This window comes from Lactuca sativa, chromosome 4 (genome assembly GCF_002870075.4).
Source record: "Lactuca sativa cultivar Salinas chromosome 4, Lsat_Salinas_v11, whole genome shotgun sequence".
In the NCBI taxonomy this organism is placed as follows: Eukaryota; Viridiplantae; Streptophyta; class Magnoliopsida; order Asterales; family Asteraceae; genus Lactuca; species Lactuca sativa.
The window spans coordinates 406,719,409-406,791,497 of NC_056626.2; the positions used below are offsets into that span (position 1 = coordinate 406,719,409).

Here is a 72,089-nt window from a genome sequence, read left to right on the forward strand (position 1 = left end):
GTCCTGGAACATTCAATGTCGCCAGCATGAATCGGTCATAATATTCACGGATTGATTCCCCCGTTTTCTGCTTGCATGCCATTACATAGTTAGTATCCGCCTTGACTTTCCTCAATTGCATGAAATTGTTGAGGAAAAGGTATTTCGGTTGCTCAAAGCTAGAGATGTTGCCTGGCCTCAGAGATTTGAACCACTTGCCAACGTTGCCAGTGAGGGTGCAAGGAAAATTAGTGTAAGTGAAGCGACGATCCATCTTGAGGGAAGTCATCGTCCATTCATAATTATCAATGTGGTCGTATGGATCTGTGGTACCGTTATATTTGGGCATGTATGGGATCATCGTTGTGTGCGGAATCTCGTACTGCAGTTGTTCGTGACTGAAATTAGAGCTAGCGATGCACATGGGATTGTCCATGTATGAGGATAACATTCCGCTGTAAGCTATGTGCTACTATATTTGGTACAGGCTTGCATACATTTGGCTATGCATAGTCACCGACGAGATATATGGCTGATACAGAGGCAGATCTGGTATTGGTCCGAATTGCTGGATGTCGTGTAGCCCTATTGGAGAAAGCATGTATGAATTCCCTCCCACATATTGTTGCGCATTCAGGTTGAACGACTAAGCGGCTGCTACAAGCAGATTGGCTTCAGATTGAACTGGGAACTAAATGCCATATCCAAAAGAACTAGATCCCTGACCTACCAGGATCTGCGTGCTTGCGACTTATGGTTGAGTCTGTGTATAGATGAAACCTGGGATCTGATGCACAGATGAGTTGAAGATTGGATGTTGTTGTACGTAGGGCGGCATATAGGGCAAGCTTGCCATGGTGGTGTGTGGGTAGATCGTGGAGGAAATTTGTGGATGTGGTTGGATGGTGTGGGGGATCCAAGTCCGAATATCGGAGGTGTGCGGGAGAGACTGTTATTATGGGACAGGGGTCCGTGTTAGCTGTGTTGCAACGATTTACGGAGTTGTAGTTACGATTGCAACTGGTAGGATTGGGATGATTGCAGGGCGCCATAGATTGGCCGCGAAGATTGTTGTCGTCACTGTTGTGGAGCTTGGTGGCGATTGTGAAATTAGTGTGAGGTTTGATGCATGTTCTTCCTGAACGGAAGGTTGTCCTCCCTCTAGTGACTGCATCTGGCAAACCTACTTTTCTCCAGTATTCCGGACACTATTGGGATCTCATCTGCCATTGTTGCTCTGTGGATTTGTTTCGTGAGTGTATAATTCTAGAGATATACACAGATGGTGCCAGATGTTGTGATATGTTGTAGACAGTAGTGCAAAGATTGCCGGTGGGTTTAGTGTAGATGCCCTCTCCTAATATCACAGTATAAAAATGGAAAGTAGATTGTTAGTCGACATCTGGGAGGGATTCCCGGGACAAAGCTCCGACGATCTAGTTAGTGTTTGTTCTTAGAAAAAAGAAAGAATGTTCATTGAAAAGAGAGTCCTCCTTCTTCACGAGGATGAAGGATCCTTTTATACCTGGTTCCAGAGGCATGTGGGCCTCAACTGATTTTGTTGGACATTCCTTCGTGGGGTGTGACGTGGCAGACTCCTACTTGAAGATACTTCGTCACGCCCCTTTTGCATTCTCTCCTCATTGGCTAGAGGAGGATCTTTCAGTTATTACGGAGATTGTGGCTATCGCCTGACGTGCACATGGGATGCTCTGAATGATCCCATGCTCGCTAGGGTGTTATCCCTTGGTGAGGAGATTATAGCGCTACTCTGCACCATAAATGTCACGCCTATGTCTTTTGCGTTGGCAAAGGCCCGACCTTGGCTCCAGACTTGGTCCGACTGATTTTAGCTCAGGCCAAGCTCGATACTAGTTTTGACTTCTCTTTTTGACGTTCCCTCTAAGGGATACGTTAACAGTTAATATAAAGTTTTTGAGATGGTATAACATTTTTATTTTTAACATGTAAAATTATGCTATCCTCAACAGTGGGGGCGGGGGAACGAGGAAATTTCAGGGGCGGGGGCAGGGGATGTAACCCTCATCTTGTCTGCCTCCTGTTGACATCCCTACATTTGAGGCATGGATGTCGTTTGATCATAAGGCAATAAATTTGTTGAAGCAACCTTAAGGTGGAGGCATATGAGACTAGGTTGAGTGGTGAAGCTAATTTGGAGGGTTGTTGTGCGATTGATGTGTCTTGAACTAACTAATGCTACTACTATTGAGGGCCAACAACATGTTGTGGTGCTGGAGGTGTGGGCAGCAAGCCCTGCTGGTGATGTGGCGATCCATTGAGGAGAAATCCAAGCGATCCAGGTGGTGATGAGCGGAATGACATAGGTTACCATCTGTACCCTACCTATGCTATACAACAGAGGGTCAAAATTGCAACGGTCTCCATGATAGAGGTAGTTGCTTATGCCTCATCGATGATTTCCCAATCGAGGTCAAAAATGTATATGATGATGAGTGGTCTAAGTGAGTGGCTTAGAGATTGCAACTATAAAGTTGCTTTATCATCTTTTCTTCAAAGAACTAACATCGACCTTATTTCTAGAAACGTTGGGAGAGGTGAGCGATGATGTATGTGACTTGCGACATAGTCAAGATTTGGCGAAAGAACATTAATTGAGTAAATGACCAAATTATTTTACGAGACTGTAACATCGTTGTCATCAAGAAGGCCGATAATGGTCTTGATCTCGATGTAGTAATATGAAATCATGGAATCACCGATAACGATATTATAGAGTTCATTGTATAACTTAATAGCCTTCACTTTCTCGTTATCTCAGAAGTCAGAACAATGTTTCAAGATCTTCCAAACTTGTCTGACAATTGTGTTTTTCTTCAAAATCATTTGGAGAAGCAACTGCAAAATAATTCCACAAATCCACATATCCACAACGAAATTGATGTGGTTCTATCCAGTATTGCCAGATGCTTCCAAGACTTTGTCATTGGGTTCATCAAGGTGACCATATACACCAAAACTGTTACAATGGGTTTTGATAAGCTCACACAACGTATTATAGTTTAAGCGATCTAAGGTCTAGAATGAGAGGAATGTACGACTTGATGTTCGTAATTCCATAAGGTTAAAAGACATGATTATGAAGATGAAACAAAAAATCAAAAAAGAAGAAGTTGCTAAAATGAAAGGAGATTGATGCCATGTACCATGATATTATGTTAATTTCCTATAATGACACTCTCTCGTTAATGTGTGTGTGTGTGTGTGTATATATATATATATATATATATATATATATATATATATATATATATATTCAAAATACAATGAGATGATGGTACAATATGAAGGACACAGGACGAAATAAAATACAAAACTAGTATACTTAAAGCATATATAATATACTAATAACAACAATCTCAATGTTTAGAACATGTTAACATTGATCAGATACCTAAATTTAGGTTAGTTGTATCTGACAGACTCATAAAATAATATTTTGTATAATCTTTAATGATACTTTTTTACCACAAAACTTTTAACGAATAATGACTTATTTATACAATCAATTTATGTTGTTGATTTTAGTTTTACTTGGCCATTCTAATGTAAATTTACAGATTATTGATGGAGGTCAAGTATTGATTTTAGACAAGCTAGGAAGTGTGTAATGCACGCTTTGTATAAAACAAGTTTGATCTCGGCCCGACCAAATAATAGGGTCCAAAGGGAAACACACTTGTCAAGGTGGGTCAATGGGTACTGCTGACAGGTCAACATGTGGGGTCGGTGGGGTTGGGGGGGGGGGGGGGGGGGGGTCTCGTAGGGTGCGGGGCAATGCCCCTTCAAAAATTTTATTTTACTTAGGAAAGTATTACAAGAATATTATTTTCAAAATATATTTCTCATAATTATTTTTGAAACCGCCTTTCCTTAACTAAAGGATAAAACCATCATTTAATGTTGACTGATTTTATTTTTGGTAATCAAAAGAATTCGAAAACAACTATAAAACTCTAGTTCATGGTTTGTTATTGATGCCTTATTTTGATATTATTCTTTGATGAATTATTCTCATGATTTGAATTTTGTGTAACAAAGACATATGTTCGAAATATTATATTCGAAAATGTTCACATGGTCCTTCAAGTAGTTCTTGGCTATTATTTCAGAAACATTCTTCTCCTCCAAAATTTATATATGTTTTGTTGGTTACTATTTTGGATAAACTTACTATTAATTTATGTAATAATATTTCAATTTTATCCATTTTTATCAACTTATATAAATACAATCCAAGTTATGGAAATTTATAGTTTTGTAATACAAACTAGAAATTAACAATATATGTTGATAAAAAGTTTCATTACATCAACAGATCAACTCATCAACCTTATTATTTAAAGAGAAAAATAGACCTGATGATTTCAGACATAAAGACACGAATTTGTGACAGCCACGACACGATATAAATAGATCTCGTCAACCTTATTATTTAAAGAGAAAAGTAAACCTGATAATTTCAGACACAAAGACATGAATTTGTGACAGCCATGACACGATATAAATACATCTTAAAAATTGAGATAACACTTATTTATAATTATGTAATTGTATAGTATGAAATTCGGGAATTACAAATTTTCATGATATACACTAGAGAAAAGAAAGGCAAAGTCCTGCTCATAGACGAGGAATAAGACTAGTCGTCTAGATGTCTTATTCTTTGCTTGTTAAAGTGAATCCGTGGAAACCCCGAGTGCTATGTCGCCTGTCACACAATCCTCACTCGACCCTCTTCCCTGATTTTTAAACCCCCAAAACGAACACAGAAACACGATTCTCGCTGCTCTTTGAAAGTTCAAATTTGGAACTTCCATATAATCAAGTATTAAAAACCCCACTCATTTGTCGAACTATTCTTGGATAGATAATAGAATACAATAAATACAGGGTGTAGTAATAGTATACACTCCAAACCCCTATGATTAATTATCTTGCCAGAAAGACTTATTTGTCATCCCTCAACTTGAGTTTATTCAAATAATTTTGGCTTCGGATTTGCAAGATTCGGGTTGGATTTGATGCCGGAAACTTGAGATCTGAAGTAAGTAAGGAGCAGGAGGAGGAGGAAGAAGAAGAAGATACAGAAACCTGCACCTTCAATGGAACCTCCAACAGGGTTTTGGAAATCTTTAGGCCAATTCATCCTTTTCTTGCCTTATTTCATTGGCCTTCTGCTTCTTGGCTTCATTAAAGGTTAACTCTTTCTTTCACCCTTTGTCAATTTTGTGACTTTGATGTTATTTTAGGGTATTTATGAAACCCTTTTCGAATTAGAACTAAATAAGCTCCGTTTTCAATTCTTGAATGCTACTACTAGTGGGTGTTTTTAAAAAAATTGTTTCTTGATTTCAGGAATCGTTTTCGCTCCAGTTGCTTGCATCTTTTTTTTTTGTCCTTTTTTTGTTTTATTATGTGGTTGTTATTTTGGAACCCTTTTGCAAATTAGAACCAAATGAACTCCTATCCTAATTTTTTCAAAGGCTGCTAATTTTTGTGGGAGTCTTGTCAGAGTAGTTTCTTTGATTCCAGCAACCTTTCTTTATCCCTTTCGTTTCAGTTTGTGATTGATGTTATCTTGGTGTATTTATGAAGCCCTTTTTTAATTACAACTAAATAAGCTTCAATCTCAATTCTTAAATGTCGGTGTTTAGTAAAAGTTGCTTCTTTGATTTCAAAAACATTTCTTTTCCCAATTTGTTTTACTCTGTGATTTATTATCTGGGCGTATTTAGAAACCCCTTTCAAATTAGAACTAAATGAACTACATTCCATATCTTGAATGCTGATCCTGTACAAATTATTTCTTTGATTGCAGGAATCATTTTTGCTCCATTAATATGTGCTATTCTGACAATTGGAAACTCTACTATTGTAATTGGTCTTTACCCAGTACATGTCGTTTGGTCTTACTTTTCCATATTGAGGTAATTTCTTCAATTCAACCATTTTAGGGGCGATTAGATACGTGTTTTGAAAACTGAAAGTGAATAATACATTCAAAACCCATATCCAAACACACCTTTAATTCTTAAAATACTTGTATCCATATATAAAGATTCTTTATTTAATTTCTTTAATGGCAGTGCTAAACGATTAGGACCTGTGATGAAAGTGGTTGCATGCATTTTGTTTACACCAGTTTTGGTTTTCTGGCCTGTTGCAATGATTGTGGGTAGCATTCTTGGTGGCTTAGCATTTGGTTTCCTTGGGCCAATGTTTGGAACTTTTAAAGCTGTTGGTGAAGGGAAAACCGATCAGTTTCTCCATTGTATTATCGTAAGCAAAATTTTCTTTAACTACTTAATATGTGTTGTGTTTCGTTTGTTAAATTAATTGATTTTCTTTAATTACACTTGTCAGGATGGAACTTGGGACACTGTTGAAAGAAGCTTTACACTTGTGAGAGACTTATTAGATGTATGCTTCTATTCATACTTCTCTATGATGGATGATCTTCGAAAACAAGGCCTTCCAGATTCTAAAATTGAGATCAGGTTCATTATGATTTCATTCTTTTGAACCCTAAATGTTCAATTTAAACTTGTTATCACGTAGAAGTGATTATTTGGTTATAATTACAGGATAGTCTATTGCCCTGTATCGATACTGCTAGGTGTAGTAGGAGTGTTGGTTGACTTTCCAGTGATTACAGTTATAGCTGCATTGAAAAGTCCATACATGTTGCTCAAAGGGTGGCATCGTTTGTTTCAAGATTGTGTGGGGAGAGAAGGCCCTTTCTTGGAGACCATTTGTGTGCCATTTGCAGGTTTAGCCATCTTGCTATGGCCATTGGCTGTTGCTGGAGCTGTGTTAGCTTCCATGATATCTGCTATCTTTCTTGGTTTATATGCAGCTGTTGTATGCTATCAGGTGACTGACTACTGCAATTTATACTTTTTTTTTTTTTTTTTTTTTTAATGTATATCAAATAAATTTTGTCAACTTTTTGTGATGTATATTGACTGACTAAAGTTGAAAACTTGAAATATTTATTGGATTGATAAAGAAGTTGTTGGGGGTAAGGTAAATGCTAACTTATTGAGTTTGTGGGAACAGGAATCGTCTTTCTATCTTGGGCTTTGCTATATTGTATCTGCATTGTCCATCTTTGATGAGTATAGCAATGATATTCTTGATTTGCCTGAGGGATCTTGCTTTCCCAAGTAATAATCAGATTCATTCACCTATTTTTTTTTTTTTTTTTTTTTTTTTTATTGGTAAGTTGTAAAATAATAATATATTTTTTTTGTTTAATTTTGACAGGCCTAAATATCGGCGCAACCCTGGATTGTCTGGTTCGAGTTCTTTCTCAAGGACGGGATCGTCTAAACATCCACCCTCTCGGTCTGGATCTCTGCGGGCCCCCATGATTGAATTGAAGCCGTTGGAGGTTTGCTCTTATTATAACTTCGAGTTTTAATAAATAAGTTATAAAGGGGTGTTTGATTTGTCAAATGTTTTTGGAATGAATAAAATCTGTCACAACGGAATTGGAATTTGAAGGAATTGAAATATGTCATGTGCTTGATTGGGAGAAATGGAAAGGAACTCAATAACCAAAATTAGATAACTTTTAAAATTCACTTATTATTCTTTTTCTTTCTTTTGAGTAAGTTACATTTTTCTTAATCCCTGAACATATCTGATTTTTGCAATTTGGGTCTCAAAAAGTTCTCTTGCAATTTTTGTCCCAAAAGGTTTTCCCTTGTGATATTGGTTTTCTTTGAGATTCTTGTAATGTTTTTTTGTCCTTGAGTATATCTGATATTTGAAATTTTGGTCCCAAAAATAGTCATTCGACTCATTTTACTCTAAACAAGGACCAAAAACATTACAAAAACCTCAATTATGGACCAAAATGGCAAGAAAAAATCAACTATACTCAGAGACCAAAAATGTAATTTACTCTTTAATTTTTGTTTATTTCTATATATATATATATATATATATATATATATATATATATATATATATATATATATATATATATAATGAGGGTATTTTCGTCATTTAATAAAAAAAATGAAGAATGAAACGGACTTCCATCCACCCAACCATAGGAATGGTGGAATCTAATAGAATACGACGGAAGTGAATTCCGTCCATTTGGCAACCAAACACGGCATGGAATGGAATCTCAAATTCCAATTCCGTCGACTGATTATTCATTTGATATGCTATGAATTGTGCAGTTGCTGGATGGTTTCTTCTCAGAATGTCGTAGACAGGGTGAATTCTTGGTGTTGGAAGGATTAATAACAGTAAAAGAGATTGTGGATGCAAAATCCAACAAAGAAAGTGGAACCGTAATAACCGTTGGTGTGCCCGCTTATTGTCTTTACCAATCACTTTTACGCTCCGCAAAAGCCAATACTGCCGGTCTATTGCTCGGTAATTTTTACATCATATTTTTATTGATTTATTACTTTGTTTTTGACAACTTTTTTACATCAGCGGATAATACGGAGATAACCACCCTAAACAGACCCAAAGACACGATCTATGATTGGTTCTTGAACCCGCTTTTGGTCATCAAAGACCAAATCAGAGCACAAAATCTCACGGAAGCCGAAGAGGATTATTTAGGAAAGCTAGTTTTGTTGAGTGGTGATGCCCAAAAGTTGAAAAATTCCAACATTGGTCCCCCACCCGAGTCCGAGCTTAGACGGGCTGAACTTGAGGCCGTAGCTCGAAGGTAATATTAACGCTTTTGGCGTTCGACTCATTTGACATTTTAGTTTTTTTTTTTTTTTTTCTATTCGACACATTTGACCCGTTAGAGTTGTTAAAATATAGGTATATTAGAAAAATGACCAAAATGGTATGATTACTTGTTTTATTCTTTACCCAAAACGACCAACCATTTCGCAGCGAAATTGCTTTCTGAATGCGAAAAACCTGTGAAATATAAGATTTTTCATAAATTTTTTTGAAGGTTTGTTGTGGTGTGGACTATTCAAAAATTAATTTTGCATTTCACAATGGGACCCATTGCAAAATTGGTGGTCATTTTGTTAAATTGACAAATACCATTTTGGTTATCTTTGTGATTATCCCTAAAATATAAACCAAAACTGAAAATAGCTATATGAGTGTTTTTTCTTCTGAATCTTGATTGATGGATTGGTGGTTTTAAACCAATGAAGGCTTCAAGGGATAACAAAGTCGATATCAAGGTACCCAACATACAGAAGACGGTTTGAGAACACGATGAAGGCGATATCTGAAGAGCTTGAGGGCAGGGATGGCAGTAACAGAGGACCTCAAACTGTTCCAAGGTCCAAAAGTACATTTGCTCGGATTTTTAGCAGACAGAGATCCTCTATAAACAAAACAAGTAATCATGGGGTTAGACACGAGGATGACCGAGATGTCAATATTGTATAATTATTTATTAATTACACCCCTTTGTAAAAACAACGTATATTTCAGGCCATTCAAGATTCTTTGTGTTTTCATATGTTGTTGTCTGTAATCATTACAACCGGAAACTTTCCCAGAATAGTTGATTCTTTGAATAATTTAACATTAAGGAGCTTTTAGCTTTTAAGAAAAAAAAAAACTCGAATTAAAGAAAAAAAGTTTGAACTAATGAAAAAGCTTTGTTTGGAAGTACGAACTTAGAACTTTTATTTTAAATAAAAAACTCAAAATTCAAAAGCTATTTCAAGTAATTTTTTAGAACTTCTGATTTTTAGCTTTTAATGTTTATGTCATTTTAAACATTTCAAAATTTTACAACTATATAAAAGTTACTACTTACATCCAACAACTAGCTCTTTCAAAACTTTTTGAATTGATTTAAAAAGTCTCTAAAGTTAATTATGGCTTTATAAAGACATAAAGTGGATGTTAACCTGTTCTTTTGGTCACTCACATCTATTATAACCAGTTTTATATGTCATGTAAGTATTTGAAATTAATGTTCAAAGGTAGATGTAGACATACACACATATGTCTAGGGACCATTATCATAAATATAGGGAAAATGAGTACTATAACCATTAACCCATTTAGATAATGTACTTATAGTAGATTCTAATTCCCACTTTACTCGGGAAATACATACACATTCAAAACATTATTTTCCATGATCTTTTCTTTGTTAATTTCTTCCACAATTTCATCCTAGTTATTGATTATGCTCAACAAATGCACAAGTGGTTACCTGGAAGGGGGGAACTTTTGATCGAATGAGCTGTTTTATAGAGTTTTTGGTTGCATTTTTTTTTCTTGATTGATTGAGGAGGGTGGAGATTAATTGAATGGTATTTCATAGTTATAACTCCACAGTGAATAATCAATCGAGATTTCTGGAACAAGTGAAAATATGACTGTTTTTTTGTACATATTTCACGAGATTTTTTTGATCTCGAATCAAGTAACAAATAAGGTCTGATTTGTATTGATTTTATTGAGTTTTATTTGTTTTGGTGACTTGAGTAAAAAATGAGGCCCCTCAACAAAGAAATTGTGTGTTGAGGTGGAGTTTGTAAGATTGCACACCAGTGGCGGAGCCAAGATCAAAGTAAAGGAGTATCTCAATTTTTTTTTAGGGTAACCCAATTTTTTTCCCGGGGTGATTGGGTTTCCCTGGTTCAGTTTCGGTTTTAAACCCAAATCTTAATCGAATCCTTAGCAAACCTCAAGTCTTGTTATATAAACATGAAGTTGAAGTATATTATTTCACGAGATTTTTTTGATCTCGAATCAAGTAACAAATAAGGTCTAATTTGTATTGATTTTATTGAGTTTTATTTGTTTTGGTGACTTGAGTAAAAAATGAGGTCCCTCAACAAAGAAATTGTGTGTTGAGGTGGAGTTTGTAAGATTGCACACCCAGTGGCGGAGCCAGGATCAAAGTAAAGGAGTATCCTAATTTTTTTCAGGGTAACCCAATTTTTTTCCCGGGGTGATTGGGTTTCCCTGGTTCGGTTTCGGTTTTAAACCCAAATCTTAATCGAATCCTTAGCAAACCTCAAGTCTTGTTATATAAACATGAAGTTAAAGTATATTTTGATACTTGAATCGATGTGAGACTCAAAGTAGATATCAAATAAAGCATGAGGATAACAAGTTTATATAATAGAAAAAAAATGGCTGAGTTTACATGTGTGATAGAATAGCTGAGAAAATAAAACAAAAATAAACAAAGAATATGTAACAAACGAGAATTGATCTTGGGACTTTTACTTCAATAAGCCAATGCCTTAACCAACAAACCAACTATTTGTTTGTGTTTATAAGTGGAGGGATGTGTATACATACACTATACCGATTTTTTTTGAGGGATACGTAAACAAAAATTACACTACCGAATTTTTTTTGAAGGGTATCCCGGACTACCCCGGGATCCCCTTGGATCCGCCCCTGTGCACACTAAGTATTGGATAAAAGTTCTCAAAGAGGTCTAGTGATGTTTTTGGGGTTCAAGAAGGTTCAAGAACAGGGTTTGACTACCAACGAGTACCACTAAGGATGAATTTTTTAACCGAAAAATGAACCGGAACTGAAACCAATTAGTGTTATTGGGTACGGTTCTTAGTTTACGACTTATTCGATTTCCTGTCTTTTGGTTTTGGTTTGTGTGTTTGGAACCGGTTGAATTATTTTACAAATTTAGTTTAGTTCTTTTATAATTTTAGCTCAATGTTAAACTATTTTTACGAATTTTGTCTATATTTTATGGAAATTATTTTTTTTTTCAAATCCTTTTCTTTAGGGTGTACGGTGTAGTTACTAGGCTCCAACGACTAGGCAGCGGTACCGTCTATGTCATGGCTCTGAGCGAAGAGGGTACCTTCAAAAGATGCTACATGCGGGTTGTAAAACCTGCATTCAACGGATACTTTCTTTTTTATTAATCTTTTATACCATTATATATATATATATATATATATATATATATATATATATATATATATATATATATATATATATATATATATATATATATATATATAGTTAGGTTAATGTGAGACCATCATATTTTGTGAGACATGGAGACGCAATCCTAGCCATTTCTTTTGGAGATAAAAAATATATTTTTAAAATGCAAAATGAAAATTTTTTTAAAATATTATTTTCATCATTTTTTTATCCCAAATAAAATAAAATAAATAAAAATAAAATAAAATACTATTTTTTTCAAAAAACACATGAAATATTCTAATAGAATATTATATTGTAAATATTTAAATCGAATTTTTAGAATGTTAGAATATTCTACAAGAATATTAAACTATACATATTCAAAAAATTCTAATAGAATATTAGAATATTCTAAGAAATCTAAAAATTCAAGTAGAATATTAGAATATTTAAAATATCCACCAATTTTAGTAGAATATTAGAATATTCTAACATTCTAAAATTTTGATTTGATTATTTATTGTGTAATATTCTATTAGAATATTTCACTCATATTTCGAAAAAATGGTAATTTCTTTTATTTCTTTTATTTATTATTTATTATTATTTTTTGGATAAATTAAATAACAAAAATAATATTAATTTGCTTTTGGATTTTTCCTAATATTTTGCATTTTATAATTTTTATTTTTTATTTTTTTTTATCTTCAAGATAAGTGCCTAGGATCGCGTCCTCATTTCTCACAAAATTAGCATAGTCTCAAATGAATATATATATATATATATATATATATATATATATATATATATATATATATATATATATATATATATATATATATATATATATATATATATATATATATATATCCATTCCATTTTCTTCTATAAATTTCATTCTCGTTCTCATTTTTTTAAATGGATGATATTCCTAGGTCATTCGTACGCGTAGAAGTGGCGTTAGCCAAAACACACACCAACACTTTAAAAAATAAACAGGTTACTTAACATAGATCATCATATTTTTGGCAATTAGTTATGGATCATTTTAAGCAGTTGCTTGGGGGTTCGAATCGTTCAACATATCAAATTACTTCTAAATGGAAAGATATGCAATGAAAAGTGAAAGAATTTAATGTTATTTTTACCGACAAGATGAATACCCGAGAGATCGTACCTTCTAATGACAAAGTTTTAAATGCAACAAAAGATGAGTATCGTGGACATCATAACATGAAAGATTTTTGTTACGAGGTGGCATGAAATATTTTAAAAACTCACCCACCTTTTTTAGAACCTTTTTGTTTTCTAACTTCTTGCTTGAGTTTTAATGAATCTGTTGTTCTAAAAAAAGCGTGTTGAATGAGTTGATATAAACAAATTTCTATGTCTCAGGCTATGGGGTGTCTTAAAGGGTTTACCGATGCCACCTAGATTCACAAATGATTTAATGTTTTGTCTATGGAGATTTTGGGTATTAGGGTGTGGTGTTGAAGATTACCATCGGTAAAGAAGGAGGAAGAGATAGTGAGTTTCAACGACAAAAGGATGAGAGATAACGGTGGAAACATACCATCAGTAACCTACCACCGGTAAATCAAAAGTAAGGGGCAGTGTTCACAGCCGGTAAAGTAGGGGTGAGCAAAACCGAACCCGGAAACCGAAAAACCGACAAAAACCGGCAAAACCGAAACCGAAAAACCGAAACCGAAGCATAAACCGACGGTTTGGGTTTTATATTTTTTGAAAACCGAAAATTTCGGTTTGGGATGGGTTTTTGGGTTTGGTAAAACCGATAGAAACCGAACCGAACCGATTATATATACTATTTGTAAAAATATATAATTTATATACAAATATAAATATGTTTATAGAAGTAATGTCAAAAGGATGAGTTGGTTGAGGTGGGTAACACTCTTGCGTGTGTTTCTGAAGGTCATCGGTTTGGGTTCGGTTTTAGGGCAAAACCGACCCAAACCGACCCATGCTCAGCCCTACGGTAAAGGGTGCCACATAGGCATACGACGGTAAAATATATACGATTCATTTTTACAACTATGGAAAAGTTAGTTGAATGAGTTGGGAATATACATTCATTTTTACAACTTCTATCTTATATATTTTTTAAGGGATAAAGACTTAAAAAATGTAATATAGTTTTCGATTTATACATATTTGGTCACTGAATTATTTTTTTCGTCCACATTTACCCCTTCAACTTGTTTAATTGTACACATTTAGTTTTTATGACCGGCTACACCAGGTAAGCCGGCAAAAATGACTTAAAAGGGTAATATATTTCTCATTTTGTACATATTTAGTCCTTCATATTTTTTTGCACATTTGGTCCTTATTATTTTTTTTGTTGCAAAATAAGTCATTTTTTTGTTTTTGCACACATTCAGTACTTGTGGTCGTTTTTTTTAGGTTTTTCTCATGACATTTTATGCGGGACAATCATTAATAAGGTGTTTGGGACTAGGGCCGGTCCAAACTAATTTGAGGCCCGGGGCAAAAGTAAAAAACAAGGCCCTAATTGCATATGAAAATACAATGATGTATATTGATACTAGTACACGAGCACCTATTATTAAATTAAAATTATATAGTTTAAAGGGTGTGAGTTAAATATTAAAACAAATATAACTGTTAAGTTGTGCAAAATGTTAAATAGAAACATAATATTATATATATATATATATATATATATATATATATATATATATATATATATATATAGGCTTAGGTTATTTTGTTTTCACTAACTATTGTATGCCAGAATGCACAAATCTGGACCACTGGATGAATAGAATCAACAATCATGATCTGAGGGTCTATGATATTACAATAGAGTAACATGTATCATATAATCACACAAATTTCAGCAAAAGAGCATTTTAGTCAATTAACCTATTTTAAAAAAGGAAATTTTCGGATTTTAAGGGATCCTTAATTCCCTTATTTTTAAAAAATTTGAATTTTTTAAATTAATTCAAATTTAAAAATCCGATTTTATTCTGTCAGAATGACTGAATGTCAACCATAAACTAGTAAATATATTTTCGATTTTATTCTTGCAGAATGTATTTCCAATACAGGTATTTTTGATAATTAACTTGATTTAAGAATTCTAGATTATTATTCATATACATCCAAGTTGGGTCTATGATTATATTCTTAATACACATCCGAAATAAAATACAAATTCATACATATTCTTACAGACTAATATCCTTATACATTTTAATATTTTATACATATTCTAACAGAATATCATCAAAAATGAATAAAATTCTTAAAAAATAGCATTCTTGAATTCAGTGGTCCATATAATCCACTTGATTTTCGCATATATACTTGTTGTTGAACTCGATTCCAAATATTTCTCTTTGTATGATCAATATTGAATTTATTCTCCATGCAATTCTGAAAGAATAAGATACATTACTCGTTAGTTTTACGTTAGTATTACCATTTAAACAAAAATTCTTGTTGTTAACAAACATTCTCAAAAGACATTCTAACACAATGCATATATATAAATAAATTCTAACAAAATACATTACTCGTTAGTATTACCAGTTAAACAAAAATACTTGTTGTTAAAAAACATTCTCAGAAGACATATATATATATATATATATATATATATATATATATATATATATATATATATATATATATATATTCTAACAGAATATATAACAGAATGCACTTAAATCATATTATTTTTTTCTATATGCATAAACATTCTAAAGCATGTACAAATGTGAACTTTAAGTTGTTCAACAATCAGACTTTCTTTTAAATCAGTAAGAGGGAAACTATTCACAGGTAGACTTAAAATAGGAAAACTATTAAGCAATTCATCCTTATTTACATGAGAATTCAGATTATTTGTGGGGGGAGTATAAGTCAAAGGCTGGATTGGCTTAGGAATTGACCTTCGCAAATTCAGACCTCTACGCTTAGAGAACGTATCCTTTTTTCCGAAATGATAGCTTTCCGGCAGCATTCCACCATTACCTGTGTAATATATATCATTTCTAGTGTGATTAACTCTCAATCTGTCAAATAACAATTTCATTTTTTCTTTTATCATCTATTAATAGAGTAATACTCGGGATTTTCTCTCTGCTTATGCCCTTACTTTCTTTTTTCAATAGGACTACTTGGATAGCTTCTCGCTCGATAGGCTGACCAACAGGACAGATTCTCGATTCCGTAGGACAGATTATCGATAGGCTGACCAACAGGACACTATTCTCGATACTTTAGGCTGACCTAAAGGACAGATTCTCGCAGCAGGCTCGAAGACCCCTGGTTCTGAAAGGCACATGAGTCCGAACGCTATGTTGAATGTGCGACCGACACTAGGTAGGTACCTGTGCAGTCCTCAATCGTCGGACGGCTGCCCTCCATCCTCTTGCTTCACATGTGTGCCCTTCTTATCATTATGTTAAATAAACGAGTTTGCTTCTTTATTCTTAGTTTACTCTTAGTAGATTCATTGAATAACTTCTAGTCTTTTTCTATTCTATTTTTATATAAAAGAGTTCCAAGTACCATAGCATTGCTAGTTCAGACTAAGATTATAAAACCTTCAATATAGTTGAATCGTTAGATGAATGTTCCCGGTATTGACAATCTTTCATAGGAAGAGTTGTCATCTCTATCTTCCATCATCCATTCCCTGTAATCAGTCCTAGGATCCAAGGCACTAATGCTAAGGCTCAGAGGCAATCCCAGTTCGATACTGGTCTTGTTGCACTTCTTCGAGTTAATGACGGATAGCCCGCTAGGGACTGCTTGAGCTGTCAATAATATGAGATTCCCTAGTCCAGGCCTTAACCATATCCACACCACCAAAGGTAGACTGTCCTCAAGTAGAAGTCTTTGCTGCTGAAGCTGGTTTTATGAAGAATCCCGGGGAAAGGTGCTTAGGCTGTTATTTTTTATGGCTTTCAGTGCCCCTAGCACGAGATCATCGAACTGCACTTGAATTAAGAGGTTCACTTCACTGCTGGTATGCTTTAGGACTCTTCACTGAATGACGACTGACTAGCGGATTCAGGGAACGAAGATGGCCCTCTACCTACATCTATACTGGACTCCTGACTGTTAAGAAACTTTTTCTGGAAAAGAAGCTTTGCAAAAGCTAAGGCCGAAGCTCTTTGGGCGATATTATAGCATAGCGCATTTCCTCATGATTAGGGTGATGTGGTTGTTCCATCGGTTTTCTTTATGGAGGGATCTCTTATTCAAGATATTCTTGAAAGGCGGATTGACAAGTGCGATGAGGAGATGGAGATTCCAGAAAAGTCTACGAATAAGTAAGTGAAGGCTTGGCTTACGTGCTCAGCTCAAGCAAGAAGAAGCTAGAAAGTCAAGCCTATTGAATGGTGGCAGAGGGAGTGGAGGTCTAAAGTACCATCAGTCAATCAAATTTCTCCTATCCATTTTGAACTTGATTTTGTACCAACTAAACCTAAGCCAATAGAGCGTCCTCCCTATCGCCCGCCCAATGCTTACTATCGAGATTGGTTCGCCGGGCTTTACTCCCATTCCAAAGTTTCCGAATTAGCTTTAGAGATTGAGCAAGTGTAAAAAGTCTAGAGTGATCTGGTTTGCGCGGCTTTCGGCTTATGTCTACTAGAACAACAACCCGTAGTCTAGTTGAAACCCTCTTTTACAAGATTACAGACTAAAAGGACTCGCTTTCTTTCTGAAGTCAAAATTACTAGCAACACATGTTTTATGTAATATTTATATTCTCATAGAATGAACATGTGTTTGCATTCTAATATGAACCAATCCAAGTAACACATAATTGGAAATTAAAATTAAGAAAAAAGATAATTCACGAAAACTAATGGGATTCAAATTAAAAGAGATCACCAAGTGAAAGAAACATACATCATCCCAAATCGAAGCCAGATCCTCTGGAGTTTGAAGCTTTTCTCTCTCAACATTAATGAGGGATTCCAATGGCTTGTGCTTCAATGGAGTGAAGCCATAAGCAAAGCTTGAAAAGTTGTGGGTGGGAATTGAAACCCATTTGTGAAAGTCCCCTGGAATGGAATGCTTTATTCCATACTCTCTTCCCACAGAATTGGTGAAGAATGACTGTTTTCTGAAGAATGATGAGTGATATTCAGTTGAAGATAGTGCACTTCTTGTGAGTTTGGTTGCTCCACATAGCATGGTGATTCTCTGTTATGCAATGTAAAAGAAAAAGTTATAGATCTTTCAGAGTTATACATATAAGATATCAAGAAACAAAGTGTAACTCTTTTCATAGTAATAACTATAGATCAAACATTATTTGACTATTTCCCAATTGAAAAGTTTCATGTTTGACATTGACAATCAAAATGCAGCTCTTACTGTTGCTACAAAGTGTTGCTACAGAGAGAGAAAAAGACATTTCGAAGTTGGATTTGAGTATACTTTAACCTAAAAGCAACGTGTCTTACATAGGACTGATCAAACTTCTTACTGACATTTTGTCGAGCAGTTGGAATGCATCATATGTATGAAGCATCGGTTATTAGGCAGAAAAGATAGAAAGAAGGATAATCATGAGGAAGATTGAAAGAAGGATAATCATGAGGAAGATAGAAAGAAGGATAGTCAAGCTAACTGACCTAGAGCCTTTATGGTTTTCTTCTTTATATTAACTTCCTCTGCATCCTCAAGAACCAAATCCATGTACTCATCAAAACCCTACATCAAACAACCAAGCATACGAAATTATAATCAGCCAATTCAAACAACCATATCTGGATATGCGCTTTCTGTTTTACACACAGCATAAAACTCAGAAATTCAGCCAATTTGTCCAAACAAACCATTGAATGAAATTCAAAATGTGAGTACATCTTACACTTTGAAGGAATCTGAATATCAGGTTCTGGAATTAAGAGGAAAAAGTTAAAGATTCTATTAGTCGTAACTTCAAATAAAAGTGAAAATGTGGGAAATCAATTAGGGTTTCCAGTTATTTAAGTTGGTTTTGGAGAAGGAAAGAATATGTACGATAAGTTGGGTCATTATCCTCTGAACTTTAGTCGCCATGGCTGCTTGTTGAATACGAGACAGAGATCTTCACCCGAGTCTTTTGGTTTCTGGCTAAGCGAAAATATGAATCCTCAATCAAACAATTAATCTTCAATTGATTATTTTATCAAATCTGGAAGTGGCAGTTGTGGAAGAGAGAAGAAGAAAAAAAATGGTATTACCGTCCTTTGAAGGTGTCCTCTCCGACGTTGTTTTCAATCGATCTACAGGGGTGGTGGGAAGCGTTGAAATCGATTTAGGGCTAATGTTTTATATTTATCTTTGCTTCTTGCGTGATATAAGGAATTGTTGTTGATCTACCATAATTAACTATGCAAAGATTACTATAATACCCTTAAATGATTTATTTTTTCCTAATTTCCTATTGGTGCATTCATGCACACAATAGTTGCTAGAAACATTTGAACCTAGCGCTCTCTCTCTCTCTCTCTCTCTCTCTATATATATATATATATATATATATATATATATATATATATATATATATATATATATATATATATTAAAAGAAAAGAAAATTTGATATCTTATAACTTAATGGGAGGTCTATTGACATTGTCTGAAGAGCCATATGGCTCATCTTTAAAAGAAAATCCTTAGAAGACTTTTATATGCTAATAATGGGAATCGAACTCAGATTGCACGGTAGAATGAAACACCACTTAACCAACTCAGCCAAAGGCACGTTTAATGATATTTTTACAGAGGTTGTATATATATACATTAAACATATGTCACTTAAATTATTTTGGGGCCCCAAACCATGGCGAGGTCTGGGGCGGTCGCCCAACTTGCCCACCCTATTGGGTCGGGCCTGTTCGGGACTGTTCATGCTTATGGACACCGCCACCGCCACCGCGACCTCGACTGCTTGGTTGTTTAGTTCTTGTGGTTTGGCTTAGGTCTTGTGTTCTGGACGTCGTGAATTCTTTATACAATCACATATTTTAACGATCATTATATCCACGCTTTTGTATTTGAGTCTAATATAATTTTCGTTTAGATTACTCCCGTTAAAAAAACAATATATTTTTAATTACGATTTTATAAAAAAAATGTTTATACATACATTCATAAAGAACGCATGGATATAAAGATCCTAAGTAAAAATATATTATTTTTTAACGGAAGTAATTTAATCGAAAGTTATAGTAGACTCAAATATGGACGCGGACCATAACCATGAACAACCCCCGAACACTTTATTAATGATTGTGTCGCGTAGGATGACGTGAAAAAACCCTAAAAAACCGAACATAAGTACTGAATGTATACAAAAACAACAAAGACTTATTTTGCAACAAAAAATATTAAAGACTAAATGTGCAAAAAAATATTAAGGACTAAATGTGTACAAAGTGATAAATATATTACCCTTTTAAGATATTTTTTCCGGATTACCTAGAGTAGCCAGTCATAAAGACTAAATGTATACAGTTAAACAAGTTGAAAAGTTAATTGTGGACGAAAAAAAAAACTCGGTGACCAAATGTATACAAATAGAAAAATATATTATCATTTTAAGTCATTATCCCTTTTTTTAAACTTACATTTTTAAAACTTATTTTTTACAACGGAGTTTACATATATTTTTTAAAACTTTTTTATAAATTCGTCCATACATGTTTTTACAAATTCCCCCATGTTTGCTTTTTATATTTTTAAAAATTAATATTTTTTATAAAAAAAAGTTTGTATAAATTTTACGTCTTTTTTCATAATTTTATTTTTCACAAATTCATTCCTACAAATTAATTTTGTTACATAATTAACTATTACTATTTGTTTTTATGCAATATATTTCAAAAATATCTTTGTTTTTATACGCACTTTTTTTACGAAAAATTCGCTTTTACAATTATGTTTTATCAATTGTATATCTATAGCTGTTTTATCAATTGTATATCTACAGCAGCAAACGGGCTGATATCCTTAATTATGATTTTTATTTATTTATTTTTAATTTTTAAAGCATAATACATTCATTTTGCTAATAAATTTTAGTTATCATCGTACAACGAACGAGAAGGCAAACGGGCAATAAGTTACGTCATTAAGACTTTTTGTACGGTAAAACTAATTCTTTTGAAGACTACAACCATAGATCTATGTGATATAACATTGTTATGCATGATCCGTTGTACTCTATTAAGAAGTTCTACTGTATCCGACGCAAGGAAACTAAATGTATCAAATGCAAATGGTATAAACACGTGTTGATTTTTCATACATAATTTCTCATTTTTCTTGACCTTGCATGTAGCAGCTTGTAATCCAGTCTGTCCCACCGTGAAACCCCCGATCCTCAAGCCCTATAAGGTCCACATATGCATGTTTCCTTCCAACCCATCCAAAAATCAAAACGTCAGTAGGTCTAAGGGTTGATCTTCCTTCTGTCAAGTCAGTCAAGAAATTCATAGGTGCCTCTTTCTTGGCAGAAAAACCGACACGCTTAAATATGTCGACCAAAACATCTCTAACCATATCATGCTTGTATTTGAACCATGAGAGCTCTTTACAATGAACTGAAAAACTGCTTTCTGCCGAGCCGACATGTCGAAATGACTTCCATGTCTTGGACAATTTTACTAAATAAAAAAACTTTAATTATGAGTAATATTACCATAATTAAACATGAAATGTATTAATTATATGAAATATTTCTAATTTAAAAATATAAAATGCATTTTTTATGGAAAATGTTGCTTATAATTAATACATCTCACATTTAATTAAAGTAATATTTTTCATAATTAATGTTTTTTATGTGTCTTTAAGACGCATATTAGAAATTCTCATATCTCTCTCCCTATTAATGTCATGTCACTTGTCAATGTATTGATTTTCCATTACAAATTTTAAATTTCTCACTCTAATTATATTAAATTAATAATATTAGAATAAAATTGATACATATTATAAGATCACGTATTTATTTAAATCAACGATTATAATTGTATACAACTAAAAAATATCTCTTAATTAAAAATTTATTTAAAATAATTGATTAATAATTTTAAATTTTTATTATAAAAATTTAATTAATTTTATGTACTACGGATTATAAACTACTAGTTATTAAATAAATTAGTAACTAAGCCAAATATTTAGAATAAGGGGAAAAATATAATATTTGAAATATCAGTGGATTTTTAAATTGAGTTATAAAGGCAAAGGCTTTGGACTTTGAGTGGCTTTTCTAGTTTAATATTTGCATTTAAAGAGATGAACGTTACTCAGATGATTGTTTCCTCCAAATTCAAATAGGTAGGACCCAACCACCAGCTGAAAAAGAAGAAACCCCAGGCGACTTTTTCTATAACGTACGCCTCTTTTCATTTGAATTTCAAATTTTTGAGTAATTGGTCAGTTGCAAGTAAAGATTTTGTAACGAAACCCTTACCTTGATCTACTTTATTGCTTCTGGGTCGTTTTCTTCTCTGTGTTTTCGTCTTCTTGATAGACATGGGAGAATCGACATGTCTCATGCATTCTCTACCTGAACCCAACAACCATGTAAGTCTCGACAAATTCATCAAGTGATTATTCTTCATCATGATTTCTAGTTATCAACTACCAATTTGTACCAATTGTTTGTCAAAGTGCTCTGGTGAGTTGAATTTTACTGAAAATATGTTTTTGTGAGTGAGTTACTGACTACAAAGTGTTTGTAGAAATGCTCCAATGAGTTGAACTTCACTAAAAGCATACTCTTAGCAGTTTTCTTGCACTCAATTGGAGTGTTTCTTTGATGGTAAAATTACTTGTTTACAGGGGAACCATGTACATGTTCTTGGAGATTCAGTCTCTTTTGGGAGGTTCACATCAGAGTCATTAGCTTGGGAAAAATGGTCAACATTTTCTCATAAACGGTATGTTGAAGAAGCCAAGAGTTATGCCCAACCTGGATCAGTTGCCCAAAAGAAAGCTTTCTTTGAAGCTCATTACAAGAAAGTGGCTGCTCAAAAAGCTGCTGCAGCCGCTGCTGCATTGCTTGAGCAAGAAAAAAACGCCATCGCCACCACCACCAGCAGCCCCAAACCCCATGATTATTCACAAACATCGTTGGTGAACATTCATATACCACAACCACCATTGTTAAACACAGTGAAAATTGTCAAAGAAGAACAACCTCTCAATCTTGTTGAATCGGGAACTGAAAAGGTTGTAGTAGATGTGGGTTTGAAGAAGAAAGATTTGGTAAACAGGATTGAGAATCTTGAAGATCATGTTTCTGTTTCAGAGGATAGTAGAACATCTCAAATGGACAGACCTTTGTTGAAGGTAATTATAAATTTATAATACTTGTTCTTTTTTTTTGTTGTTGTTGATTAGTTTAAAAAATGATTGATTATATATTTTTATATTGTTTTAGTCAAAGTCGAACACAGATCAGGAGGTTTTACAACCAAGAATGAGGAGAAAACCAGCTACACCTTCTTTCAGGTCAACATTAGTCAACAAGAAACAAGCTAAAATCCCACCTTCACCATCAAAGTATGTTGCTTTTATGAATCCCAGAAAAGAAAACAACATCATCACTCCAAAATCCAAAAATTCCATTTCCACTACAATGGATTCTGTAGATAAAAAGAGAATAGCTCCAAGATCTTTATACACGTTAATGAATTCTGGTTCTGTTAAAGAATCACAATCATGCAAATTAAACTCTCAAAATGTTCAAAAGAATGAAACCAAAAAACCTGTTCCTAGTGCTCATTCCACACCCAAACGCTATCCAACACCTGCAAGGACTCCTTCCAAGGTAAATTACATTTTTGCCACTCCTTTATATGCAATGCAGCTTAAACTTATGTGAATTTTGTTTCCTAGGTTAAAAGTGGGGTGAATAAGCAACCTTTGGCAACACCTTCCGTAAAAAGAAGGTAAGTTACTCTAAAAAAAATTTATTTCTTTAAATGATTTAAATAATCTTGCTGTTTCTTTTTACTTTTTATTAAAGGGTGGAAACACAAACGCCTTCAGCTGTTGGAAGCAAAACTCCGAGTCAAAAATGGCACATTTTCTCAGCTGTGTAAGTTGTTTCAGGAATTATCATTTTGACATTTTAAAGGATTCATACTCTAAATATAAATGGGAAAATTACTGTTTTAACCTTTTTGAATTATTGTGTGTTAATAATGTAGTTCAAAGTCACTGAATGCTTATAGAAACAAGTTGCAATCACCAACTGTATCTTCTCCTTTTACTTTGAGAACAGAGGAAAGAGCTGCACGAAGAAAACAGGCAAGAATAGCAACCTACTTTATTACTCTTGAGCCTTTTATTAAAAAACTTAAAATATTCTTTCTTGTAATTTAATGAATCTATGTTTTGCATTTAATTATTTTCAGAAGCTTGAAGAGAAGTTTAATGAAAAAGAAGCGCAGAAAGTGCAGCTGCAAACATCATTAAAGGTTATTATAATCTTTCTCATTTCTCAAATTTTCATTTATTTTCTCTTGTTTTTTTTATATTTGAATGATTTAAAAATACAGGAGAAAGCAGAGACAGAATTTAGAAGACTTCGTCAAACTTTCTGCTTTAAAGCTCGGCCATTACCCAGTTTTTATAATAATGAAAGAGAAACACCAAAGAGCATGATCAAAAGGGTATGTATAAAATATATACTACGTCTAGAATTTGAAAAAATATATATATTTTTTAAAAATGAAAACATATTTTGAGGAATTAAATGTGTGTTTGTTTTTGTAGACTCCACAAGCACAAGGGAATTTGAATTTGAGGTCAGTAAATGTAACGCCTACAAGAAAACCTCCGACAACAACAATGGTATCATCACAACCGTGTTCCATCAAGAAATCTTCTAGAAGACTTTGGAAAAATAACAATGATCAAAATCCGATTAATCATCCTTTATCTGAATTAGCAAGAAGGATTAGCCATGAAAATATGTCTCCAAATATTCAGTAGTGTTTTAGTTTGTGCATATTATAACTTTTGCTGGTTTTATATGTCTGTCCATTTCCAGTTAAAAGATGAGAGGATTGATTGATTATGTTCCATATTACTACTATTTCTCAATTGCCAAGGCCTTTTGGCATGAATGCAAATTTGTTGTATTTTGGAAAGAGAGTTTAAATATGATTATCATATTAATCTTTGTCTTATTATTTATTATTGGTCTTGTTTGTATTAAAAAATTGAAAGGAAACCCATCAAATGTTGTTTTCATGTTAACACAAGACCCATCAAATGATAAGAAACAATCCCCACAAAATGATTAAAAACACATCCTTTATCATTTTCATGGGGTTGGATTTATTATGTTATAAATTAAAATGGGTCCCACAAATCAAGGAACATATATATGTAGTTGTAGATCAATTTTGAAGAAAGTAGTTGTAAATTGAATCATTGGAGTTATGGTTTATCTTGGAAACAAACAAGTGACAACAAGAATTGAGCTAACTTTATTCATATAATACACAATTAACAAACTATATGATTACATCATTAACATATAATAACACAATAATTTAAACCAAACCCCAAAATCATCATGCATAATTAGAATATGATGATATGATGAAATTTGATAAAAAGAATTTGAATTTACTCCATTTGTCCACCTACCAAATACCAATCATCATCTCCATACTCATCCTCATCTTCATGTCCCCAACATAACCCCACATCACAAAAGCTCATGGCATCATCATCATCATCATCATCATGGACATCATTCTCACGCTCATCCGCCACAATCCCAATCCCAATTGCGAATCCAGCACCAAGGTCTATTGCATGAGTACCAACATCATGATCATGATGATTGTCGTCATCATACGCATAAGTTTCTTCTACTCTACCCTCGTAATCATAATCATCATCATTGTAACCCTCTTCATTAGCCAAATAAGCCAAAACCCTAGTCGCCGAGTTCCCAACAGGATATTTGGTCCACTCGTTCTCAGGATCTATCGATCTGATCTTCATGGCCCCTTTAGCCTTATCTCTGGACTTACAAACCGCGTGTTTATGATGATGACCGGAGCACCGCCCCTTGTGACATTTCCCGGTACACTTTGATTGATTCGTCGGCTTGTTGAGCACCTTGGTGAACAGCCGTGCGGCGGTGGTGGAATCCACCATCTTTTTGTAGCGTTCTTGAGCCAAAAGAGGCTGATTGATATCGTAACACCTGATTGCACCATGTTGACGACGATCCCCCTTCATTTTGATTGTTGTTTGAGAAGTAATTTGAGTACAGAAATGGTGAAAAGTGTGGGTTTGGGAAGAAATTAATAGGGAAAAGAGTATAGACTATGGAAGGATGAAAGAGGTTAGATTATTGAAGACGATTTGTTCAGTTGATACGCAACGTGGTTTCTTTTTGGAGGGTCAACTGTGCGTATTTGCCAAGCTGGCTGCCTATCGTCAATTCTACATCTATTTATGGTTATATATGTAACTCTTTTGAGGCATAATGAGAATATCCCATTTCCAACACTTTTATCCAAACATAATCTATATTATATACTATTATAAACCAAAGGGCTTCTAGCCCAGCGATATCAGGTGGTGCCCTCCATCTTTGAGGTCGAGGGTTCAAGTCTCGTTGTTGACATAGGTGGAATTAGGTGGTATTAGTTTAGGAAATCTAGATTAGATTTGCCGGTTCTATATATATACTATAAAGTATATATATATATACTACAATTAAAACCCCAATTTTGGAGAAAAAAACAAAACAAACACCGTGTGGGTTGTTAATCCCACTGTGTTGTTGTGTAGTCAGGGGAACACAACTAAGAGGAGGGTAGTCGCCGATGGCGGCATCACTGATCACCAGAGAGGGAAACGACGACGCAAGCGATGCCGCCCAGCTGGAAATCGCCGGAAAAGGTGCGGGTTTTGGGTTCTCAAACTTCCTTCCTAACATAAAAGCTTCATTTTTTTCTGATTTGTGTTTTTGATCCACCAGGTCAGTAACGACGACATGACCTGGATTGAAGAAATTGTAACAATTTTGGCGAAAGAGGACTACAGATGGTTAGGGAATGATTCAATAGTGAAGCTTTCTGATTTTTCCCCTTGATTCTTGTTCTATTTGCATCGATCTGGTATCAGTTGAAGTCTGTAATCGACAATTGAAATTTCAATGGCCACTTACCTTCATCGATTGAAGTCATTAATTATAAGTTGGGACAATTGATACAAAATTTTCTATCTATGTGTCAATTCTCCCTTTGGAAACATGGGCGCTTTCTCTATTTCAGTTAAGGAAAGTGAGAATTCTTTCAATTTATCTTTATCAGCATTCTTGTTGCAGGTAATCTTTCAGCCTCTTCATTTCCTTTTACCCTTTTTTATGATGCTAATACATTTTGGCATTGTGTAAGATTGGGTAGGATAGAGAAAGACAATAATTATATCACAATTATGGTGGAATTGGGAAGTGGATGAAACATTGTATCAAGGATGGAAACAACTTATTAAGGATCTTAGTGCCAAACGTATTAAAGTCATGATATATTGCAATCCTTGTCTAGCTCCAGTAAGTAGTCATTTTCTTTATCAAAAAACACTTGTAAGGGCATTCATGTCTTTTGAAGATTTTAATTGATATATATTAGATGGATAGAAATCCAGATGCAAGGAGAAAGGTATTTTAAGAGGCAAAGAAGTTGGACATTTTAGTAACAGACAAGTTGGACATTTTACCATGATTATTGTATTTTAAGGAATTATCATATAAAGATTTTTATTGCTAGCATTTAGCTATTTTGTTGGTCTTAATGAATGGGTTCCATGTGGATATAAGTTTCTCCAGTAATTTACATATGAAGGCTACAATTTTCTCAAAACCTCATTGATTTTTTTGCAGGTCATCGTTATGGTAGATAATCTACGGTTCGGTTCAAGAGGAAGGGTAAAAAGGGAAAACAGTCCTTACCAATGACCAATAGGGGCAACAGAGGTAATTTGGGGACTACTATGAAACTCAAGGCAGGAAGGGTAAAAAGGGAAAACAGTCATCGTTGGGTTTAATGTTCATCACTCTTGTTTGGTAGATTTATAAGTTTATTGTCATTAGTTGTAATTAGTTGTAAGGATTTTGTAACTTTCTATATGGTGCTGTCATATTTTTGGCATTTTTTGTTCCGGTTTGTAATATGTACATTCCCGACCATTAGTTGGGTTTTTTTTATTATAATAACATTCTTATTTCAAATCTCAAAAAGAATATGTTGATTAGTAGAAGCAGTCTACTGTTGCATTATACCTATTAACAACATTATACTTGAATCAATTTTCTTTTTAACAAAATAATACTTTCAACAATAGGATTGTACTTTCATATTGTACACATAATAGCATCGTACTTTCAGTTTTTACACATAATATCCGCGTACTTTCATTTTTTACACATAATACCCCCGTACTTCCCTTTTTTACACGTAATAACATCGTACTTTCAGTTTTTATACATAATACCCCCTACTTTCATTTTTTACACATAATTGCATCGTAATTTCATTTTTTTACACGTAATACCCCCATACTTTTTTTTTCTGCACATAATAGCATCGTACTTTCATTTTTTACACATAATACCCCCGTACTTCTGTTTTTTACAAATAATACCCCCGTACTTTCTTTTTTTTACACATAATAGTAGTAACCATTCAACATTTTCATTCCAGAACAGCAACGTACACGATTTATGTCCAAAACTGGAAAAAAGACAAGTACTTCAAACTAAAAAAAGGACGCTTAACCTAAGCTAGAAAAATGAGTAGAATTAACCAAAATCATAGCAACTATATATCCCATCAATGTTTCTCTTGCAACGATTCATCTACCTGATACATGAAAATATAAATAGATTATTATATAAATATAAGAACTGCAAAATCATGACAAAGTAAGTTACTACTATACGCACCTTTCTTTTAGAACAACTAGTAGCATAATGACCTAATTCTTGACAATAAGAGCATGTTCGTTTTTTTGGCACTTCTAAAGAAGACTTGATTCTACTAGCAATTTTAGGACGCCCTTTCGTGTTGGTTGGAGCAAGAGGATCCCGGACAAATAATTGAGGTAGCATATCGACTTGTGAAATTCTCACACAAGAACCTTGAGATACGTTCTCAACTGGTAAAGGTTTTTTTCCGTATTGCTTGATCTTGTAAGAGCTTTATCAATACGTTATTGACATTTTCTATTTCTAAAGGGGAGTCTTTTGCTTGTTCAATTACTTTATTAAAATTTGAACGAACACACCATAAAGTGTAAGCACTAACCCCATTCCCATTATTCATTTCTTCAAGTCCGATACTACGCTTACCCACCTTGTACCTAGCATTAAGGGTCCACCTAGGTAAAATGTAGTGACTCGGAAGTGTGTCAACATGCCTTTTCTTCATCACATATAAGATATGTTTACATAAAATCCCACAAGTCTCATACTTAGCACAAGAACATGTGACATGGATCTTATTTGACAAATAAAAGGTAACAATCCGCCAATATTTTTTGTTAATGTCCAATTGTCCAACTCGATACTTGATTTCTTCTGTAGTTTTGCTTATAGTCTCATGCGTTAAATTGCTAGTAGCTTCCATCCATTCTTTTTTGAAAATCTCAAATACCTTTCTAGTATAACACTCACCTGCTTTTGCTTCAATTGGATGTCTTGAGGAAAGAACTGGCCTCGAGTTCATAGTCTTGAAATCTTCATCTTCTTCGGCGGCCCTTCGTGAAGCAACTGCTTTGTCATATTGCACTAAAAAGTCATTCAACATGGTACTCGAGTTAACAAAATCATCAAAAAATGAATTAATACTCTCACTTCGTCCACTTGTTGACATACCGGCCAAGAAAATATCCTTTAAGAAGGCTTTAGCCCAATGTACTCGTTGGTTATACATATCAGTTATCCAACAATTGCTTTCAAGTTTATACTTATCACGTATAACTTCCCACCTAGTTTCAAATTCTTCAATTGTGTCACTCATTACCCATTCTTTATATGATTCTTGAAAATAACTATAACGAGCAACATATGGTCGAAGGTGCTCTAATTCATGTTTTTTTATATGCCATGCACAAAAGCGATGTCGAGCGTTTGGAAACACTTTTTTTATTGCTTTACCCATAGCTTTGTCTTGATCAGTAATAATAGCCTTTGGGTACTTGCTAAACATACATTTAAGGAAATGCTCAAACAACCATACAAAAGTTTCTTCCTTTTCGTTTTCTAGCAACGCTCCACCAAAAAGTACAGACTGTCCATGATGGTTCACCCCAGTAAATGGAGCAAAAGGCATCTTGAATTTATTTGTCATATAAGTTACATCAAAGACAAAAACATCTCCAAATTTAGTAAAATCGTCTCTTGATCTTCCATCAGCCCAAAAAATATTTCTAGGACAACCATCACTGCACAAATCCACAACATAATATTGATCATTATCCACTAATGCTTTATCTTGTAAATGTTTTATTAGTCCATAAAACTCTCTTCCTTTGTTGTGTTTTTGTTGCTTAGATAATACATCAACACATTGTTTTGAAGTAACATCAACTTCATTTGAGGTTTTCATTGCATTAATAGCCTTTTTAATTTGAGAAGGTTTCAACCCTGCTTGATTAAGTTCCACCATGAGAGATTTACATTTCATTGTACGGTGGAACTTCGCATGAGACCGATGCTTCATCACTTTTGTTGGTGTCATGCTCAATTCGTGATTATGTGTGTCATCAAACAAGTCCACAAACCATTTCCCATCTTTCTTTTTTGAAATTCGAAACATTGCTTTGCATCCGATCCTAACTTCTCTACGACGTTTTTTCTCATTTCCAATTGAAGTATTACCATCCTCCCGTTTAAAACCTTCTTTGTCACATACAAGTGTCTTTCGATAAGGTTCATTTGTTCCCTTATTTTTGCATGTGGTATGAATACGTATACCAAATCCATGTACAAATGCATAATCATTATAAAAGTTATATGCATCATCGGTTGTATCGAAAACCTTTCCTAAAATACTTTCATTGTTCAGTCCATCTTCCTCACATTCAACATTTGCATCTTTTATTTCTTCAGTTTCATATGTTGCTTCTAACAAATCATTTGCATCAACATCTTCAATTGTATGTGCTTCGATATTCCCATCTGCTTCGGTTTCAGACATCATTCACTATACACTACATCCAACAATAATCAAGAATTAGAAAATATCATTTACCAACTAAGATATTTACAAAATGATAGTTTGCTTATTAGAAAAAAATAAATAACCAGCAACAATGACAAAATCAATAATTAATATAAAATAAAATAGCATAGTGAATAGAACGAAATAGAGGCCAAGTTCAGTAATTTATTGGCAATTTCAATTACAAATTGATAGCACAGTAAGTGGGAGACAACATGAACGGATGCAAGCAAAGTTCATAATTCTTTTTTCATCATTCACCAACATTTAGAAAAAATAATTCAAGATGTATCATGAAATTTTACAAAAAAATTTACCTTTTTTTCAGAAATCAGTAAGCAGCAGGTAACGAGTTGAATATGGTGTAGAAAATTTGAGCAGCAACAAATGAGAATGAACAACCAGTCAACAAAAATCGAGAACCATACAAAAATCGGTTTACAAATTCTACTAGTAGCAAAATTCGGTAATCAATGGGCAATTTCAATTACAAATTGATAGTGCAGTGAGTGGCGAACAACATGAACGGATGCCAATTTCTACCCTTTGTATGTTGTTGTGCGATTTCAAACATGCCAATTCCAATTGCAAATACGATGATTTTTTTTTTCAATTAACCTACATGATCGATTTCTGGAAGTAAGAAATCCTCCAATACCAAAAATAGCGGAAACAATCAATTTTAGAATATTACGATGATGGAAAAGAAAAACAATCGTGTGTTGTAATTAGCCCAAAACGACACAGTTTAATTGGTTATGTATATAAGCTTAGGTAGGGCTATAATGTATGTTCCCTTGAATCTCTCAGCAAAAAATATCTTTAATATTGCTACATGTGATACAATAAACTGAGTGGATAAGGTTGGGAAACCTGGTGAATACATAGAGGTTTCAACCCACAATATTATAATTAATATGTTTAATCATCAAACAATTAAACCAATTTCCTAATCCACATTATCTTCTATTATTCATAAGGATCTTCCCTAAGGATCAACTATACTGATAGTACCAGTTCAAGGATTCCTCCATGATACGTGTCAATAGATTTTTCTGATGGGTTTTGGCCATATGAACATTCCTATGTGCACATGCAAACCCTAATGTTTGGATCTAGGTTTCTCTAATTAAACATGCATTGAACCCAAGACTTCTAATGACTAATAGAGCATAATAACATATGAAATTAGAATTAGAAGTTTACCTTGAATCACTTGCTTGATCTTCTTGTCCTTGGAGCTTTAGAGTCACAATTGTCACTCCTCTAATGGCTTACAAACACCAACTAGCAAGAGGATGATTTGAGAGAGAGGAGAGGGGATCAAAATCGGCCAGGGTTTCTTTCTAAAGTATAAGTGCCGATTTCCTTAACCTTGGGGTCTATTTATACTTGTAAGGCTCCCAGGGTTTCACCCTTAAACCCTAATTGGATAACTTAGGCCCTAAGCAATCCAATACCCTAATTGATAAGCCTTTGGACGAATTCTAAGCCTATCCTAAGCCCTAGAAATCGTCCACCATTATCCATAAGGGATTTATAGCCCAAAGTACAACTATCATACAATTGACAGTTTATACCCCTTTATTCAATTAATCTCTTTAAGTCACCAAATTAATTCCTAATTAATTTATGACTTATATTAATCAAATAATATTATTATTCATTATATTATTCTCATAATATATTGATAATATTTCTTCTCTCATAATAAATCATCCTGTCAAGTTGCTATGGTGAAGGCAACCCAAAAGGACCATGCACTACCGGGTCAAATACTTGCCTAATTTAGTTGCAGCCTTAGACACTATTGCAACAGTCTCCCACTTGGATAAGTCTAGTAACTATATACAAGTATAATCTGATTAGCAATCGTAGCTCTCAAAGACGCTGTCAAACTCTGATCTAATCAATCTTGTCCTTTAGATAAGGGATCGTACAGTCCTCTGTTTAGATATCATGCTGACAATTCTATGGAACAATTTGTCTAGCATTTGGTTTCTCGATCTCCGATTTATTTGATATAGAACTTAATCGAACATATCAATTTAGTTCTGACCGGGCCCGACACATAAGTCAAATCAAATCATCGAGCGGCCGAGATATCGCTTTTACCCTCTTAGGATAAAAGTAATAGATAAACTTCGACTTATATGCATTTACTTATTCATTAATCAACTATACACAACAATGCATTTTATAACATCAAGTTACTGATGCGGTTTCGCATTATCAATGTACAACCAATTAACAAATAACAAACCATATATCTAGGTTTTAAGACTATATGATATTATCGTCTTGCGATCTCCCTTTTTATCACATTCCATAAGGTGATTCCAGCAAGCACGGGTTTGTTCCAATGCTCAAAACTAGTTCAAGCACTCATGAACGTTGCAACAAACTTTTGCTATGTCTAATACTATTTAGACAATCTACACACCAATTCATGATAAACTTCATTCATATCTACTTCCAACATATGAACGATTGTGGACAATTTGAATAATTCGATTATTCTTAATAAACTCAATTATTCTGGAAGTCAAAACATGCAAAGTGAAACAATAGTTAAACAATTAACATAAGACAGTAACATTAATCATAAATAATACTCTTTTATTTAATCATCAAATGTTAATTACATTTATCTATTACACGTTTCCAATACTATCTAATCTATACTAATATCATCCTTCAGCCCAATACTCCTAGCATGCTGCAAGTGCTTAACCCTACTCAGTCCCTTCATAAGCGGATATGTTGGGTTATCTTCTGATGATATCCTCTTCACCACGAATTGTCCTTCTTCTACACGATGTCTAATAAAGTGATATTTTCTGTCGATATGTCAAGATCTACCATGATCCCTCGGTTCCTTGGTCAAGGCAACCGATCCTTCATTATCACAGAAAATCTCCATGGGCTCCTTTATGGCAGGTACAACTCCAAGATCACTGATGAAGTTCTTCAACCATATTGCCTCCTTTGACGCTTCGCTCGCTGCAATGTACTCTGATTCGCACGTTGAATCAGCTACGGTTTCCTGCTTGGAACTTTTCCAAGTTACTGCTCCTCCATTCAGGGTAAAGACCCAGCCCGACTGCGAACGGTAGTTATCCCTGTCGGTCTGAAAGCTGGCGTCACTATACCCTCGCACCTTCAAGTCATCACTCCCTCCGAGGACTAAGAACCATTCCTTCGTCCTCCGAAGGTACTTAAGGATATTCTTAACCGCAATCCAATGGGCTCTGCCAGGGTTCCCTTGATATCTACTAACCATGCTCAAAGCAAAGGCTACATTAAGGCGAGTACAAGTCATAGCATACATGATTGAGCCAACTGCGGAAGCGTATGGAACTCGGCTCATTTCAGCTATTTCAGCTTCCGTACTCGGACTTTGAGTCTTACTCAACTTGGCATTACTTTGTATCGGTAATTCTCCCTTCTTCGAGTTTTCCATACTAAAACGTTTTAGTACTTTATCTAAGTAAGTGTTCTGACTAAGTCCTATTAGTCTATTACTTCGTTCTCTCACTATCCTTATTCCCAGAATATAGGAAGCCTCTCCGAGGTCCTTCATAGCGAAGCACTTCCCGAGCCAGGACTTAACCTCCTACAGAGTCGGGACGTCGTTTCCTATGAGTAGTATGTCATCGACATACAGAACGAGGAAGCTTACTATACTCCCACTGGCTTTGACATATACACATGATTCATCTTCGCTTCGTACAAATCCAAAATCTTTGACTTTCTCATCGAAGCAAAGATTCCATCTGCGAGATGCTTGCTTAAGTCCATAAATGGACTTCTCAAGCTTACACACTCTATTTGGATGCTTCGGATCCACAAACCCCTCTGGCTGAGCCATGTAAACATCCTCAGCCAACTTCCCATTAAGGAAAGCGGTCTTGACATCCATTTTCCAAATCTCATAATCATGAAATGCGGCAATTGCTAGCATCACCCTAATAGATTTTATCTTCGCAACTGGTGAAAAGGTCTCATCATAGTCAACTTCGGGTGTTTGAGTAAAGCCATTCGCAACCAATTGCGCCTTATATGTGTGTACGTTTCCATCCACGTCGGTCTTCTTCTTGAAGATCCATTTGCACCCAACGATCTTACGTCCGGGCACATTATCAACCAAATTCCAAACTTGGTTGTCATACATGGACTGGATCTCGCTGTCCATTGCCTCTTTCCATTTCGCAGACTCCGGGCGTGCCATGGCTTCCTTATAGCTATTAAGTTCATCTAGATTTATTAGTGTACCATCACTAATATACGTGTCCCCTTCGGTAGTAATATGAAAACCATAAAACTGGGGTTGAACTCTAACTCTTTCGGAACGTCTAAGAGGTAATGACTCGTCAATCGGTTCAACCGTAGTTTCCTCCTCGGGTTGAGTGCCAGCGCTAGAGGTTCCTTCATCTATCGACTCTTGAATCTCTTCAAGCTCGATTTGCCTCCCACTGTCTCCTTGGCTTATGAGTTCTCGCTCTCGGAAAACTCCTCTCCTCGCAACAAAGACAACATTGTCCTTCGGTCTATAGAAGAGATATCCAAAGGATTTCTGCAGGTAGCCGATGAAAATACATCGCTCACTACGAGGTTCGAGCTTGTTGTGAGTGTCTCGTCTTACGAAAGCCTCGCAACCCCAAACCTTGATATGTGCTAACGAGGGAGCCTTCCCTGTCCACATCTCGTGAGGTGTTTTGGCAACCTTTTTAGTAGGGACTCGGTTAAGGATGTGGGCGGTAGTCTCTAAGGCATACCCCCAAAACGAGATAGGTAGTGAAGCACGACTCATCATAGAGCGAACCATGTCCAACAAGGTTCGATTACGCCTTTCTGCCACACCATTCAACTGTGGTGTCCTAGGTGGCGTCAATTGTGAAACTATTCCACACTCCTTGAGATAGTCATGGAATTCAAGAATTAGGTACTCTCCTCCTCGATCGGATCGAAGCATCTTGATTTTCCTGCCCAATTGATTCTCCACTTCATTCTTGAACTCTTTGAACTTTTCAAACGTTTCTGACTTTTGCTTGATTAAGTAGATATACCCATATCTACTATAGTCATCGGTAAAAGTCACATAGAAGCGGTTCCCATCCTTTGTGGTTGATCTAAACGGTCCACATACATCGGTATGTATGAGGTCCAATAGACCCTCACCCCTTTCACACGTACTAATGAAGGGTGACTTAGTCATCTTTCCAAGCAAACAAGACTCGCATGTGTCATCTTCTCTAAGGTCGAATGACTCCAACACTCCATCCTTTTAGAGTTGGGCTATGCGCTTCTTGTTGACATGTCCAAATCGACAATGCCACAAGGTTGCTCTATCCATACCATTGGAAGAATCCATGCATAAAACATCATTTCCTAAGTTATCTACAATCATAACAATTTCATAAATTCCATTACATGGTATTGCTTCAAAATATAAGACACCATTTAGATAAGCAAGAATAGAATCATTCTCATTATTAAAAGAAAATCTAAAACCTTGTCTAAACAAACCATGAAATGAAATGATGTTTCTTGCCATTTCTGGCGAATAGCAACAATTGTTCAAATCTAAACATAAACCATTCCTAAGCACTAAAGAATACACTCCAATCTTGGTCACAGGCGACGATCTTCTGTTCCCCATGATTAGATTTATTCTTGCATGCTCCACATCCCTATTTCTTCTTAGTCCCTGCAATTCAGAACAGATGTGGTAACCACAACCGATATCAAGGACCCAAGAAATAGCATGAGATGAATCATTAGATTTAATTGTGTATATACTTGTGAAAGACGGCTTGATATTTCCTTCCCTTATGGCTTGCAGGTAGTCTGGGCAGCTTCTCTTCCAATGCCCTATTTTATGGCAATGATGGCACTCTGCCTCTTTTGGGTTAGGGTTAGGCTTAGCGGGATCAACTTTGGTCCCACTAGAAGAGGAACCATCCCGGGACTTTCCCTTGCGGTGGCTCTTAGACGGAGCCTTCCTCTTCTTGCCTCTTCCTTGCCCAATGGCCAAAACAGGAGTAGCGGGTGGATTGGGAGTGGGTGCAACAGACTTGTCCTTGAGGTTTCTTTCAGCAACCCTAAGGAGACCTTGGAGCTTACTTAGGGTGACCTCTTCTTTGTTCATGTGGTAGGTCATCCTAAATTGATTGTAACACGGAGGCAAAGAGTAAAGCACCATGTCGATCGCCAAGTCTTCCCCAAAGTCAACATTCAACTTGCGAAGACGATCGACATACCTTTGCATCTTTTGTAGGTGCACGGTTAGAGATTCTCCATGACCCATTTTGGCAGAGATCATGTTAGTGAAAATCTCGTAACGCTCCTGCCTCGTGTTTTGGTGGTATCTCTCCAAAAAGTCTTGTTGCATTTCGTACGGATACATGTCCTTGTAGGACTTTTGGAATTCAGCGTTCATTGTGGCTATCATGATGCAATGAACCTTCGTTGCATCACGTTCATGAGTCTCAAAAGCAGTCATTTCAGCCGGAGTAGCGATTTCTGGGTTGATTTTCTCGAGCTTCTCATCGAGGACATACTCCTTGTCCTCGTAGCGAGCAATCGTGCGAATGTATCTTATCCATTCGCTAAAGTTCGTCTCATCGAAAGTCACCTTTTGACAAAGGCTCATCAATGTAAACGAACTAGCAGTAGCGTTGTTTGCGTTCGACATCTACAAATAGAAAGGACAAAGATAGATTAGAATTTTGAATCCCTAATTATCACCCAATAAAAAAAATTAGGGCTAGGATCCAACAACAATATTTACATATTAGAAAAAGGATGCCGTAATCTAACATGCAAACAATTTGAAGGTAAGTGAATGACGATTCACTAATTCTCCACCATGAAAACATAACTTTAAGTTCTAAATGTATTAAGAATTCCTAGGTTTGGAGGAGATTCATTGAAACTTTTCAATGGCATGTTTAAATCTCGATATGCCCCTCTCGTTTGTGACTGGGATACCGAGGATCACAAATTGGGTGTGAATTACCATGCAAATTCACATGGTGCCTTCATTGTAACAATCACCTATTTGATGTGACGATAAACCACACATGCTCCATCGAACTATGATAAACAATGAATCACCCTTTGCCACCTTTGCTTAGAACCAATTAGTGTGCCGGTAAACCACACACGTTCCACTAACTTCTTAGAAAGGGTGCAAAGTGTAATTTCATGGGATTGCATCAATTCACTTTTCCTAAAGTAACTAGGATTGGGAAATTTTTGAAAAACATGTAGTTACTTTGTATTTCATATTATACTTTTAATGAAGAGATGAATTTGCCCTATCCTACCCGTTCGGCTAACGACCCTCCACCGATCAAGCAAGCGGTGGGTGTGAGTATACACCCATTAAGCGCCATTTTATAGGCAGCAACCTTATACCCATCTTATAGACCAGCTTCGTGAATGAGGCCTACTAACGGTAAGACTAGCATTTTAATTATACATATATATATATATATATATATATATATATATATATATATATATATATATATATTAAACTTGTAATATTATATTAGTATAGGGTTGAATTTTAAACTTGTAAAATTCTAGGGTTTGAAATTTAAATTGTCTAAATTAAACTTTTAATCACAAAACATAAATTTCAAAACTTGAGGGCAAGTTTTAAACTTTTCAAAACATAGGGGATCAAATAACAAATAATCTAAATTAACATTTAATCACATAATTATCCATATCTGATTTATTTAATAATTTCTTGCAAAACAATTTACAAATTAATTAAAATAATTAATCAATTATCACATAAGGAAATAAATATTTTATTAATTGATAAATATATTCAATTAGATCAAGAATATACTCATATATATCATAAAATCGGATTTATATTGATCTAATATGATAAAGGCAAGTATCTCAAAGATAAACAACAAGAAATCCCGACATTTGCTCTTTCTGACGCTTAGACTCGCCGAGTACCCCAATGGACTCGCCGAGTCGAGCCTACTCGCCGAATCCACTATGGGACTCGCCGAGTCCATCAGACAGAACCACAAAATTCGAATTTTGAAGGCATCAAACAAGCAACCAATGCATCAATTCAATAGAAACCAATCTAGGCTCTGATACCACTGATGGGTTTTGGCCATATGAACATTCCTATGTGCACATGCAAACCCTAATGTTTGGATCTAGGTTTCTCTAATTAAACATGCATTGAACCCAAGACTTCTAATGACTAATAGAGCATAATAACATATGAAATCAGAATTAGAAGTTTACCTTGAATCACTTGCTTGTCCTTGGAGCTTTAGAGTCACAATTGTCACTACTCTAATGGCTTACAAACACCAACTAGCAAGAGGATGATTTGAGAGAGAGGAGAGGGGATCAAAATCGGCCAGGGTTTCTTTCTAAAGCACAAGTGCCGATTTCCTTAACCCTTGGGGTCTATTTATACTTGTAAGGCTCCCAGGGTTTCACCCTTAAACCCTAATTGGATAACTTAGGCCCTAAGCAATCCAATACCCTAATTGATAAGCCTTTGGACGAATTCTAAGCCTATCCTAAGCCCTAGAAATCGTCCACCATTATCCATAAGGGATTTATAGCCCAAAGTACAACTATCATACAATTGACAGTTTATACCCCTTTATTCAATTAATCTCTTTAAGTCACCAAATTAATTCCTAATTAATTTGTGACTTATATTAATCAAATAATATTATTATTCCTTATATTATTCTCATAATATATTAATAATATTTCTTCTCTCATAATAAATCATCCTGTCAAGTTGCTATGGTGAAGGCAACCCAAAAGGACCATGCACTACCGGGTCAAATACTTGCCTAATTTAGTTGCAACCTTAGACATTATTCCAACATTTTCTTCTATATTTATTCCTACGGATTTGTCCTAAGGAATAGGCACGAAGTCCATCGCTACCAGTGTTTATCTAATAGGCACTAAGTCCATAACTGTCAGCGTTTATCTATTAGGCACTAAGTCCATAGATGTCATTGTTTATCTATAAGACACTAAGTCCATAGCTGCCAATGTTCATCTATTGGGCACTAAGTTTGGTCCATATCTTTCGCATACAAGCTTGGTTTTCATCTTTCTTTTTATCGCTGAACTCCTATTAACGTGATCTTCAATTCTCGTTTAGATACTTTTGGCAAAAATTCAACCGATCTAAAATTCGATTTCTAAGTTGTACTCTGCTACGCTAAATCTTAGAAAAATCATAACTTCCTCAAATGAAGTCAGATTTTGACATTCTCCATATCCACACTCTCGGTTTAACGAATACTACAACTTTTGTTTAGATCACTAAGGCTAAAAAGTAATTTTTCAAAAATTTACTTTTTACCATATGCGGAGCCGTGTCGGTTTAATCGCGAAACTTTGACGGATCATAACTTCTTCCTTATAAGTCAGATTTCAGCGTTCTCTATATGTACGAAATCCTTGTAACATATACTATAACTTTTGTTAAAATTATTTATACTAAATAATCTTCTATCAAAAAGTCATTTTTAACGCTTATTGTCTCTAAATTGACTAGCCCGAATCTGCGGACGTTACAATTTACCTAAGTGTACATACACTCTAAGATCTACATTTTACTAGTTATAGCAACGAACATTAAAAACAAACTAAAAATAAACATGTTAACCTCTTTTTTCTTCGATTGGGATCTCGTAACTGCTAGTGAATGCAATGGATGAAGGATCCAAAGTAGAATTCCTTTAATGTAGCTAGACCCACACACACCAAAAGAAAAACCGTAAAACCCTAGATTAGGGTTTATGCAAAAGTCACTAACCGTAGGAGAGAGGTTATGAAAATTTTCCACTGAGAGAGAGAGAGAGAGAGAGAGCGAGAGGGAGGGAGTGATAGAGTGAGCGGTTAGACGAAAATATAAGAGAATTAGCAACTAGGGTTTAACACTAGCAATTTATTTATAGGTTGTAGATAAATCCTTAATGGATTCAAACTCTTCAGGTTAAGTCTTATCTGATTCAAACCTGTTTTTGACCATATTATCCCTGTCAGGGAGCCTATCAAAACAATCCACCACATGGTCTTCAGGAGCATATGGAATATTTCATTTAATCACTAAGATTTAATTAGTATTCAAGTTCTTTAGTTAATTAAAACTATTTAATTAATTTCCAAAACAATATCTAATTAATTTATTAATTACTTAATAAATTTAATAATTTGTTTAATCAATTTCTTTATTGGTATTTAGGTCATCAGGCCAACCCAAAAGGACCCTACTATTATTAGAAATATTAACAAAAGAGTTAATGACATTGGACATTATTTCCAACATTTTCTTCCTACCCTCACCTTGATATTTTGTTGTCTATGTTACCCCGATCTTTTTGATACCACCAATCATAAGCTTACTCCCTTCTTTACTACATATATCTTTTTGGTCCCTTTCTTGATCATTGGGGCCATCGTTGTCTTGATCTTGTCACCTAGTAATTTATGATCTCTTTTCATGTCCAATTAAAAACTAACCTCCTTTCACTTGCTTCCTCCCTTAGGACTATCTAGTATTCAACACATTTGTAACATTCGCATTTCAGGTACTTCTCAAATTGCCCTTAACTTAAAAATCATTTGCATTTTGGTCCCTGGCCCGTACGTTGGGCGTACAATAGGGGTACGTTGGGCGTACTGGGCCGATAACTTGGTCGCGGAAGGCACCCACGTACGTGGGGAATACGTAGAGTAGGCAAGGCGTACGACCATCAGGGACAAACTCTAATTTTTAGGGTTTGTGCCCTATTTAAACACCTTAAGTTTCTCTTGGACCTTCTTATGACCAACATCCACCTCTCCAAACCCTAAGAACGAAACCCTAATTGCCTTTTGAGTGTTTTTAGCTTGGAAGTGATATTTGAGAGTGTTTTTGGCGATCTTGAAGGAAGAAGAGCTTTTGGAAGTTGCATTATTATGAAATACAAATGCAGATTCGTGGATCTCGGGTTATGAGTGGAGAATCGAATTGGTTTGGGGTAAGATCTCGAGTCAGGTATCGCACATGTTTTGTGCAGAATTTTCGTTTCAATAGAATAAGATTGGGGTATATATATACCGAGAGCATCAATCGAAGGGTTCAAGGTTAATTAATGGGTTCAGTTTTGATAGTAGATCAAGCTCTTGTGATTATGTCTTGGATTGGTCCTAATTGTGAAGGGCATCAAGATAAGTCAAGGCAGTATTATTAATTTGGAACTCGTGTGAGGAGTACCTTGTTATTCGGAGAAAATGTTAGGTCACTTGCAGTTAGATTGGATAATCTCAGAGTAAATGATTTGATCCAATTGCATAGCTCTTGTCTGAGTCTAACCGTTGCAAGGATAAGTCTTCTACTCGAAGGATTATCTGACCTCCAGTCAAGTATAAGTGTTCTGCAGAAATATTTGGTCAGTGATTATGTTTTCTAATGGAAATCTCAGGTATCAGAAGTTGAGTTGTCAGTTGGAAAATTAAGTGGAATAGACTCAACAATGGTTCGGTATGGGCGGTCTGTCAAGGAGACAGACCATCCCGAGACTTCATATTTCAGGTTAAGTAGTTGTGGTTAATTCACAAGGGATTATCGTCGGGTGGTGAAGGGGTTCGTTCATCTGAGGGTTGGAGAGCGCTGCGAGGGTTGGTTTCGGTTGCCTTGGAAAGAAGGTGGTATGCTCGGGATTGTGGTTGTGTTGCTCAAGTTGTTGGGTGTGTCAGGAATGGTAAGGAATGATTTCAAGGATGAAATCTAATTTAAGTGGGGAAGATTTGTAACATTCCCTTTGAAATTATATAAATAATAAACTCTAAAACTCCGAGATGTAAATTATAAATTATTTTATATTATTGTAGCCAAAAATCAATAATAATTTAGCAAGGTGTTGGCTTTGGGGAATTAAATGTCATAATTTTGGATATTGGGGGTTAAAGTGTAATTTTTGGGATGATTGCAGAGCACATGTAACGACCCATTTTTCACCTCCAAAAATTTCATTTTTCAATTAATATTTAGTAAAATCGTTTGCAAATAAACATTGTCCGATCAAACCATTTCATAACCATATACTATGTCTGAAAACCAAAACATGTGAACTATCAAAATGTCAGAGTATGAATCCCAGAACAATCCCATGAATGCGGAAAAACAGTGTGTGTGTGTATAATGTGCCGCTACCGCGCCAACTCTTTCCCCTTCGACGAAGAGGTACCTGAAACCAAAACTGTGAACGGTAAGCATGAAGCTTAGTGAGTTCCCCCATCGTACCACATACCATACGATCACATAACATACATACTGCCAAGCTATTCTGGGGTGCCTGACGACCCGGTGCGGCCATTCTGGGGTGCCGACTACCCATACGGCCATTCTGGGGTGCCGTCCTACCCGTGTCAAGCCATTCTGGGGTGCTGACTACCCATCGGTTCTAACAACCGATCCTCGGGGACTATTTCACCCCCTACTGCTACTATCACATATATCATAACATAAAAATACTATCGGACATATCTGGGGTGTCCGAACTACCCTTCGGTCCTAACAACCGAACTTGGGGTCTATTCCCCTCCTACTACCACTATCACATATAACATATTAGGCCAGCATATAAACATATCATCACATACTGTCAGACATATCTGGGGAGTCTGACCTACCCTTCGGTCCTAACAACCGAACTCTACTACTCTCACATATAACATATCATGCCGACATATAACATATCAGGTAGTAACAAACCTAGATGATATCACAAAGACGATCATCTAACATACAACTCCTACTAGTGGGTCAGCATTGTGGTCGTAGACCCACCACTACTGGAAGGTAACTCACCTGAAAGTAGCTGCTGATTTGAGCACAGCGGGAACTGATTGTCTACTGCTGCTGTTGCTGTTCCGGAAGTCCTCCGGCTATAATTCCCACAAAACATTCATTCAAACACTGCTAGCTGTACTTAGGGTAAAATGACCATTTTACCCTTGACTAGGTCAAAGTACAAGTCAAAGTCAACTTCCAGTCGACCCGACTCGCCGAGTTGGCTTGCCAACTCGTCGAGTCCCTACCCATTCGATTGTCCTCAATCCGACTCTACTCGTCGAGTTAGGCATTGACTCGACGAGTTCTCCTTTTAACTGATGTCCAAAAGTCCTTCATCCTACTCGCCGAGTTGCATGAACAACTTGTCGAGTTCATCTTCATCCGATGAACACTCTATGCTGAGACTCGCCGAGCTGTATGAACAACTCGCCGAGTTTGTTCTTGAGGTAAGAAGATTGCCTTGGACTCGCCGAGTCAGGGCATTGACTTGTCGAGTCCGTCCATGGATGGGTCTGGTTTCTGACTCACTGAGTCCACCCGCGACTCATAACTCCACTCAACAAACACGAAAAAGGGGAAAACTCGCGGCTCGACTCGCCGAGTCCGATGAACGACTTGTCGAGTCGTTCACATGCAATTACTATATACTCGATTCTGCTTGAATCTAGCTCATACCATACATAGATCTGGGCTCTTAGGGTAGGTTTTACACGTAAAGTTTCCAACTTTACGTGTATACATGCATAGGATGGGGATTTAAGGCTTAATAAAGGCTAAAATGGTAGATCTAGGACTTTCAAGCACTTTACTCCCATAAAGGCCATGGATCTGAGCTTCTGGAGCTCAACCCTGCCTAGATCTAGAGGTTAATCAGCTCATTACAACCCCTAATCCACAACCAAGCTTGGAAATGGTTCAAGAAGGACTTTAATGGTGCCCTAAGGGACTTTAAGCATAAAAACAAAAGGCAACTGAGTTATACCACAATGAATCTCTGAAATATCACCAAGATATCGGGCCTCCTTCTTCTCCTCTTGATCTACTCTCCTTCTTCTCTCAAAATCTTCAAGAAATCACACCAAAACACTTCAATCTCACAAGAAAAGGGGTTAGGTCGATATAAGGAGCTATGAGGGCGAAGGAGTCGGGCTTGGGGTGTATAAGGTTGCTTTAAATAAAGTGCAGACCCTTGAAATTAGGGTTTCATCCAGACAGCGGGGACTCGCTGAGTCCAAAATATGGACTCACCGAGTCGCCAACTTAAGCGTGCTCAATATCCCTGCTCTACTCAGCGAGTCGGGCCTACAACTCGCCGAGTCCAAGGCTAAAAATATAACATACTTAGATAGGTCATACGTACCAGGAACCAGGTGCTACAGCACACACCACATGTTTCTGTTTTCTGTGAATTACTCTGATTTGTCAATGTTTTGTTAAAACTTAATTACTCTGGTTTTTATGGGGAAGACATGTATTAACGATTAATTAATCTAAAAACAAAAAGTTTTATATCATGATTTTTGGGGAGTTTTATTATTGATCGAGAATCATCACCAACTTGGAAAGCTTTTGGGGGTATAAAGCTCTTAACTTGATGGTTCATTGTGTTAGATCTAGTAGGGCTTGTTTTTTGCATTTTATGGTCCCTTAAGTCATGTTTGAGAGTATAAGTTACTCCAGAAGCTAGGGATGGTAGATCTTAGCATTTTTTAGGCTCCTTGTGCATAAAAATGCAATCTTGATGTGGTATATTGGATCATGCATGACTTAGGATTCTTATTATGGGTTTTATTGGCCAAAATCAAGTATTTGGTCCCATTAAGACATGAAAAGTAGTAAAGTTGCAAACTTTACCTGTTAAGACATCATTTAGGATCAGATCTAAGAAGTGGACTTAGTGGCTTAACCAATTAAGCACTTAATGGCGAGTTGAGCACATCGGGCGTACCCAGCTCGTACGCAGTGCGTACTGGCCAAAGTTAGCATACGTTGGGCGTAAGTCTGAGCACACTGGGCGTGCTCAGCAGCTGTTGACTTTCGTTAACTTTTGTAGTTTGGGTCATATTTGGACTATTAGGGTTTTGGGCCTTGTTGGGCCACTTATCTTTCTAACTTGGGCCATTATTAGGCTTTCGGACTTCTTGGATTTGGGACCATAATGGGCTTTGGGTATCATTTAGGAATTTAGGCCATATTGGGCTTTTGGTGAAATTGGGTTGGGCCTCGATTATTTGGCCAAGTGAGGAAAGGGTAAAATGGTCTTTTACCTTGGGTGTTCGACAAATGAACTAGATTCCTAGTTATGGTTTATGGCCCAATTATTAATTGGGATTTTATTTGATTGATTAGCGCGGAATTTTCCAGTTCACTATATTGTAGGACACTAGGATATGTTTTATGCTTGTAGTCTTTGTGACTCATGATGTATGTGTTATATGCTTGAGTGTCTGTTTGTTATATGTATGTGGTGTGAAATAGACCCGATACAGCCTTGTCCTAATATATGAGTTGGAATAGACTCGGGGTGAAATAGACCCGGTATGGCTTTGGGCCGACACATGAGTTGAAATGGACTCGGGGGTGAAATAGACCCGGCATAGCCTTGAGCTGGTAGATATGTATGGTATGTGGTATTGTGGGGAACTCACTAATATTTGTGCTTACGGTTTCAGTTTATGTTTCAGGTACTACCAGCTCTAAGGGGAAGAGCTCGGGATGATCACATCGCACACACCACGATTTCCATTTTATTTGACTCTGATGAATTGAGATGATTGATTGATATACTCTGATTTTCCTTTATGGTTTTATGAACAAGTTTTGGTTGATGGTTTTATTATTATGAAAACGAAATTTTTGGTTTTATATTTTGGGATGTTACAACATTGAATGATGATATGTCCCCTTTCATTTCCCTCACTCATATACCTCCCATTTTAACCATCCCTATCAACCCTACTAGCATTGAAAAACCCTTGGTTCATCCTCTCATCCTATGGTAGTCACCGCGGACTCTTCTTCATCCCAATTGACCACTACGACAACATCCCCCATCCCACCATTTTAGTCCCTCACTCTTTGATTGCATCTAACCTTTCTTCCTTCTTCCTTGACTCATGTATCCGTTGATACCATGATAATCATCTTTCAAACCTTGCCAAACTTCTTAATTTATCGGTCACCATTATGCATTATGTCATTCCTAAGTATCATGCTCATGCTTTGTATAACCTTCGCTGGAAGTCTGGAAAGCTGCTATAGACTCTGAAATATCCTCCTTGTTTTCCGATGTCTCATGCTAATTAGTTTCTTGGCGTCCATATGTCAACATTGTTAACTATCGAAGGATCTTTTGTCATAAATTTGACGGCCATGGTAATTTTGACCGTTTTAATGGTCATTTAATGGCCACAAGATTTTATCAGCATTCCAATTTGAACGTTAATATGATCTTTGGCCCCGTGGTCAAGCGTATAAACATTCATACCATTCTTAGCAATATCGTTTTATAGGGTTGGCACATACATGGATTTGATATGAAAAATGCTATTTTGAATGTGGATATTACTGGCATGATCATGTTCGTCAGCTTCGAAAAGCTCTTTAAAACCTTAAACATGACACTTGTGCTTTGTATCACCGTTTTGATGTCTATTGTCCTCTTTAGGATTCTATAGAGGCGGACATGTAGAAGCAAATATGATACCCCCTTGTACCACTCTTCATGTTCGTGGCTATCTATTAAGTTGGCCATGACAAATCTCGTCATCATTTTTTTTGGCATTGTTGTGTCACATTCATCGTCTGATCTCTCTTCTGCTTTTAGACATACAAGCCATTAGGCTCTCAGTCACATTCAGCATCCGAGATATCCTATGCTTGTAAACATGTACATTATCCCGACCCTTTACTATAGCCCCATTGGGCTCTCGGTCAATAATATTATGCTCTCCACCAAATTTGCCTCTATATACACAACCCACATGAATGTGTTGAACCATATCCTTAGCTATTGTCGGGGTACTCTCATATGGGCTTCAAATTCGTCCATATTTAGTGGACCATTTGGTCTTTTACACTTATGTTGCCTAGGAGGGATGCCCTCTGACTCATGAATCTACTTGAAGGTATTGTGTCTTTCTAGGTGACAATGTTGTCTCTTGAAGAGTGCATAGATAATGCCACTACTGCAATTGCTTGGCTTCGCAACCTTCTTCTTGAACTTCATTGTGCCATGTGTTCGTGCACATTGTATTTTAAGATAGTACCAATGGCATATACTTATCTTCTAATCATGTTTAAAATCAACACACTAAACATGTTCGAAATAGATTTACACTTTGTAAGGAAACGTATTGCTATTGGTCATACTCATTTGTTGTTTTTCTCTCTTCACACACCACACACACAAACTACATTGAGGGCGGCCTTTTCCGTATTTTTTGGGATTATCGACAAACCAAGTCTTTAAATATTACAAAACTAACCTAAATTTTTTTAATACTTTTCACGAAAAAAACTAGTAAATTTAGGATGGAACCAACGGGGATAAAGATCATCATATATCCATACATGGATGGCATATTTGAAGCTTTTTACAAGCTTCAATAGTCTGCTTATACATTATCCTGTAAACGGATCATAATATAACCATCAGATAACATTTTCGATACACAACATTTTGTAAATAGAACCTTTAAGTTAGCTTCTATGAAGTAAGAACCATGAGATGTATTATATACACATTACAGAACTGCAAATCAGCATTTTTTTTTTTAAGAAAAAAAACAAAATCAAGAAGAAGCTGAAAATTATAGCCAAATTGAAACAAAACTTCATGCATCTTCATTAGATGTAACAAGTGGCTCCTGACTTACCATGCCTGGACTTTCAGATTTCACAATCTTGTGGGCAGGGTAAATCACATAATGTTGCAAGATAAACAGGATGTCAAAGAAAATAGACACCTGCATATGATAAAGAAAATCCCCTTTTCTTTTAAGAAATAATGTTTTGAGAGTAATATTGATCACAAAGAGAAAGTGATCACATACCAAAGAGAGCAATGTCTTGCCTATATTCCCATAAAAGTTTACCCATGAATCTGAGAAATACAAGTAAAAGGGAAGAAGAATATGTTAGGGTATATATATGCTCCTTAACTTTTTTACTGGAAAAAATTTGGATTAAAAGATAACATACGTTGATCTATAGATTGGACAGTCATTTGCCCATAATTTGCTAATCCTCCAACCAGATCAAGCAAAATGTTCCCAATGCTAAACCCAACTGTACTCTTTCTTTGGAAGTTCATAACTGCCTGAATTCATACAATTTATATAAACCCATGTATTAAAACTTAAAAGCAAGCTAATTAAGAACACTCCTTACTTGGGGTATGTACTTGATCACTGTCATGACAACCTGTAATGTGCTGCAATTCACAAGTTGAACAAGCTTTATTTAATTTATATATAGCCAATAAATTTGGGTAAATTAGGTTTTGATGATAACTAGAAATAGAATGAAACAAGTTACCTAAAGCAAGACACCAACCAAAGCCATGAGTGACTAGGTATAGCTATGAACATGCAGATGATAACAGTTAACCAGGCTACTGAGAGTATTAAAATACTAGTCTTGGAGACCTTCTGACCTCCACGCTGCAAAAATTACAATAATTAGCTAGGCTCTTTTACTGTATGATAATGATACTACAGTAGTTCAACTGTTGAAGGAATCAACGAATCATCATCAACACTTCAAATCAGATGTGATTGTTGATCATTGTAGATACTTACATCATAGATGGCTATCTGGAATAAGGTAAATGCAGTTAGAACAACTGCATGAATGGAGAAGGCAACATCATTTGCGGCTACAGGAATCATCTGCAAATGCATTCAGGCAAACATACATCAACAACTAAGGCTTGATTTTCAACTTTTACAATTTTTTTAAGACTCTTACATTTTTATTATATTCTGTGTTCAATGTAAGTTGAATGAAATCTGGATCATTCAGTATTTGATCTATTTTAAGTGAATTTAGGAGGGATCCAATTTATGTTTAGAAAGCATAAACATATCACTTTCCATCTCAACGAACATGAATTCATTTTAAAAACACAATTCTATTAGCGACATGGCTACATGACCTTGCTCTTAAACATCTATGTATGAAAAATGAACATACAAAAGTAGTGAGAGATAAATTAAAACCTCATCGAGGCCATATTTCTGGCGATACTGACGTTGAACTGCTGAGCTAAAGAAGACGGAGGCGTTGTATATCAGATAAGACGAATGCTTCGTCAGATTGAGCACCACGAAATCGAAATTCAGACCTATCACACTGCAGGTTTCAGTCCAATTCGGAGAAATTAATTCAGCACATAGCAGTGTACTAAGTTGGAAAACACATTGAAGTAGCATAAATAGATCATATAAACTCAATTTCAATCGAACACTTACCTTTTCCTTTTGAAATTCAATATGACTTGTGGATAGAAGCTGATAGACCAAGCACAGAATGCAATCCATCCCAATACACTGGATAAAACCTCCATTTCTGTTGAATTCCATGACCCCATGCTTCTTTGATCACCTGAAAACACACCGACTGTGAGTGTGAGTGTGAGTGTGTGTTTGATCTAGGAAGTTGGGAGTGATTTCGTTTTCCGGGATAAGTTTCTATTGGAATTAGAAAGTTGGTTTCATTTACAGTGGATTGACGTGGGGCGAAATTTAATAATTTATATGGAGTTCAGATCCAGTGCGGAAGGGAGCATGGAGGCTGTAGACAGGCCTCCAAGGCTCCAATTATAGGTAGACACGTGGGAAGTAAGTTGAAAGGTGTGAGGGTTCTTTGGAGATAAGAACAAGGGAAAGTAAAAGGGGGAAATGAATCTTTCCGGTTTCTTTTACTAAAGGGATGCAAGATTACGCACCCAGAATAATCGGTTTGTCCGGCTATAAATAAATACGCATGTTGATTTTCTTTTCTCTAGTCTTTTTATGTCACGGTGTTACATCAAAAAAATATCTCTTCCTAATAAAAACCTCTCTAAAATGACACTTGTCCCTTTTATAAACACTAACATTTCAGGTGTCGTTTTTTCCCATATTCTTAGAAAATTATTCCCGCCCGAACCAATACCTATTATTCCCGTTCATTCAAGAATTTAACCAGCTTATTTGCCTAATTTTTCTCCCCATTCGGTTTCCTTTTATCCTAAAAGCATATTCAAATTGATGTTGATCCAAATCTCATAAAATTAGGAACAAATTTTATGCAATTTTAAATCTTCTCGGCTTGATATATTCGTTGACTAGGTGTGAAACCCGTGTATTACATGGGTTTATCAAAAATAAAAATTTAATATTAATATATAAATATGAAATATTTTATATAACAAAACGTAATCTTTTGAAAATTTGCAAAATAAATTAAATTATTTGAAGAATTTATGAAAATTTATTACCAAATTAATAGGATGATTTTATTTCCTTATAAAACTCATTACAATTTTATGGGATTTTATTTTAAGAAAATAGAAATTCCTAAAAAATGACAAGTGGAAAATAAAATTTCTAAAATTCTTACAAAATGACAAGTGTCAAAATAAAGGAGAAGATGACATGTGGTAAAAAAACCTTCATTTATTAAAGAGGATTATTTACAGCTTCTGTATCTACAACTTTACAACTGGAATTGATTTTCTTCCTCGCCTTCTACAGAAAATGATTTCATTTGTGGTGGGTCAATTTTTTCATCTTACTTTCCAATTATAAGATAACCTTTTTTTCACTATTATTGTCGCTTATGGTTTCTTTTTCAGAAATCATCAATTGAATATTGGCTAATACCACCGTTGTTCCCATTCTCTCACATTCATCTCTGTTCTCCATCTTAAATTAACGTTGACACCATTATATTCCAGGGATTTTATTGACGAAATGTTGATTTGGAATAGTGAAATGATACATCAGATTCTGGGGCTTTTATGTAACGGTATTAAGTGTTTTATTGCTTGAACAGTTGATTACGAGTAAATTGCTTAAAAATATTTGTGATTCCATTTAAATCTCTCTCTTCTTTCTCTCTCTCTCTCTCTCTCTCTCTCTCTCTCTCTCTCTCTCTCTCTCTCTCTCTCTTGAAGATGAATGTGTCGCTTGATTACGGTATTAAGTTTATTTATTTATTATTTTTTTTTTATATTTTGCAGTTAATCATCGAATTTGTAGGTTGTTATCTGTGTGTAAAATCGGATGCAGATCATGTCTAAAGAAAAATGACTAAAATCCGGTGTGTCAATGTACATTATTGATGCAGTTAATCATATTCTTTATCCAGATTTGTGAAGCAAAAGGTAAAACATTTGATGGCATCAATATTATTTATCTTTGTTTCATTAGCAACCCATCCTATTTTTTAAAATTATATAACTCTGTTTCATCTAATGTTCTGCTATTCAGACCGGGTAAAACAATTTCTGCAGGCAATTACCTATTGTCACATCATTTGGTAAGTGGATTTTACTATATAAGGTCGGTTGACATTTGTATGTCAGGTTGGATGACACCATTAGGTAACATTATGTTTTTTGGTCTCCAAGTTGATGATGTTGAAGCTATTGATGAAGGTAGTTTCGATCTTTCTTTTCTTTTAATGAATATGTTACTTTTATACAATTCTAATACTTGAGTACTATTTGTTTATTTATTTTTTAAAGTATGTTTAAATTGACAAGTATATGGATTGGAGAGGACATAGATAATGAGTTGGATAGATCGGGAAAAAGTAGTAGTAAGTGTTTCAAATCCCGGAATAAGAGTGGATGATGCAGAGACCGAGGAGAATGAAGTTTATGCAATTGATATAGTCATAGTGCACAGTAGATGGCAAAGGTTTTCTTTCTTTCTTTCTTTATTATTATTTTTATTTTTTTTATTTTTTTGCTTCCAAAGGAATTGGAATTCAATATTCCATTCCATACCATCTTTGGTTACTAATTGCCATGACCTTTTACATCCATACCTTATTCTTCATGAAAATCCTAGTAATCAACTCATCAAACTTTACCCCATAAATAACCCAATTATAAGGGCATTTATGTCTTTTTTTGTGGGACAAGAGTTCAATTTTTATCCATGGTGCAGTTATTTTACGGTGCGTATAAAATTAATGGTTGTTTTGATGTCAAATGGATCCGATTGAATAACCTCTCATACAGTTTTAAGAGTTGTAACCAACTAAAACGGTTGATGACCCAGAAGTCAAAGCATGGTTAGATTTATTTGTGAAGACGAAAAATAATAAAGGTAACATAAAAACAACTTGTTATATAAAGTTTCAAATTTGTTTTAATCATTATTTATTAATTTTTTGTTTTGAATATTTTTTTGTTTCAGGAAAGCAAACGGAAAGGAGAAGGTGAGAAAAGATCCAATGTAGGAAGCAACATCAAATGGTGGCCAGGATTGAAGATTTTGATATGTAATTTAATAGTTGAAATACAACATTGGATTACGAGGAATGTAAACTCAATATTGATTTGGAATAGACTTTTCAATAATAGTATTCATCAAATTTGAAAAAGTTAGAATATTACGTTGTTTATTTGCAAAACTTTACACTGATTCTACATTTTTACTTTAAGGATGTATGGGTATTTTGGTCATAATCAAATTTTAAAGGCTTTCACGTTTATATTCCATTTATTCACACCTATATTGAATGGTATGGATGAACTTGCTTTAATAGTTGCAAGTATAATTGGATTGCCCTCTTCAGGAGATGATTGGGAGATTTGATGATTGAGGGTATTTGTGGCAATTCTGGAAAATAAAGAAAGAAATGTATTTTTCTGGGTATTGCATTGGTTTGGTTATTTTTTCCTGGAGATTGATATTCTGTAAAGGTCAAGGGTATTTTGGTCCTCTTATAACCGATTTGGATTCTTAGGGAAAAGAAAAAAGAATAGAAGGTATGGTTATTGGAAGGGTATAAGGTCGTGGGGTGTGGCAGAAATAGCAATATTTCATTTTTTTTAATTTCTATAACATATTTTACATAGAATTAGTATCAACATTTCATATAAATTTTATTAACACGTGGACTATTATGTAATTTATTTAATTTAAATAATATTTTTTAATGGTTTGCAACTTACTGTCAATCCGTCAGGTGATTATGCTTATAAAATGCAAGACTATATTAATAACAATCCGCACATCTTCATATCATTGTCATTCTCCAATTTGCAAAGCTTAATATGTTTGGAGATGTTTTCTTATTAAGTTTTATTTAATAATAATAAAAATAATGTTTATACAAGTATTTTATACAACGTTTGAGTGTTAATACCTATTTTAAAGTTTTAAAGTTGTTTATTAACAGTGACAATGATGAAATCACTATTTTCAAGAAAAAGTAATTACTTCTATCATTATATTTGTGTATAAAAGAGTTTGATTTATAAATACTTTTTATAATTTTAATATTTATATTTTTATTTATTATTAGTATATGACCACTATTTCCATTTGAATACATAATTGTTTTCTTCTATGTATTTCTCTTATATTACAATATAGTTTAAATTTCATATAATGTCATTGCATAAATATTTCTGTTTTTTAAAACTATATATTCATAATTTTAATGCATTATACAAAATCATAATTTTCTAACATATCTACAAATACATATTCTCGATGGGATATTCAAACAATTATAATTTCGTAGTTTCAACATATCATTATATCATTATCAAATTACAGACAAAACAACTATACTTATAAATTATTTAATTTTTTTTATTACCATTGGTCAATAATTCACTTATAATTTAATTAATATTAATTTTACATTTCCAACCTGTGGTGTCCACGGGTTATAACCTAATATAACAATAAATATACATTCACATACATATTCTCTCTCCTATCTCGCCTCATCATTTAAATGTCCTTTGTAGAAAAAAAGCTTGGCATGCCACCACATGAGACAGTGTATTCCATGCAAATACCACACTCACTTCCCCCTACCTAATATTTTTTTAAGTTAAAAGTTATTTTTGCCGGGGCTTGGAACTCTTTCCCAAAAAAAAATTAAAAATTAATTTTTTTAATATATATATATATATATATATATATATATATATATATATATATATATATATATATATATATTAACAACCCAAAAATCATAGGAAATTTTTCATTTTTAAAACATTAATTCATATAACATTCTATTCCTAAAAACATTCAATGTGAAAAATAGTATTTAAATATCAGAGTAAAAATCACGACTATTCAAATGCGGAATAAAATATGGGGATGTTGTGTAGTCACGGCGGGTCTTCCCTTTCGAACTAGGAGTACCTGAAACCATAAACATGAAACCGTAAGTACAAAGCTTAGTGAGTTTCTCCAAAATATCAAATACCATACATATCATTGGGCTTAGTCCATAATATTGGGTTTATTCCTTCCTAATCAATGGGCTCAGTCCAACATACAGTTATGTCTAGCTCGTCATACAATAGGCCTAGCCCAACATATAATGGGCCCAACCCTTTCATGTAGTTGGGCCCAGCCGTACATGTATGTCGTTGGGCTTATCCCATCATACGATGCAAGAGTCACAAAGACAACTAACATCTTACATAACATGTCCTAGTGGGCCGACATTGGTGCATTCAACCCACGGGTACAGTGAGGAGACTCACCTCAAATCGAGATAACTGGAACACACATGCGATACAACTACCGGGCTCTTCACATTAAATATATCCAAAAACATCCCTAATCAATAACTAGGGTAATAACCCAAAATTAAAGGTCTGACTCTTATTTTATCATGCTAAGGGTAAATGACTAATTTACCCTTTGTAACACCATGAATTTTCAAACAAAATTGTCATTTTTAAATCACAAAAATTCTCATAATACATTACACAAAAATCCCCAATTATCAAATTAAAAAAAGCCCAAATCCATAATTGTTTGATTAATAATCTAGGATCCTCCAAAACATAACTCTTCATCTCGTGTGTACAATCGAGCCGTCGCCTTCTCGTGATCCTTAGAAGTACCTGAAACACATAACACATAACACGATAAGCACGAAGCTTAGTGAGTTCCCCAAAATACCACATACAACACTTTAGCCACTCGAGGCTATAACTTTGTAAGACCCTCCGGTCTATGTGTCTCAGTGGGACTCTCCAGTCCCACAGCTCGTTGGACCCTCTGGTCCGGTCTCAGTGAGGACCCTCCGGTCCGATCTCAGTGAAGACCCTCCGGTCTCACAGCTCGTTGGACCTTCTGGTCCGGTCTCAGTATCACATAATATAGCATATATACCACACAGACAAATGCACAACTCAAGTAAGCATATAAGACCAATATATACACAGATTACAATAACAACATAAGTCACAAAGACAGTATGCACGATAACACATAACACATTATAAACAAGTAAGACCCTTTGGTCGATAATGTACTAAGGCCCTCCGGTCAATAGTGTAAATAAGACCCTCCAGTCAATAACATGAATAAGACCCACCGGTCACACACAAGTCACCACATAGGTAAGTATAGTGAGAAGACTCACCTAGGGCGGCAAACAGATCCTATAAATGATGTTGTTGTACTCCGACTTCTAACACTGAGCCAAACCCACAATTAACCCCATTAGGATTTAAGACCAACCTTCACATATTACGTCTAAATATGGTCCACCAATTAGGTCCATAAATAACTTAAGCTCATTGGGCCCACCAAGGCCTAATACCAAATGGGTCCACAAAAGTCCACTAATGGCCCAACTGTGGCCTAATTTTCCAAATTGGGCCCAAACCCTCATATGGGCCTTAACCCAAAGCCAATCTAAATAATCTAGTCCACATGATTGTTCTTGGATGGCCCATAAATAGCCCAATCATCAAAGCCCAATAAAAGGCTAAATTCAAGGACCAGGCAAAATTAAGGTTTCCACATGAAATGACGATTAGGGTTAAGTGTTCTCACTTAACCCATTAAGGACTTAACCCATCAAGCCCGTTATTGCACTACGCCACCATACAATGGAAATGACATGAGTCATAATTCCAGTCCACTAGTCCAAACACGAGTCCCAATAGGTCCAAACCAACAAAACCCAAAATTAGGGTTTTCTACACCCTAATTAGGGTTTCTAGCCCAATCACGAGCCAACCCAATCCAAGGTTAAGCGATTAGGTCCATAAGGGTTCCACTAGACCGGGCACCACCCACTAACATCCATAAAATTCAAGACAATTTAAAACTTTTCAAAACACTTAAAACCATTAAGTTATTACAGTTTGTTTTCAAAATATTTCGAACATCAGAGTATCCCCAGAACCAAATCACAAAATCATGAAATATGAGGAGCTGTACGATCACGCCTTTGCCTTCCCGCGATCATCAGAAGTACCTGAAACAGTATTCGATAAATGTAAGCTTGAAGGCTTAGTGAATTACCCCCAAAATACCAACCTCATAATACTATAACCATATCATATATCAAATACAGAACAACCATGCATATCGAGTCTACAGTGTGACCGGACCGCCCTCACCGGGCATTCAGTCTATCTGGCCCACTCTCCGAGCCTCGGCACGTCCGGACTGCCCTCTCGGGCCTTCAGCCTATCCGGACCGCTCGCTGGGCCTTCGGCCTGACTATGTGCCCTTCCGGGTCTGCAGTCTATCTGGTCCGCCCTGGGTATGTTGTCCTACAGCACGAAGCAGGACCCGACTCAACCCAACCCCCATACCAACAATCATGTGTACATAAACAGATAATCACATAACAGTCCATATATAAACAAACCGATCTAACATATCATATAGCATAACAACATCCTAACCAGGATACTGACCTAAACCAGGTCACTAAACATAGCATCATCCTATATACCAGGATACTGACCTAAACCAGGTCACTAAGCATAGTACCATCCTAACTACCAGGATGTCGATCTAACATATCAATAAGCATATCAAGCCAATACCAGCATACAATGTGAGAAAGGGTCGAACTTGATGCCTTAGACCCTGTTGATATAGTGAGGATAACTCACTTTGCAATGTTGGACTGAACCACAAAATCACGCTCCTGGAACACTGCCCCAAACTCCAACACCTATAACCATCAATGACCCAATCCATAAATATTCGCGTACTAAATACACTCAAAAGTCAAAACGGTCAACCCTTGGTCAAAGTCAAAGTCAACTATCAAGGTCAACAGTCCATGTTGACCTCAACTCGTCGAGTGCCCTTGGCAACTCGCCAAGTTCCTCATAATACTTTCCTGCTCGCTGAGTCACCAAAGTGAATCGTTGAGTTCCCATGGTTCGCGACTGAAACTTAATGGCCACTCGTCGAGTTTCTCACTTGCAACTCGACAAGTCCACGCGCATCTAGAGACGGGGAAAAACTCTAACGGACTCGCCGAGCCATCTTACTGACTCGCCAAGTATTAGACAATCTTCATGGGACTCGTCGAGTTGTTCTTCCAACTCGTCGAGTTCATGCCTATGCTCATGTGACTCGCCGAGTCTATCGAGCGACTCGTCGAGTCCCTACAGTCCTTCATCCATACAGACACTTTTTGAACCATGCACAGGCTCCAAAATGTTGATCCAGCTTCCCAATACATGTTTATCACGTAAAGTTGCAAGCTTTACGTGCATGCAAGGCTCTAGAGGCTCTAAATGACAAATCCAAGCTTGTTATGGGGTTTAACTCCTTAAGAAGGGTTCATTCTATGCAAAGGCTCAGACTTTATGAGCTTGTAACCCAAGAAGGGCCCAGATCTGAAGTTGCAACTTCAGATCTAGCTTATACACAAGAAATAGCTCCATAATCAATGTAAAAATCATAACTTCACCCAAGAGAGATCTAGAAGGAAAATAGAGCTAGGATCACGAATTGATACCTCAAAACGAAGCTAGAGGAGGCAATTTTATAGATCTACACGAGTTTTCTTGTTGCTAGCTTCTTGATCTTCAAGCCAACTTCACCTTCCAAAGCTCAAACACACTCAAATGAAGTTCTCACACGAAACTAGGGTTTTCTGGCTCTCAAGGGGCTACAAGGGAGGTTAAGGGGGTCTTATGATCCTTTAAATAAGATGCAAAACCCCGAATATTAGGGTTTCATCCTCCAGCTCCTACTCGTCGAGTCCCCTCTTGGACTCGGTGAGTATGTCACTTAAACTCGCGGACCAACCCGCTGCTACTCGGCGAGTCAGGCAACCGAATCGTCGAGTATCCCTGAACTCATGGTAATTTATATCCATAAATTGATCCTCGGGGAATCAGGGCGTTACAATTATTTCCCACTTGAACTAGACTTCGTCCTCGAAGTCTGCTGCGGTGAACATCCTCGGATAGTGCTCCCACATCTCTGCCCCCAGCTCCCGCATCCGCTCAGACCGTCAATGGTGCTTCCACTGTACCTTTACTAAAGGTACCTCCTTGTTCCGCAGAACCTTTACCTCTTCCTTTCGGTATGACCACAGGCCTCTCAACAGATTCTAGGCGCTCACCGATCTAAACATCATCCAACGACACTATTGCCTCCTGTTCCATGGTGCACTTTGGCAACTACGAAAAGTGAAAGGTGATGTAAATCCCAATCGAACGTTTCCTTGAGATTTACCCCTCTTGCCACTTTGCCATCTTGACAATGACCTGATGATCCAACATATCAAAAATCCGTCTTTTCCTCCTCCTGAGGCGAACCACTTGCGGACAAGACACTGGTCCCACAATATCATAAAATCAATCTACTAGAACACAAATACTCATGCTTGGCCCAATCAGCCTCGAGCTGGAATACCAAACATGCCTATGACACATTTAAACATCCTTAGGATGGAATACCCTCGCATCCTTCACACCAATCCCAAACCATACCCGATTTCATCCTTTCATACTATAAAATGATGTTTCCCAGACGAAGCCGAAATCCCTATGTTCTCAACTTGTCTGTCCACCACCCGAAACGCCGCACGCCTCACTGATTACTGAACCCAAAGGCTCACACATTAGCAGAACCTGTGCTACCTGGTGCTAACATAATGAGTGCTACTTGACCCAAGGCAGCCTCACTTCCTACCGCACCCTTGAGCTTTTGTGCCTACGACTTACAGTCAGCCCGCACCGGGTATCTTGGCCTAATGCATAGAGCAGGACCACCTCAACCGTACCCACATAAAATGTGTTGCCATGAATAACCAGGAGAAGATTTAATCTGAACGCGCTCCCATAAAGTACATAACCAACAAAATTTCTATGCCCACAACCTATGACTAGAATGCTCCTGATAACTTGTCGACAAGGCTGTTGTCCCAATGCTCCATCTTGGAGATCCTCACTTCCTCCATTTTCCCAAAGGGCCTAATCATAGTCCTTCACAACACCAACCAGCGTCACAGCACTGAAACCTCACACTATCCACTTGTAGAACAAGTTGCTACCTCGTAACACCTATAAACTCAAAACCTGATTACCTAGTTATCAAACCCACACAATGCCTTCAACATCTCTTACTAGCATGTTCAATACTTGGGGCCAGACCTACTGATTGCTATCGCATAGCAACATACTCGATACCCGAACATAGATCTACAACACATACAAAGTCTTCAGCATGACTGGACCGCCTCACCAGGCCTTCAGTCCATCTGGACCACTCCTTGAACCTTCAACATGTATGAACCGTTCTCTGAGCCTTCGGCCTGACTGGTACACCCTACTGGCCTTCAGTCTATCCGGACTGCCCAAATTTGTTGAGCATCACCCTAGATCCATCCCAGTGCTCTCTCCCATATAGCCAGTTCTCACCCAATTGGGGTTTTGAAAAATCACTCGATATGAAAAATAGTATTTAAAAATCAGAGTAAAAATCACGACTATTCAAATGCGGAATAAACTCTTGGGGATGTTGTCAGATCCTTCCCTTTCGAACTAGAAGTACCCAAAACCATAAACATGAAACCGTAAGCACAAAGCTTAATGAGTTTCCCCAAAATACCACATATCATACATATCATTGGCCCTAGCCTGCACATTGGATCCAACCCATAATAATAGGCCTAGCCCTTCCTAAACAATTGGCCCAACCCAACATATAATTAGGCCTAGCCCGTCATACAATAGGCCTAGCCTAGTATATAATGGGTCCAACCCTCTCATGTAGTTGGGTGCAACCCTACATGCATGCCGTTGGGCCCAGCCCATTATACAATGCAAGAGCCACAAAGATGGTATATATATATATATATATATATATATATATATATATATATATATATATATATATATATATATATATATAAGCGAAAATACCATTTTACCTTTGTTGAAGTCTTCAAAGTGTACCATGTTTATTTAACTATGTTTGATTAAGCTCACTCATATGACCTAGCTGGTAGTGCCAAAACTTAATTACATTAGTTTCTGAAGATGTGGTAGACAAAACAAGATCAGAAGTGGTCGAAATTCCAAGGTCTAAAGATCTCCCGATTTGATGGATTTTTAAGAAGGGTTTCCCTTTTTATTGATCTTGTTGTATGGACAAGCAGAGGTAGTACAAGTCACATGTCTAGTAGTAATGGTTACCTAATCATAGTATGTGTCGTCAGATTTACCCGAACATGGTATACGCCATCAAATTTCCATAGATTAGCCTTAATAACAACCATTAAAACCTTTGAGATCTTCGAGATATCATCTCCTCTTGTATATTTATACCCTTTGTCATCGAAAACATTAAAGGATATGATATTTTTCTTCATCTTAGGAATAAACCAAAGGTAAGTTCGAATGGTATTGTAGATCTTGTTGCGAATGGAACTGATATCTTCAAGCTTGCATTAGGAGTCATTAAATCCAAGAACTGATCTAACATTGTGAATTGATTCAAATATAGGAAACCAATCTTTATGAGGACAAATGTGATAAATATAAACCAAATCAAGAACCCATTATCGTTGATGTCGACAAAATGAAAACATATGCAAGAATTTCACCATCATAATTATTGTTGTTGTCACGAAAAAAATTAGCATATCTATCTTCATCTCTCTTTAAGTCTTTTATTTCCTATTTATTTTGCAATGTATAGCACTGTGAAATCTTGTTGTGAATTGATTCAAATATAGGAAACCAATCTTTATGAGGACAAATGTGATAAATATAAACCAAATCAAGAACCCATTATCGTTGACGTCGACAAAATGAAAACATATGCAAGAATTTCACCATCATAATTATTGTTGTTGTCACGAAAAAAATTAGCATATCGATCTTCATCTCTCTTTAAGTCTTTTATTTCCTATTTATTTTGCAATGTATAGCACTGTGAAATCTTGTGACTATTTTTCATTCAATGCTTGCAAGTCTTGCATATACCCAATAATTTAAAACGCCTTTTCTTGCCTTGGGAACCCTTTTCATTGTATCAATCTCATACCTTCACCTTAAGAGCTTCTTGACTCATTGAAGAAACCATGTGTTTCATCTTTTTCCTTGGAGTACAAGGCTCCATTGTTTCATTCTAAGTAAGACTATCACAGCTATGGAAGATAATGTCACTAAGATTGGAATAAGAGTTCGGAAGAGAACCTCAATCAATTAATCATAGATTTTCCTCATCATATTTGATTTACATAATAGCCAAGTGAGACACGGTTACTTTGAGCTCAAATATGTGGGTAAACAAATCTCCATCTTCTTGCAGTTTATGAAGGAATAACTTTTGTTTCAAATGCATCTTGTTTGTGAGATTCTTCTTAATGAAAATAGATTCAAGCCTAAACCATATTGCAACAACAATCTTTTCCTTCAAAATTGTTCTGTAGGTGAAGCTGAATTTAAGTTAAGGCTTTCTAATCCTTCCTTTTCTCATCTTCAATCCTAGTAGTTTGAGCTCTACCTCCAAACAAATCCAAATTATTATCATAGTCAACTTGAGTCAATAGAGATCATATCTTCACTTGCCAAGTTGCCATAGAAAAAACATGGTTTCATGATCCACAAGCTAAAGATACATGGAAGCCATAGGGAAAATCTATTATAACCTTACAAAAGGTTTAGGAGAATCGATTATAGGGAACATGTATTTTTGAGAAAAAGTCATTTAGGAATTAAATAAGTTCAAGTGGAAAAAATCAACTTGGGTTTAGGATGAGCGAGTATAAGAAGATCGATTAAGAACACTTTGCAAGGTTTATGAAAGGCGACAGAAGAACCCTAGTGGGGTTTAGTGATAAATTAAGTTGGCGTTTTAGAATGAATGTCTTTTATACCACTTGTAATACAATGGATAGTTGGATCACATAAAATCATAAAACAGAGTGAAGAAGTAGAGAGGAAACCTTTGCAGCATAATCACATGACGATATACGGATTTCGATTACACTGAAGAAAGTTACATGTTTCTTTCTTGAAAAAAAATATCGACTGGGGTTGGGGGTGATAAATACAAAATATATCATAATGGCCTTTTTATAAACTTACAAAAAAGAATCCTAAAAACAATGAAAACTATCATGCGAACATAAAACTAGAATGTATCTTTCTTGGAAAAGCTATCTTACACAATATATATATATATATATATATATATATATATATATATATATAGGGAGTGGTTCAAATGAGAACCAAAAAAGGTTAAGAACCGTAAGAACCTCTAACTTTTGATGTTTATAAAGGGTTTATGGTAACCCTAAACCCTTTATAAACACCCTAAACCCTAAACCCTTTATAAACATCTAAAATTAGAGATTCTTAAGGTTCTTAACCTTTTTTGGTTCTCATTTGAACCTTTATATATATATATATATATATATATATATATATATATATATATATATAATCAAGCAAGGTAGGGCTTAAGAGCATCCTATCAATATCCATCAACAGGAAATGCAAAGAGAAATGACACTTCAGAAAACCAGTCTTGTAACTATAAAGAGAAGAAGAGACAAACTTGACACTCTAATATGTTGCAAAAAGAGTCTAGTCAAATCTTGAATTAAGGATTATGTAGCATTATTTCATGCGATGTGTAATGTAGAATTTCAAACATTACAATTGCAATATGATACTAACACATGATAAGAGTCTTGATATTACAAGGGTTGGAAGTGCTGACCTCAACACATCTCTTGACTTGTATTGGACATTAAAAATATCAAATCCGGACATAGAAAATAATAATAATATTATGTCGACGTCAAAGTCAAACTCCTAGCTCTTTGAAAGTAGGATCGATGTAACTGTAAACCTCAAACAAACATTAATAATAAACATCTCTAGTTCACTTGTAGACAAAGCACGATAACCTCTAGTTCTCTAACAAACATCTCAAACGAAATTTAATAATAAACATCTTTGAATGTAGTTATAACATCGATGTACTTGTAAACCTCAAACAAATTTCTTAAAGCAACCCCTTGTCCCTTGCCTATTTCTCAAAATATGACAATGTCTTCACCCTAGCTACCAATACAGACAATGAACTTTACTTTTATATGCAAGAAACTTATAGATTTTCTACCCATATTGTTATTCTGTACAAAAAAAGTTATTTATTACATATTGTTATTCTTGTTAAAAAGCGAAATTTTGTTGTTATTAATGGGTAATGAATTATAAGTATGCTACTATTATTGATACAGACATGCAAGTACATTGTTGTCATGGGTTATACATTGCTATTGCTATTATCAGTAAAAAAAATTATAAGTATGCTGTTATTATGGGTAAAAGATGTATGTAAATTGGTCTTATGGGTAAAATAATGTACATTGTCTATTTGGTAAAAAATAGTGAGGCATGTTGCTATTTCTGCAATTTGCCCCAATCTGAAAACCAAAGCCAGAATAAGACACACATCCAAACACCACCTCTCTTTCTGGTTTGGATCAATCAGGATTCAGGACAACCAAATTTGTAAAAAAAAAAAAAAAAAAAAGTGGCTTTATCAGAGGATTCGGATATTAAAACCAGAATCCATGGCAAGGTACAAACATGTTCACCAATTATTTCCAACAAAACAAAAGGTTTACAAAGATGTTCTAACATAATCCCAGAATTAAAATAGGGATAACAACCATCATTCTCCCTATAAATTTTAAAAGGAAAAAAGCACTTAGCTTTCAAGACTCTTGATGTTCTGGATTTGCTTCCCAGGGTTGAGCCCCTTAGGGCATGCACGAGCACAATTCAAAATTGTATGGCAGCGATACAACTTGAATTCATCATTTACTGCATCTAGACGCTCCTGTGTATATTCATCTCGACTATCCATGATCCACCTGATTAAAATTTAAAACAATCATTGCAACAGTTACATAATGTATCAATGGAACACCATATGCAAAAGATTGTGACAGAAGCTATATCAGCAAACATGTGGATCTGTTTTTGTTTTTTGCAGAAAGACAGCCAAAAAATCTTGGATTCTCCTAACTAGCTTAACATGATGATGATTTTGGATATGAAATTTGAAATCAAAATCATTGATGGAGGTCCTGGGTGATTAAACACATCAGCAGCTTTCCCAGATTACTATACTATTCAGAAGTAAGCATGTGATTTACAAGAAATCCATATTAGGATTATCCAACTGAAAGAATCAGAAATGAAAATGGGATCTAAACTAAAACAATGAAGAAGAACACAAACTATCTAACATCATTACAACTGGAGTTTAAGTTTAAAGTAATTGGCAACTAACTAACTGTATGCAAAAGATATGAATAGAGATGTGGAAGATTATACCGATTAGCGTGAAGAAGAGCAGCGGGGCCAAGGTAAGACTCAGGGTTCCACCAATAGCTAGGGCATGATGTGCTACAGCAGGCACACAATATGCATTCATACATCCCATCGAGCTTCGCCCTATCATCCTTGCTCTGATAAATCTCTTTCCCTACCCAACCAACCGGTGCCGGAGACTTTCTCTTCAACCACGGCTCAATACTCTTATATTGATTGTAGAAATTCGTCATATCCACCACCAGATCCTTAATCACAAACATATGCGGCAAAGGCGTAATCATCGTCGCATCTCCCGACGGAATCTTCGTCAAACAAGCAAGTCCGTTACATCCGTCGATGTTCATAGCACAGGAACCGCAGATTCCTTCACGGCACGACCGACGGAACGTCAAGGTAGGATCGATCTCGTTCTTGATCTTAATCAGTGCATCTAGGACCATAGGACCACACTCCTTAAGGTCGATCTGGTAGTTTTGGAGCTCTGGTTTTCCTGGATTGTCAGGATTCCATCGGTAGATTTGAAAGTTCTTGAGACTATGTGAAGATTGGGCGACTGGCTTCGCTTGTTGATTTTGAGGCTCCGATGCATGTGCTCTGGAGAGAAAAAGCTTCGCGGCCGGAGACGAATGAACCCTAGAGAGAGCTCGACGGACCAGACTGGTCGCCATTGTTGGGGGAAGATAGGTACAGAACACGATCAGGCTATACCTTCTACTTGGGTGGGCTGGTTTTTTAGATGGAGGTTTTTGTAATAAAGGTGGCACTCAAAGGGTATTATCGTAATTGAACAAGTGTCAGTAATCTGACGGCTGAAAGTCGATGTCGCAATTTTTGGCAGTGAACTTTACACAAAATTTTATATTTTAGATTTGGGAAATTCATTTTTTAAAGAGAATAAGTAATTTTTTTAGGTTTTTGAAAAGAAAAAAATTGCCATAATAGCCTTATTTTAAGGTTTTTTTTTTTATAAAATATTAAAAAAATGAAAAATACCTAAAATAGCCTCAATTTTAGTAGGCCACATCCAAGAAAAAAACTGTGGCTTGCGGTTTTTTTGTTTATTTTCGTAGATGTAGAAGCAAAAATTGTGGTTATTTAAAACATTTTTTATTTCTGAGCTATTTTGTACAAAACTTAGAAAAAAAAGATTATTATAATTATTTTCTATTTTGAAAAATGATAAATTTCTTTCAAATGCTTTAAATTTGTTTATTTATTATTTCTTTTCAAAGAAATGTCTATTTATGTTCAAAATCTTTATTTCGAATTTTGTAATATACTGCTAGACCATCTGTTATACTCATCACAAACCACACATTAGGGATGAGTATTTGGACGTGGACCAGACCGTTTTTTGGACCACCGGGCCGATTCTCGGGTCTAGGAATTGAGGGCGGTCCGGTCCAGTTTTTTTACCGGTCCAGTTCGGCCGGTTCTGGGTAAAAACCGGTCGGACCTGCTTATTTATAAAAAAAAAAAGTTAAATTTTTAAACAAGCATATCTCATTCGTTTTAAGTCGGATTGATATACGGTTTTTTCCAACGTGTAATTTAGAGTTTGTTATCGGTCTAGACGAGTCCAAGAACCGGAAACCCCGTACACGGACGCGGACTTGGACACGACTAATCCGGTTTGGTCCACGGTCCACAATATTCTTTGTAACCGGTCTGGTTCAAGAGTCGGTCCGGTCCAAATGCTCACCCCTACCACATATGTGGTGGGTGCCACATCAGCACCACATTCACCCACCACTAACATGGGATACCTACCACTAACACACCACTCCACCTCATTTCTTTTAATTCAAAAATACAATAAAATTATTTTTTTAATACTAGTTTTCCATTAAATTAAAATATCAAATTATATTAAATAAAAATTACATTAAAAATAAAAATTACATTACTTAAAATAAAAAAAATAAAAAAATAAAAAAAAACATTAAAAAAACCTAAAAATACCAAGCATAAATAAAATAAACTACCCCTACAACTAAGTCGGGATCGAACCGACTCTTTCATCTCGAGAAAAAGCTCCAAGTCTTCGCCATCGAGGTCGTCCGCTTTCATTTTCAAGATTTTCATATACGATTTCATATACGGAAAACTTTTGCGTGTTGGAGTTGTTTTTTTCAAATTGATCCATGGCCGCCTTGAAAACATCAAAATTGTTCGAGCCGCATTTGCGTATGTTTAGGAGGTTGTTGTAGATTCCTCCAAATTCAGTGCATTTTAATCGAAAATCGCGCCATTTCGACGTAATTTGATCGGCATTTCGAGTTTCACTTTTCATTAACTCGTAGAAAATTGATCAAACTTTCTTCCAAAAGCTACCGTAAGGTTGACTATCTCCTAAAATTGGGTCTTGGTAAGCCGACACCCATGTCTCCGCTAACTTTTATTCTTCGTCTTTTGCCCATGGGACCTTTTCTTGGGTGGTGGTGGGTCGGCCCGATTTTTTTTCATATTTTCTTTTTTTGTTGAGGTGACGGTGAAGGTTGTGTTTCCGAAACAAAATCCGCAAAAAGTGGTGGTTTTTGTGGTTGTGACGCTTGTTATTAGAGTTGTTGGAACTGTTGGAATTTGTTGGTACTGGTGTTGGTTTTGTTGTTGTTGGAAGGTCAGAAAATGTTGATATTGTTGTTGGAAAAGTGGTGTTTGTTGGATAGAGGAACCGGTTTGAATCAAATTTACAAAACCGCCTTGAGGTGATTCCATAGTCGGGAATTGACAAGGGGTTGTATCCAACGCAAAAACGTTATTGTATTTGCGATTTCTATAGTTTGGAGGGGTATTTTGGTTGTGATCCATGGTTTTTGGTTGTGAAGATGTAGTGTGTATTTTTTGCATAGAGAAAGAAAAGAATGGTGTAAGAAGTAAGGGGTAAAAGTGTGGTATTTATAGGTAAATAAATTGGTTAAATTTTTGTTTAATTTTTTTTAAAATAAACTAGCCGTTGAACGGCTATATACATTTGGTCAAAGTGGGTTGCGATCTCATGGGGCGTTTGCATTCGTTATTCCGAACACGATCCATCATGGAAACGGTCAACCACGAAACAACAGGTGGTGTGCACGACCGTTGTTCGTGGCCAGCACAACCACGACCGGCCTCATTGCATGTATACGGGAAGCCCTTATCAACCAAATTTTTAATTTTAAACTCTAATATCCTTTACACTTTATATTTACTATTTTGTTAACTGTTTGTTAGGCTTTAGTAAAAAAACACTAAATCTTTTCTCGAAATTCCAAAATTATTCATCAGATTTCAAACTTGTTCTAAAAAACTCCATTTTTTTTTGAACTTTGGAATTTCAATCCGAAATCCAGAATCTGGAACGTAAATTCGAAATGTATTTTCCATAAGAAAAAATATTTTTTGTTGTTGAAATATTTAATTCCACCATTCCACACTTGTTTGTTATTTTATCTCTTTTGGTTATTTTTTTTTAATATACATCACATTATGGTTAGTTTATTTAATTTCCTTTTAGATTTTTATAAAATCAATTTAAAAATTTTGAGTAACTTGTTTTTATGATATGGCACGAGAATTTTAATTTTTTAGATTATCCTACGATGCGAGAGACAAAATGGGTTTTATTTTATTACAAAAAGAGATATCTGCAATACGTTAACTAGCATGTGGTACAGATCCAAGTGTGCATGATGAGTACTTAAATATGTCCGAAATAATTTTACATGAAAGTCTCGAAAAGTTTTATGCATGTCGTATTCAATTATATGGACATGAATATTTGTATAAATCGACTGTCAATGACATCTAACTTTTGTACATAGACACATGAATCCAAACATTGATTTCCTAGAATGTTAGGCAACAATGATTTTACACATTAGGCTCGGAGGAATTGCCTAACAACATGACAAGTTCAATACATAAAGGGGTGATCACGAGTAGCCGATCATTATGCTTGAAACGGTAGCATCACAAGATTTATACTTTTTGTATGCATTCTTTAATATTGTCAATTCCAACAACATTATCAACATCCTCAATCAATCGCCCTTATTCAACGAAACATTATATGGACATGCCTCAAGTGTCCATTTCAGGAGGGGTAAGAGAGTACACTACACGCCTAAGCATGTGTCCCTTTCAGGAGGGTTAAGAGAGTACACTACACGCATAAGCATTATCTTTCCAATGAGATACTTTTGGGGAAATATTTACCTATCCAAACAAGGAAAAACGAAAAAAGTTCATGGCAACACAAGAATTAACAAGGACATGGAACTAGCTTTTGGTATCCTAAAAACTAATTGGTTATAATTCAACTCCCTACCCATGCAACGCTTATGATTGGATTATATTACACTATATATTTTAAAAGATAATGACTAGCGAGTAAATGTTATAAACCAGCAAAAATGTTGTTCATAATTAAATTCATAAAATTCAAATCTAATAGTCCTTTATATTAATACTTTGTCTTTACAGAAACCTTTTTAGCTTGACATGTTATATGATATGAAATGATAGCATAAAACTCCATCCGAAATAATACTAAAGCTTTTGATATAAAACAACATAAAACTGAATGAAAAGATACAAAACATTATGAGATGATACAAGAAAATATAAAATGTTATATAGCAATCCAGTGTTCTCATTCCTGCAACAACCAACTGTTTGATGAAACTGCAATAAGAATGAGAAATTTTAGTTATAATTCTACTTGTAGATACCTAACATGCCAAGATCCAAATCATGCAGTCATGCCCTTTTAACCTAACATAGTGAATGCATGCAACTCTTTTCAAAACAATGAACCATTGTGCTTAAATAAAGCAACTCATGTAGGTTAAATACATTGTTTTCTTGGAAAACAAATCAATAATACTAATTGTTAAACCATATGCCAAGAGCATATTCCTTCAAATGTTTGGAAACATTAAAAAAAAAAAATACCAACTGAAAGTTCATAAATCAACTTGTGCCCTTGAACCCTGAAACCTTATGTTAAAATAATTAAAAAGACTTTAATCCACAATAAAATACTAACTTCACGTACCATTATGTAAATCTCATTTTGAGGTATATTCCATTTTCACAAATCACGTGTTAAACTTGATTCCCAACAACTATGGAAATCATCAAAAGCCAATTTTTTTTTTGCCAAATCAAATAAATATTATTACTAATAATAAAGGTTCAATACACCCACCCAAAACACCATTTTAAGCTCATTGTTGAAACCCTAATTTGCCAAACACACCCACCCAACAGTGGAGAATATTCCTTCATAACTAACCAACATAAATTTTATATATATAAAACATCCTATATCATTGTATTATATCAATAATCACCGAAACCCTAACTTTGAAAAATAAAGCTGAAACATGAGGTTTACCTTGATTACACATCCAAAGATACACCCAAACTCTTAGATGGATTTCCTTAAAAATCATCCGAATTATTATCTTCCAAAATCAATCATGTGTCTACCTGTTACACAGGTGTAGATGGATTGCTTCCATTGAAGACCTCTAGCATAGGAAAAACGCAAGCATGCACCAGATGATCTCCTACATATGATATGTCAGCCTACTATATATATTATATAGTAGTGCAAAAAAAAAAAAAAAAAACATATGTTAGCAATAAAACTGAAAGTAAAGATGTTACAAGAGTAAGCAAGCACACATAAATAATTTAATAAACTTCTGAGTCTGTTCTTTCAAGGTCCTGATTAAAAGTCGGCTTCAAATTCCTTCACTCATAAATAACATAAGCTTTTAGTACTATATTAACAATGTCTAAAAAGAAGATAACATCAAATTTATAAAAATATAATGACGTGTTCGGAGATTCATTTCAAATATACTCCACTCCCTCTATGGCAAGAAACTGCAATACTTTTCATTTAGGGCAACATATCCTTTTTTGGTAACTTATTTTACCTATGTGCACCTTATTATTAATCATTAAGTGTAATTAACGACTTTGATTGTGTTCAACACGTTTTCTTTACTTTGTGCGTATTTAAGGCCGTTTCCGAAATCGATCGATAGTCAAATATTTTTAATTAATCATGGGCCAAGTCAACGATCTATCATATTCAGCAAGAATAAAATTGCATGAGCAGTTAGTTACTACTAGTATTTGCTTCATTTCACTCCCAAAGTGGAATGCAGATCTGTAAGCTGCATAATAAGTAATAACCCCCCTAATAAGAGTTGATTATGGGTATGGCACA

The 72,089-nt window shown here is 35.5% G+C and overlaps 7 protein-coding genes across 8 annotated transcripts in view; 2 read left to right on the forward strand and 5 right to left on the reverse strand.

Annotated features, from left to right (window-relative positions):
- The first annotated feature begins 4,629 nt into the window (after positions 1-4,629).
- On the forward strand, positions 4,630-9,556 carry LOC111883045 (uncharacterized membrane protein At3g27390). The gene is made up of 10 exons (XM_023879404.3): positions 4,630-5,217; positions 5,840-5,948; positions 6,108-6,300; positions 6,385-6,518; positions 6,606-6,894; positions 7,081-7,187; positions 7,288-7,414; positions 8,217-8,415; positions 8,479-8,719; positions 9,171-9,556. The coding sequence occupies exons 1-10, from the start codon at positions 5,124-5,126 to the stop codon at positions 9,409-9,411; spliced, it is 1,734 nt and encodes a 577-aa protein (XP_023735172.1). The 5' UTR covers positions 4,630-5,123; the 3' UTR covers positions 9,412-9,556.
- A 12,652-nt stretch (positions 9,557-22,208) lies between these two features.
- Positions 22,209-25,109, forward strand: LOC111883102 (protein WVD2-like 7). The gene is made up of 9 exons (XM_023879476.3): positions 22,209-22,491; positions 22,750-23,259; positions 23,351-23,740; positions 23,809-23,861; positions 23,939-24,010; positions 24,123-24,222; positions 24,330-24,392; positions 24,474-24,587; positions 24,691-25,109. Exons 1-9 carry the CDS (start codon positions 22,441-22,443, stop codon positions 24,907-24,909), a joined length of 1,572 nt encoding a protein of 523 aa, XP_023735244.1. The 5' UTR covers positions 22,209-22,440; the 3' UTR covers positions 24,910-25,109.
- Positions 25,110-25,386: 277 nt separating this feature from the next.
- LOC111883100 (uncharacterized) lies at positions 25,387-26,380 on the reverse strand. The gene has a single exon (XM_023879474.3). It carries the CDS (start codon positions 26,173-26,175, stop codon positions 25,552-25,554), a length of 624 nt encoding a protein of 207 aa, XP_023735242.1. The 5' UTR covers positions 26,176-26,380; the 3' UTR covers positions 25,387-25,551.
- Positions 26,381-28,775: 2,395 nt separating this feature from the next.
- LOC111894363 (protein FAR1-RELATED SEQUENCE 5-like) lies at positions 28,776-31,142 on the reverse strand. Its single transcript, XM_052771300.1, has 3 exons — positions 29,250-31,142; positions 28,889-29,131; positions 28,776-28,805 (listed from the first exon to the last, which is right to left on the reverse strand). Exons 1-3 carry the CDS (start codon positions 31,140-31,142, stop codon positions 28,776-28,778), a joined length of 2,166 nt encoding a protein of 721 aa, XP_052627260.1.
- Positions 31,143-48,562: 17,420 nt separating this feature from the next.
- On the reverse strand, positions 48,563-50,834 carry LOC111883099 (cystinosin homolog). 2 transcript variants are annotated; one of them, XM_042901551.2, is made up of 9 exons: positions 50,502-50,834; positions 50,250-50,382; positions 49,830-49,919; positions 49,567-49,691; positions 49,420-49,462; positions 49,231-49,348; positions 49,083-49,132; positions 48,906-48,995; positions 48,563-48,656 (listed from the first exon to the last, which is right to left on the reverse strand). In XM_042901551.2, the coding sequence occupies exons 1-9, from the start codon at positions 50,618-50,620 to the stop codon at positions 48,645-48,647; spliced, it is 780 nt and encodes a 259-aa protein (XP_042757485.1). In that variant the 5' UTR covers positions 50,621-50,834; the 3' UTR covers positions 48,563-48,644. The 2 variants fall into 2 exon arrangements, with proteins under 2 accessions (XP_042757485.1, XP_023735241.1); XM_023879473.3 differs by lacking the exon at positions 48,563-48,656 and having other exon boundaries at positions 48,708-48,995; positions 50,502-50,823.
- A 14,261-nt stretch (positions 50,835-65,095) lies between these two features.
- LOC111883051 (succinate dehydrogenase [ubiquinone] iron-sulfur subunit 2, mitochondrial) lies at positions 65,096-66,582 on the reverse strand. The gene is made up of 2 exons (XM_023879414.3): positions 65,864-66,582; positions 65,096-65,397 (listed from the first exon to the last, which is right to left on the reverse strand). Exons 1-2 carry the CDS (start codon positions 66,529-66,531, stop codon positions 65,232-65,234), a joined length of 834 nt encoding a protein of 277 aa, XP_023735182.1. The 5' UTR covers positions 66,532-66,582; the 3' UTR covers positions 65,096-65,231.
- A 3,702-nt stretch (positions 66,583-70,284) lies between these two features.
- LOC111883050 (zinc finger CCCH domain-containing protein 43) overlaps positions 70,285-72,089 on the reverse strand; it is a 5,290-nt gene continuing 3,485 nt past the window's right edge. Inside the window, exons 5-6 of the mRNA XM_023879413.3 lie at positions 71,244-72,089; positions 70,285-70,528 (exon numbers count right to left, since the gene is read on the reverse strand). The exon at positions 71,244-72,089 is cut by the window's right edge and continues 1,731 nt beyond it. The gene's annotated coding sequence lies outside the window, so the exon portion shown is untranslated. The remainder of the gene's footprint in view (positions 70,529-71,243) is intronic.

Bases quoted from the DNA above. Each gene is read 5' to 3' on its own strand.
- LOC111883051 (XM_023879414.3), bottom strand. From the start codon at position 66,531: ATGGCGACCAGTCTGGTCCGTCGAGCTCTCTCTAGGGTTCATTCGTCT. The intron at 65,398-65,863 runs GTATAATCTTCC...AATTTTAATCAG, and splicing joins GCTCTTCTTCACGCTAATCG to GTGGATCATGGATAGTCGAG.
- LOC111883099 (XM_023879473.3), bottom strand. From the start codon at position 50,620: ATGGGGTCATGGAATTCAACAGAAATGGAGGTTTTATCCAGTGTATTG. The intron at 49,920-50,249 runs GTTTTAATTTAT...ATGCATTTGCAG, and splicing joins AGAAATATGGCCTCGATGAG to ATGATTCCTGTAGCCGCAAA. The intron at 49,133-49,230 runs GTATGTTATCTT...TGTATTTCTCAG, and splicing joins TGTCCAATCTATAGATCAAC to ATTCATGGGTAAACTTTTAT.
- LOC111883045 (XM_023879404.3), top strand. From the start codon at position 5,124: ATGGAACCTCCAACAGGGTTTTGGAAATCTTTAGGCCAATTCATCCTT. The intron at 6,301-6,384 runs GTAAGCAAAATT...TACACTTGTCAG, and splicing joins AGTTTCTCCATTGTATTATC to GATGGAACTTGGGACACTGT. The intron at 6,519-6,605 runs GTTCATTATGAT...TTATAATTACAG, and splicing joins GATTCTAAAATTGAGATCAG to GATAGTCTATTGCCCTGTAT.
- LOC111883102 (XM_023879476.3), top strand. From the start codon at position 22,441: ATGGGAGAATCGACATGTCTCATGCATTCTCTACCTGAACCCAACAAC. The intron at 24,223-24,329 runs GCAAGAATAGCA...AATTATTTTCAG, and splicing joins GAGCTGCACGAAGAAAACAG to AAGCTTGAAGAGAAGTTTAA. The intron at 24,393-24,473 runs GTTATTATAATC...TTAAAAATACAG, and splicing joins AGCTGCAAACATCATTAAAG to GAGAAAGCAGAGACAGAATT.
- LOC111883100 (XM_023879474.3), bottom strand. From the start codon at position 26,175: ATGAAGGGGGATCGTCGTCAACATGGTGCAATCAGGTGTTACGATATC.
- LOC111894363 (XM_052771300.1), bottom strand. From the start codon at position 31,142: ATGTCTGAAACCGAAGCAGATGGGAATATCGAAGCACATACAATTGAA. The intron at 29,132-29,249 runs GTTAGTGCTTAC...AGCTCTTACAAG, and splicing joins AAATGAATAATGGGAATGGG to ATCAAGCAATACGGAAAAAA. The intron at 28,806-28,888 runs GTGCGTATAGTA...TTCATGTATCAG, and splicing joins CTAGTTGTTCTAAAAGAAAG to GTAGATGAATCGTTGCAAGA.